The sequence below is a fragment of the Castanea sativa genome, chromosome 4 (assembly GCF_040712315.1).
Source record: "Castanea sativa cultivar Marrone di Chiusa Pesio chromosome 4, ASM4071231v1".
NCBI lineage: Eukaryota > Viridiplantae > Streptophyta > Magnoliopsida > Fagales > Fagaceae > Castanea > Castanea sativa.
In genome coordinates this window covers 41001204-41073292 of record NC_134016.1, presented here as the reverse complement: position 1 = coordinate 41073292, position 72089 = coordinate 41001204, and the positions used below count along the sequence as shown (strand labels likewise).

Sequence of the window (72089 nt, the reverse complement as noted above, 5' to 3'; positions counted from 1 at the left end):
CAAAAGGATTGAGGGAGGAGGGAAAGGAAGCAGAGTAGAGTAAAGTTGGTTGAAAATAGGAGTTGAGACTCTTCACTAAGCAAGGCAAAGTAGGGGGAAAAAAAAAAAAAAAAAACCTTAAGAGAAAAAAAGGAATTGGAGTAAAAATTTGCCATTTAAAAAAAAAAAAATTCGTGTGTATTTTGCTGATTTAATATATATTGGGGTGTTGCTGATTTGCGTATTTGTTAAAGATGGTTTGTTATTTGAATTTGGAGGAGTTTTGGGTCATTTTCGTTTCTGTATTAAGTTTTTTTTTTTGGACTTTCTGAATTAGTTCTGATATTTGAGGAGGTCTATTTAAATTTTAAGAAGATTAAAAATTCTTAGCAATATACAATTTTTTTTTGTTTTTTTAATAAGAGCAATATATAGAAATTTTAATGAAAATATATTTAATAATTAATTAATGTATATCTCTTTGTCACATCATATCTTAATTATTTAAGAATTGTTGTATTGTCATATCTGGTATGGAACTTAGTTTTTTTTTTTTTTCCTTCCCAAATATATTAATTATAAATTTTGGAGGTATGCAAAATAAAAGCCTAGAAATCAAGAATTTAAGAAGAAAAAATTTCAGACGATGCCCATATGAATTTAAAAGAACATGAACCCGCTCAAGTTAAACAAACTACATCAAATTAAAACCTTTCAGCAAAAAAAAAAAATTCAGCCTACACATGCCACTAATTTAAAATATATAACAATTGGTAGACTTTTAGATATTTGCCTCTGTAATTAGTCAACCCAAAAATTCGTAATAATTTTATATACTATCAAACAGTACAATTTAACCCAAAATTTTAAAATAAATAGTGTAATGTTATCTATATATGTTTGGTAGGAAAGATTATATAGAGCTTAAGATTATCAAATAAATGTTTAAGTGATTGCTTAAAAAATTATTAGAAAAGTTAGTTCAGAATCAAACATAAATAATTTTAATATAATGAAAGAAGGTAAGATAATTTTATTGAGTTAAAGTTCATTTATGAAATAAAGTATTTAGTTTGAGTTATAGATTTTTTTTTTCTACTTAAGAATTTTGTTATATTTAGTTTGGCCCCTCTTGGAAAAATTTTTTGGATCCGCCACTGATCGCTACCTGCTACCATCTCCTTCTCCCAAAACCCAGAAATCAGATCATCTCTCTTCTCATATCTCTCAAATGCTATCATCTCCTTCCCCCAAAATCTCAGATCTCGCCATCTCCTTCAAACACTTGGATTTGGTATTGATCTTCAAAATTGGGATTAACATGTTGTATTTGGCTGAAGACCAAGTGGGCTTCATTCTCCATCATTGTTTTTATTGCTCTTTTTATTTGTTTGGGTTGGTTGAAAAATTCTGATTATAAATAAAACCCTAGGAAGAGCATGAGTTTTAAAAAACAATTTTCTCCCCCTAAAAAATATAGGAAAAAACAAAACAAGTTTTGGAAAAAACAATTTTGAGAAATATTTAGGTGGAGAAAAAAAATAAAGAAATACAAACCAAACTAAAAAAAATAAGTAAGGATACACATGAATACAAATATTATCTCTTTCGATATATGCAAACATGACACTATGTGACCCATAAACGCATGCAAACATTTTTAGGCACAATTAATTTAGACTATATAATATAGATCTTAATAATATAAAAATTCAGCATGCAATGTGTTTTCATGTGTCAAGGTGTCTTGTAAACTCAAATCAATCTCAAGAGTAAAGAAACTTTATGAACACAAACATAATCAAAATTCACTTTTTCTCTCTACACACATATTTTATAAAAGAGATTTTATTTTCATTTGCACATTTATTATCCACCCTATCTTTCAAAAAATTCAAATTTTCAACAGAACTCAAAAATCAATAGAATTCAAATTTATTATCCACATCAAGAAAAATGACATTTACTAAAATGTACAGAACTCAAAAATCAATTAATCATGTTGTATATGATTAATCAATTTACTAAAATGTATGGAACTCAAAAGTACAAATATTTAGCAAAGTGTATGCATGTTGTGTATGAAACCAAGCAATGAGCAAGTGTTAAAAACTGTGAAAATTTAATGAAAAAGAACCTATCCATAAAAAAGAACCTATTCATTTTATATAATGAAAATTTAACTATTAACATAAATGTCTAATTTATTTTGACTATTCATAAAAATTAATTATAGAAAGTATCCAATATAAAAAATAGCCCATTCCATTTAGAGTAATGCTAGAGATACAACATATTTTAAAAAAAATTTTACTGAGTGGTTATGGGTAAATAAAAAAATGACATTAATAGTAGACCTAGATGAAAATCAATAAGAAGCTGGTTATATCAGTAGTATGTAAAAATATTGTAAAATAGTTTATAGTTGTAGCATCAAAATGACTTCCCACCGTAACACTTGCCAATTCTGGATAGATTCTTTTCTAACACCAACATTGATATCCTCACCACATTTATCCTGATGTTCCGGTATTTTTGACAAAATAACTTTTGAAATCCGAATGAACTAGGGGCCTTTGAATTCCCCCGCCCCCCCATTTGAGAGGCAATTGTCTGTTTAAGCTATTGATCAGTGTTTAGGTGTTGCAATGTCTATTGTTTGAAGTTGACCCAATATGTTCTACAGAGATTTGATCTGCCGCTCCATAGATTTCACCATATGATCCACCGTTCCTTGTTCTGTTTCTTGTCCTATCAGATTGAGAATAAAAACTGATTTTCTCATTAGAATAGTTTCAGATATTCACACCTCTGTTATACTCCAGGTCCATTTGGGAACAGCTTCTTAGTTGAAACTGAAAATTTTTTGCTGAAAGTATCGTAAAGTAAATAAAGCTAAAAGGTAGTTAAAATTTAAGCCAATGCCAAACACACAATCCACATACTATTAACAGAGCCTGTGAGCTAGCTGAGCGGCAGATCCAAACTAACCATTTAAAACAGAATTTGATCGACCAATTAATCTTTGACACCTGTTCACCTATATCACGTGTCTGGCATACCTATCACTAATTAACAAAACTGATACAAATACAGAAACTACAAGTCGTTTGTACATGAATGAAATACTAAAGCTACTGTCCACCATTCACACACCATAAGAGAAACTTCTAGCGTTCACCATTCAAGACTTTAAAGTTCAACATTCACAGACTGAAGAGAAACTCAATTAGCAAGAAGAAGAAAGACAGAAGAAGCATAAGAGAATGTTGCTCCATTGCTCAGTCTGTGAATGTTGAACTACAAGTCTTGATCCATTGCTCACCTGCCATTTTGAGCCTTAAGATTATGTTATTCACCCTTTGTTTTGTCCACCAACATATGATGAAAATGTTGGAAAAACTAGCTAGATAAATAAGTTTTGATTTCAACGAAGTTAACCCTAAAAATTAGCAATAACATAAAATAAATAGAGAGAGTTAGAAAGATCTCACAAACTTTAGAATCACGCAAATATCGTTGTCCTTAAAGGTTGATTGAATGACTCTCTTAGCCAAACAACCCTTTAGGATTAGACTATAGTAATTTCTTCAAGTTGGATGCACATCCAAGCAAGAAGAACAAAGAATAACCTTATTTGCCTATCCTTAAGACCAAAATCTAATAGCTGAAATTTGTGGGAAAAGAAGATGAAGAACCAAAGCAAAAAATGAATAGAGTGAGCGGTTGGAGTTAGAAAGAGATTGGGAGAGAAGAAGATGAAGAACCAAAGCAAAAAATGAATAGAGTGAGCGGCTGGAGTTAGAAAGAGATTGGGAGAAAAAAAGAGTGCTTTAGGGTAAGCTTCTAATGTTCACAGACCACAATAAATGCCCAAAGGCTAGGCATTAAATTTCGGCTAGAAGACATTAAAAATATAACTTGATCCATCTCTAACCTATGTGAGACACAGCCAAATGCTGAGTGTTTGAAACACAACCCACTCCAACAAAAAATACTTTGGTATTTCTTTCTCCCTTCAAACACCAGTCTGATGTGCTTTTTGAGTCCACATAATTAGTTCCTTTTCTAGGCTCTGAGATTTCCAAATAAAATGATGCAGAATTCTTTATTTTTGCAGACCTTTCTTTTCAATTTTGGATGAATAAGATATTTGTCCAATACAGGAAACACCAAAGTAAAAGAATTACATCAGGAAAGATACCCCTAGGAGGAGCCGCCTCTTCTAATCTTTGCATGCACTGTAGCACTGCGGCAGTGAGATTGTGTGTACCTAAAATTTCCTTTCTTGGCCACTCTTACTGTTCTTCCTTCCCAAAATTTCTCAAAAACGTGTTTAATAGGAATTTGAATTTTCAATTTATCTTATGAAAATCTTAATCGTATGTAACGAAGTGATTATAGTTAAGGGAGGACATTATTCAGTTTTGAAATAGATGGACCTTACAACTACACCATAATTGTAAGGGAGAAAGTGCAATTAAACCTAGTAGTTGTTCCAATGTGAGAATGATTGTTTCCTAGACCACAAAATTACAAGCCAGGTTCTCCCCTCTCTATAATCTCTCTCTCAATACTGATTCCCATGTATGGCTTAATGTATCATATTGTTTGTCTTGTGGGGATTTAACTAGAACCCAATCGAACTCACTTTCAAAATAATCAACTTGCATCTTTTGTTTGGAAAGCAAACAAATATGTAGTACATCTGTGCGAGTGTGCAACAATAACACCACTAAGAAGATGACTTAAAATAACAATGAACATTTTAGACATTTCTAGGAATAAAAAATCATAGTCTTTTTATAATCTTTAACAAATCTCCTGCTAGAATCTCCTCGCTCCAGATAGCAATTGGTTCCTTTCTTACAAACAATAAAGTAGCACCAAAAAAAAAAGAAAAAAAACTGGAAAATGGTTAGGTTATACAAACCAAATGTTTGTCTTTAGGCATTTTAATTAGTTGGATTTCAAGAACCAAAAGAGTTTCTTCATAGACTCGCACATCTATCAATATCTTCAAGAGACTGCAAAAATCAAATGTTATACTAATATTATATGATATGAAGACCATAGTATAATTGTGCAGTGACTACATAATGTTGTAGGAACCCATAACCACTAAATGCCTAGGATCAATGTCCAACCATAATGTTCTTTGGAGATAAGAGTATTAGCAGTTTCTAGAGGTACCCAAAAAATACCTTGAATTTTAAATCCCTATTCAAGATTTTTCTTTTTCCTTTTTTGGTCTTTTCCCACTGGTTGTAAGCAACCAAGGACTATAGGACAAGACAAAAGGAATTAAGAAGGAAGAATCAAAACTGAGGTATTCATTCAGAGAAAGAAATACAATTTACAGAATATGAAGTCAAATTTTGGCACTAATTTTTATTGGAGCAAAACTGAGAAAGAGCTACAATTGGAGTATAAAATTAAGACATACCTCTTTGAGAAACCTTCTTATGGAGTTTGAGAATCAATCAGATTGTCAAAGCTTATAAACAAACAGAAACTTATTGCCAAGAACATCTAGACGTCTCTAGACTCATCGTTTCACTATAATCCAGTTCAAGTATTGGAAGTTCAAAGTGGAAAATAGCTTCAAATGATAAACAAAAGCTCTAATTTAACAATTCTAAAGTAAGGTTTCTTGATTATCTCCTTTTTCTTGTCCAAAAAAAGTGAATTATGTCATCATTATGCATTATAAGCGCATTGACTCGCTAGATTATTTGAAGATTGAAATAAATTGCAAAATGGATGTGAGGTTAAAATTTACACTTGTGCTGCTGTTCAAGTGACATTGCAGCAAGATTGAAAAAAGGGCTATAGATGTATATTCTTTCTTGAGGCAAAGAGACTGATTATTTACAGAGAACTGCCATACCTCTTTTATCTTGTTCACAAGTTCTGGTCATTAGATCAAATGCAGCTCATTTTTGAAGATCATATATGGAAGTAAACGAACAACGAGCCTAAAAAGCTGTGACTTCTGGCAATTATCAAGCAAGTTCACACCTCACATGAATTTCTATCATTAATACTTCATCTTGCAATGAAAACAGAATGTCTAACATGAATCAGCACTGTATACCTCAAATATGGTAATATCTGCAAAGTGGTATGCAAACCTTGTTCTTCTTTGGTGATTTCAAAATCTCTTCTAAAGGTGGTCTGCCTACACAAAAACAGATAAGTTTGCATAAAAAATTTATAAGTTGATAATTTGACTGAGCAGAGCAGAATCTTATTAGTCATTAACATGGTTAGTTTTGAAAGCAAGTCTCATGAGCTTCCTGTGAAGTATGTTGCAGGCTAGAAGTTTGACTTTGAATACACACAAAGAGAAGTTATAAAAGCGCAAAGAGAATTTTTCATGGTATAACTAAATCTAAATGATAGGTTTTTCTGTTAATGCCTAATGGACAATTTAAAGGTTATCAAAAGAACTAATTTCTTATCAGAACATTTTATAGTCACTGATTTGGTTCCAGTTATGAAGCAAAAATTCAGCTATAGCATCACTTTTTGGTCATTGAAGCATAAAAGGCATGACTGATGAGAACTATGCAGGAGGAATAACACAAATATTTTAATGCAATCTGAATTTACCTGTGATTTGAAGACAATATCTAGCCCAAACACCATATATGGCATCAGTTATTGTTGCAATCTGTTAAATGCAGATTGTTATAGTAAGTAAAAATAATGACAAAAGGACAAGGGAGCATTATCCAAAACCCTGTGTGTCTGCAAGACAGTAGTATATCGATTGAACTATGGGTGAAATCAGAAAGAACAAAGAAACTTGCAGGATCATATTTAGTAATGGCATAAACCCATCCAAGACCAACTTGTTCATATGGCCTTCTAAATGCCTGAAAAAGTTGTCATTTCTGTTCATTTTTTAAAATGAATCTCAGATAAAAAATAAAAAAACAGAGTTACGTTATTTCTTTAGATAGTGAATTTTTTTTACTTAATATCCCCAAAGAGACTGCAAAGCAAAAAAAATTTCCCCATGTATAAATCCCACTAATAGAGTACTTCGTTGTGAGGTATGATTACTGTCTTAAGTCCTAACCTTTGTTACTTTTGCATCCCCATATAATAAGCACCATAGTATAGAATCTATAAATTATGAAGCAATTTAAAAGTTCTAACAAGCAGTTAAAAATTGTCAAACAAGCGCAACAAATTTATATTGTTCTAACAAGAAAAATTCAAAAACCGAAATTCTCATGAACATCAACTTGTATTTGCATACAAGAGTACCCGTGGGGAACAACAAATTGCATGAATTTTTATAAATTATAACCTCCTGAAAAGGGAGACTCAAAATTCTCACCAAATAAACAAATACAGGTGAAAACTTTGCACTGGTTATCAAGCCGCAGACTTACCATTGACAACGCCAACGCCATCCACCTCGACTATCGCGTTCTCCTCAAGCTTGATGGTGCATCTGAAGATTCTTCAATTGCTCCTCGTACAGTTCAAGCTTGTTTTTTGCCTAAATTTGCTATTTGGGTTTGGTTTGGATGAACGGTTAAGCTGGTGTTGTGAGCTATTTAAGTGAAAAGTGAACAGTGAAGATTGGTTGTGCTACTTGGATTTGCTTTGGATGAATAATGAAGACTGAAGATGGTCGTTTGCTATTTTGGGTGAAAGTTAGAAAGTGGGGGAGGGGGAGGTGGTGTTGGCAAATTCAAGAGTTGCGCAGATCCTAGATCAGCTGGTGTAGAGTTGACTTTGAAGGTCCCAAACCATCAAATTTTTCGTAACAAAATTTTAAATCCTGTAAATGACCAAATTGTACCTAAACATTCTTTGATGCAAAATCTATTCGTATATTAAGCAAAAAACATAGCTTTCAACAGTTTTTTTTTTTTTTTTGGTGGAGAAAATATTAGAAAATTGTATTGAGATAATCAAATTTAAACTGGTAGTAAAATAAGAGGACAATTGTTCTACTAAAAAGTGACAACGATTGAGTTCGCACGTCACAAATTGACACCGGTCTAATAACCACACCGTGACCAAATCTTTATATATAATTGTTAACGTGTATTAGGGGCATATTGCTTTAGGCGCATCTTGTTTACTTGTATAACACACTTACTTGTACTACATACTTTGCCTCTTATATAAAAGGACTCATGTATATTTTTTTACTTGAGAAATACAATACACTTATTCAATATTTTTAACATGGTATTAGAGCAACTACGGTTGATGTGACAGATGACGTCAGCAAGTGATGTCAGAAGGCAGCAGGGCGGCGCGTGTAGCGCGTGTGGCGAGTAGCTGATGTTGCAGAGAATTTCAGGTGGCGCGTGAGGGCGTGTGATAAGTCCGATGAGGCCAAGAAAATTACGCCTGATGTAACTCTACAAAAATTACACATTTTTTAAACTATAAATTTCTAAAAATTTTAATGATTAACAAATTACTATAGTCAATACCATCTTTAAAATTAATTACTTTTCATATTAACTAACCTAATTAATTTGAACAAAAATTATATTATTTTCTTTCTAACTTTCTTTCTCTCTCCTAATCAATTCCTCCCTAACCTTACATAAAAGCATATTGTCAACATTCTTGTGCAAGAAGGCAGTTGTGCCGGACTTTCAACATTCTGTATTCAACATCAATCACGCTGTAAGGAAACAACTGCAAAACCCACGTTGGGATGCGTGCCAGCCTTGCATAGGCATGAGGGTTGAGGATGACGCCAGTTTTGTCTCCGTCACCATGGTCAGTCACCACTTCATCAACGCATGCAATATTGTGCTGCTGTGCACTTAACCTGTTGACTCATTAACAATTATGAATTTGGAAGAAATTCAATTTCATCAGCCTGATTGGATTCTTTGGTACACACACAGGATCTGTTTGGATAGAACTTATTACTGAAAACTAAAAACAATGTAGAAAAATAATTTTTAAATGTATAAATAGTACCGTGAGACTCATTTTTAATATATATATATATATATATTTTTTTTTTTTTCTGAATAAAGTGTTTGTAGGTCACATGAACAGTGCGTGAATAGTGCATGAACAGTGCACAACAGTGCATAAATAATGCCCAACAGTGCATGAACAATGCATTATCTCCTAAAAGCTGTTGCGTGTGGATCAAAAAAAAAAAAAGGGGAGAAAACGCAAAACATAGATGTAGGATAATCTTATCCAAACGCTACCATAGTGGATATTTTACAAAAGACAAAATTATGAAATTAAAATTGTTTATGGTTATTCGGTGGTGGTGATGGAATGATAGAAAATGTAAAGTTAGGGATGAATTGATTAGGGGAGAGAAAGAAAGTTAAAAAGAAAATAATATAATATTCTCCCAAATTAATTAGGTTAGTTGACATGGAAAGCAATTAATTTTAAAGATAGCATTGATTATAGTGATCTTCTAACCATTAGATTTCTTATAAATCTACAGTTTAAAAAATGTGTAACTTTTGTAGAGTTACACCAGGTGTAACTTGAACCCAACCTTATATATATATATATATATATATATATATATATATATATATATATATATAACATTTTATTCCCTTTCCTTTCCCTAATCTAGATTAGGAATTGTGCAAAATTAAAACAAAATCAAACAATCCGTTTAAGATCAAGCAATTGTTACCATTATTAATAAAGTATTGTGATAGGAACCCCAAATTATGTCATATGCCTTGTAATCTCCTCATATAATCCATTTAGTTAGTTAGTTGAGATTATGATGAGTTAGTTAAGACTTAAGCACATGTAGCTCATTCAGTACATGACTTAATTCATAGAACAAATGTTGAATTAACTAACCAATTATCTTGAGCTAATGCGGCTAGAGCTAGTTTCCTATAAATACATAATTGTAATTCAATATTAGATATCATTGAAGAACAAATCAATTGCTTAGTGCATTAGTGCATCTCTATCTCTTAATCGCTCTCTTTCTTTATGGATGGTGACTACTTCGAATTAAGTCGATTCCCTTATAATTCTTATTCATCCCCATTAGAAACCACTGGGTTCTTAACAAGTCGTATTAGAGTCGTTGATCTTGAGATGACCAAATCCATTTTAATCCATCAAGCTTTCATGAAGTTTTATTTCAAAGGTGGAGATCTTTTTTGGTGGCTTGTTAAGCTCTATGAATTCTTTGTTGTAGATAACACACCATCACATTGCATGGTCTCCATTGCCTCTTGTTATATGGAAGGAGAAGTATGAGAATGGTTCCAAGATTCAGAGGCATTAGGTTTGTGCACAAATTGGGTGCATTTCATATGTGCCCTACAAGATCGGTTTTGAGCACCAATCCTTGATGCATCAATGGAGACTACCACCCAAGAATGTAAGATGCAAGAGCCCGCGAATTTCCTGCCGAAAGACCAAGAACCAATTATTAAGACACCAATGGAGGCTCCCACTCAAGAGTTCACGATTCAAGAATCAACGATCCAAGTGTTAGTGATCCAAGAATCAAAGATGCAAGCACTAACAATTCTAATGGTTCTAGAACCAAATGAAATCTTGAGCATCCAAGAATCTTCTAAGGTCCAAAGAACCAATGAAACCTTGAAGATTGAAGAACCATTAAAGTCTAAAGAATTTGAGCAAAGGTTGAAACTCTACGAAGAAGGAAACTTCATATACATAAGACCGCTTGTCAAAGAAAAGTGCATGAATATGATGATCAAAATATCACTGAAGTATTGGTCCATTGGAAGATTTCCTTTGATGAAGGTGACAACCACAACAACACCTTGTGGGCAAGGTGTTTTGAAGGGGTGGGAAATGATAAGAATCCCAAATATGTCATATGTCTTGTAATCTCCTTATAATTGTAATCCCTTTAGTTAGTTAGTTAGTTGAAATTAGGATGCGTTAGTTAGGATTTGAGCACTTGTAACTCATTTAACACATAGCTTAATTCATAGAGTACATATTGAATTAACTAGCCAATTATCTTAAGCCATGTGGACCAATGAGATTAGAGCTAGTCTCCTATAAATACATAATTGTAATTCAACATTAGATATCATTGAAGAATAAACCAATTGCTTAGTGCATTAGTGTGTGTCTCTCTCTTAATCTCTCTTTTTCTCTATGGAGGGTGATTACCTCGAATTAAGTCAATTCTTTTACAATTCCTATTTGCCTTCATTAGAAACCACCAAGTTCCTAGCACATTGTGTGAAGGACCATAGGGAGAAGTAATTTTGGAGTCCCACATCTCCTAGAGAAGCACATGGAAATGTGTTTATAAGGAGTGATCTATGTGCAGAGACATGAGAAAAAAAAAAAAGGAAAAGGAAAATGGTAAAATCAATTATCATCAAGGTTTTAAAAATTGGACCGAATTGGCTAGTCCGACCAGTTGAATGTGAAACCAGCCACCAATCCAATCCAAAAAATATGCCTAAAACCGGGAACGGAAGCAAATCCGATCCAATTTTTAAAATCATAATTATCATGTGTTAGTCAAGCTAGTACTCAAATATTAGAGTGTCTGACATTTGAGTGAGAGCAAATATAACATTAAAATATTATACACATACAGTTAACATACAATAAACACCAATTAAAATATTAGAGCTGCACCATCGTCAAAAAAACACCAAAGCTAGCAGATATTAGAGTTGCCCCATCGTAAAAGAAAAACTTGAGTCTGAGTCTCTACCATAAGAGAATATTACTCAGTCCGTAGCATCAGCAAAAACTTTACCCGCCTATCAATCATGATCACAATCCAAAGAATGGCTGGGAGCACAGAGTTGGAGTCGCAGACCATTGTCGATCCTGAGGTTGACCGTGAAAAGTTAACCTACTGATTTCATTTTCTTCTTCATCATATATATATATATATATACACACACTGTTTTCACTTATTATCTTAATTAATATCTGTTAATTGTTGGATGCTGAATATGCTTAGAACAGTGGTCTGGTTGCCTCGCTTTTGAATTTTTTTATTAATATATGAAAAGATAATAAATCAACTTTTACTTTTTTGTGCATTAAAAAAAAATTTTGTTAAATTTAATAACACAAAATAATGTTGAGTTTTATTTTGATACTTCCTATAGAAAAGTTATTTAAAGAATATTAAAAAATAAGTGGGTTTCTATTTAGCTCAAACCCACCTATAGCAAATTATCATGAAAAATATACTAGTTTTATTTTTCGTATTAATTCAATTTTAAATTTTAATGTTATATATATATATCTATATATATATATATATATATATATATATATATATATATATATAATTCTTAAAGTACATCGCTAGGCTATGTTTCCTTAATTAGGTAGGAATTAATGTTTCCTTAATTAGTTAGGAATTTAGAGTGTATTTAGATATAACTTATTTTATTAAAAATTGAAAATATTGTAGCAAAATAATTTTTAAATGTGTGAATAGTTTTGTGAGATCTATTTTTAATAAAATTTTATTGAAAAAAAGAAGTTTGTGAGTCCCGTAAATAATGTAAGACCCACTAAACAGTATATAATTACGTGAAATCAGTCTACTCAAAAAGAGAAAAAAACGTGAAACGATGAACGCAACTGTTTTCATCCGTATCAAACGGATACTTAAAAAATATTTTTAATTGGTCTTTTCAATTAAAAAATATTTTAATCACATATATTTTAATTTTTTTTTAATTAGCGATTGAGATCGAAAGTTTTTATTTTTTTTCATCTCTCAATTTCAGCAGTCTAGAGCTGATGGAGCTATTACATCAATTCCTACTACTAGGGGAGCTCTGTCTTTGTACTTGTCAACCGTCATATTTGCTATTTGTAAAAATAATAGCTTCGGACAGAAAACGTTGTGAGCTTCGATGGCAGCGGCAATGGAAGTTTGTTGTTGCCGGTCTGTGTTAAGAAACCTGGATTTCAGAACCCAAAATCCAAACAATGGCATGCGTCCAGCCGCAGAGGTTAAGAATTTCATAAATTAGTGCTTGAACGACGCCTCTTCTTCGCCTTAGCTCTCTCTCTCTTTCTCTCCTATAAAAAAAACTTAACCCGAGGTCCCTAACCACGACTATTCCTATGCCCTCTTATCCGCCAGTTTCAAGGCCTCTCTTTCTTTGTTTAAATATTGATTGTTACTTGGATCTATTTGTATTTAGTAGTGGATTGTTAACGATCATTTAATATCTCTATTCTTTTGCTTTTCAATTTTGATTGTTACTTTGATGGTTGGATCATTTTTTGTTTATTAATTCATTTTTTGCATTTTGTTTTCTACAAGTTTCAGCATGTTTGCTGCTGTGCTTTTAGCAATCCGTTTGAGGGTTTCAATTTGGGCAACTCTTGGTTGCACATTGAACAGGTTTGGCTTTATCTCTCTATTCCTTCGTTTTTCTCTTTTCAAATTTGATTGTAAACCTCAGAAGAGAAATCAAGTTTGACTGGATTTTGAAGCTAATGGATTTTTTGTTTGTGTATGTGCCAGTGATGAAGCAGTTGTTTTCTTTGAATCATTTCATGTGTTTCTTATCTTCCTCAATTCGATCCTGGGTGCCATAATTGGTATACACTTTCAAGACTTGAACATCTCGCCACTTGAAACACATCTTGGTATCATCTTGCTTTTCATAATGGCTACAATTGTCTATATCATTGCCTATTTGGAGATAAAATTACAAACGCAAGATGCTGCCTACCTTTTCGTATTCAGGCTTGTTTGTCTGGTTTCTGGAATTCTTTCTGTTGAGCTACTTGTTACATTAATCGTTTCACCCGTTTGGTTATTAGTGGTTAATTTATGTCAAATCCTTATCATTGGGATACTGCATCATTGGTACTGATGAAGCCGAAAATATCACCAGTGAATTGCAAGCGCTCCTCAAACGAAAGCAATACCTGCAAAAAGGAAACGAAGGACCCAGAAGAGAGCACCGGTGTGGTGTCGGCCGAATACCCTCCGAAGGTCAAGTTAGAATCTTGTTCCTTTAACCCTAGAGTGCTAGAGTTAAGAATATTATGCGTACCTTCATACCTAGGGTTTCTGGGGTATTTATATTGAGTAGAATTACCTTTCTTTAAGGATACAACTTCCTTCTCAAGTTCCTTTCCATATAGGAGTCTTCCCAAACGTGTGTCGCAAGAAGTCCAAGTGTACACGTTTGCGTGGGGATAAAGCAAAGGCTTATCTGAAAGATATCAGACGACATGCCACGTGGCATCCATAATTAATTTATACAAGACGGATATTCTGCAACACCTAACCGTCATAGCTGGGTCATTGCTGGTGTCGATCCGTCCCCAACGTCTCCGTCCATTTACCATTTTTATCCCCTTCAGTTGCCCCCTTCAGTCCTTGGATCCGTCCTTATAACCTGACGGATCCATGGAATGACTGAAGACAATGTATTAAATGGGAACGGGCTTGGTATACCACGACGGATGACACGTGGCCTGTATTTCTGACGAAGAGCACGTGGCCCTCGTGGATTGGCTATTTCCCAAAAATCGAGGCGTCGCTTCGTATTCCGTGCCCTTTGCTCTATAAAAGGCCAGATATTCCTCCCTTCATTTCTTCTTCTTGTCAAAAACTTGTGAGTAGAGCGCAACCGTCACAACTACAGTGCCTTCCTGTCGTTCAGCAAATCCGGTATGTATTCCAAACCTTTCTCCGTCTTTCTTTGAATTTCATTGTTTTAAGTATATGCACTTTCTTTAGAACCGTCGGTGTCTTAGGTTATACCGTCATAAATGTAGGTAATGTCTAGTGCGTCAAGTAACCAGTCGTTTGTCCGCGAGGGGGCGGGCTACGATGAAAAGTTTCCGTCAGGTCCAAGAGATCTTGACACTTCAAGTGAAGGGAGGAACCCGTCAAGTACCTCTTCTTCCCTTGACGGTGGTATAGAGACGGATAGTTCTGAGTCGTCCAGCAGTAGCTTGGACGGTGTGGATCCCCCCGTTCAGTCAGTAATTGGCCCAGATGGGCTTAGGGAGTTCGTCATGCTGCCTCTCTGGACGGTAAATGATTTTAGGTCGTCCATGACTGAATCTCAACTCAACACACTTAGGGCCAAGTACCAAATACCAGATGACATCCGTCTACGTCTTCCCAAAAAATCCGAGAAGTGCTACTACAAGGGAGTAGACGGTGTTGGAATCTACGAGCAAGCTTTAAAGGCGGGGCTCAGATTTCCATTAAGTTCTCTTCACCGTCGACTTCTTCAATACCTTGGTCTGTCCGTCACCCAAATCTCCCCCAATGCCTGGAGAGTGTTCATTGGGGTTGAGGTTTTATATGGGGCAATGTCTGATGGTTCCCGGAGGCTGACGGTGGAAGAATTTTTCCATTGTTACCGTCCAACAGAGATTGTCAAGTCCAAGGGGATGTATAGCTTTGCAGCTAGAAGTCCTTTATTGAGGCTCGTCAGTGACACTCCAGACTCGAACAGAGACTGGAAGAGTCGTTACTTTTTTTTGGAAGGGGACGAATGGATGTGTTGTCCAGGAGATGTAACTAACATGCCCGTCGATACAACTTGGGGCATAATGCCCCCGTCGGGTAGGTGTATTCCTTTTGCTTCCGTCTAGCATTCGACATTTTCTTTTCTTCTTTTTTTTTTTTTTTTTTTTTTTTTTTTTTACTAACATGCCTAACCGTCCTTTATCGCAGCTCGAGACCGTCCTCAGGTTGATTTGGAGCAGTGGAATTTTCTGGAGAAAATTTTTAACAAAACAAAATTGCAAGAGAGGACTTGGGCTCAACTCGTCACACTCGATACACTTCACTGGTATTGTGACGGACCTGAACCTACATCCGCTGCCCGTCAATACGATAACAGGATTCGAAAACGTAAGTTCATCAAAGCTATACCCGTCTTTCATTTTTCTCTTGTTTTTACCTTTCCTTTATCATCCGTCTTTGATTTGCAGAGATGGACGCCGCCAGGAGGAGAGCATTCATTAAGCAATAGGCGGCGAAGAAAAAGCAAGAGGGGGGTCAAACAAAGGGGACGATCCCACCTGTACCGTCAAGACGGCCTCAAGTTGAGAAAACGGACCGTCCTCCCAAGAAGCTAAAGACTTCCACTGAACCCGTCGTGGCCCTGGAGGCAGACAAGATGGGCGTCAAGCATGGAAAGGGCAAAGGCCTCATGAAAGGCCCAGCAGGCTCCGGGGAGAAACCACCCGTCCTCTTCCGGGAGGATTCAAGCTATGCCCTCGAGAAGATGTCGTCTATGCTGACAGCCGACGACTATGCAGACCTAGGCAACCATTCAACGGAGGCAATGGGTGAGACGGGTCTTTTCTCCCTTGCACAGGTAATTTTGAATCCGTCTGGTATTGTTGCTAAGTTCTTTTATATCTGCCATAACACTGTACTTCGCTTCCAGGCCATGGTGATGATGAAAGGGCTCCATGGCCGTTGTCTCAATCATGAGACATCCATGGACCGTCTGAGAAAGAAAAGCCAGACGATGGAGGATGAGTTGCACGAGCTGAAAACCTACAAGATCAACATGGACAGGAAGCTCAAATACTCGGAGCAGGTTAGAGAGGAGGTGGAAAAAGAGAACGGGCATCTTCGTGAGATCCTAAACGACAAGGAAAAGCAGCTGACGGAGGCAACATCCAAGCTTCACAGCGCAAAGGAGATAGCCATTCAAGAATATCGTGATTCTGAACTCCTTTTGACGGAGCTGGGGAGCTCCTTTGCCGACGGGTTCGATGACGCCATCCGTCAGGTGAAGTCATCGTACCCTGACCTGGATGTATCCCATATATCTATTGACGCTCAAGGGCAAACACTTGCACAATCCGTCCGTTCAGAAAGTACAGACGAAGTGTTTGCCGTCACTGCTCCAGCTGATGAATGCGAAGTTCCTCCTCCTAGTCAGCCAAATGACGGCCCATTGGTCGAGAGCTCTCCAAAGAATGAATAGGATACCCCCCTTTTTTTTTTTTTTTTTTTTTTGTGTAAAAGTTTTTACCGTTGTAAAAGAACTTTAAACCGTCATTAGTAATTATTAAACTTGACTTATCAAGTCTTTTTATTGCATGTTGCTTGCTCATTAACCGTCATGTATCCAGTTAACCCGTCCACTTTGTGAATGGACTTCCAAACGTATTTTTGCTATCCGTCCACCATGCAGACATTCATGGGATGATCCGTCCACTCTGTGGACTAGGTTTTTACCCTTTGGGTGGTCCGTCCACTTTGTGGACTTGAAGGTTTTTCACCCTTTGGGTAATCCGTCCACTTTGTGGACTTGAGATTTTTCACCATTTGGGTGATCCGTCCATTTTGTGGACTTGTAGATTTTTTACCCTTTGGGTGATCCGTCCACTTTGTGGATTCGTAAATTTTTCACCCTTTGGGTGTCCGTCCACTTTGTGGATTCGTAAATTTTTCACCCTTTGGGTGTCCGTCCACTTTGGGGACTTGTAGGTTTTTCACCCTTTGGGTGATCCGTCCACTTTGTGGACTTGTAGATTTTTCATTGTAGACTTTCATCAGCATGTATAAAAAATTCCTCTCATAAGTTCAATAAACCAAATTGTTCATGAAAAAGAAAAACTGAGCTCTAAAAAGTAAAAGCCATAACATTCTAAAATTAGACTGAAAAGTAAGGCAGTAGGTATTGTGACTGCTGCACTGTTGGTAGTACTTCTTCAGGTGCTCCGTGTTCCAGGGGTGGCCTAACTTCTTTCCGTCTAATGTCTCCAAGTAGTACGTTCCTTTCCTGCGCCATGAGATGATTCGGTACGGACCTTCCCAGTTGGGACCCAGCTTTCCCAGGGATGCATCTTTCGTAGCGCCAAGCACTTTTCGCAACACTAGATCTCCAACTTTGAAGTCCCGGTGCCGAACCTTAGAGTTGTAATATTTTGCCATCATGTCCTGGTACCGCGCCAGTCTTTCGGCCGCTGTTGCCCTAATTTCATCAACAAGGTCAAGCTCTAGACGTAATGCTTCAGTATTCTTACTCTCGTCATAACTTTCCACGCGGTAGCTCGTCAATCCCACTTCTGCTGGTATGAGGACTTCAGCACCAAACGCCAATCGAAACGGTGTCTCTCCCGTTGGCGTCCTTGCCGTTGTTCTGTACGCCCATAGGACACTTGGTAGTTCGTCCGGCCATACGCCCTTTGCCCCCTCGAGCCGGGTCTTGATGATTTTTAACAAGGACCGGTTCGTGACTTCAACTTGTCCGTTGGCCTGTGGATGAGCGGGCGACGAGTAGTGATTCTTGATTCCCAGCTAAGAACAAAAATCTCGGAACGCATCGTTGTCGAATTGCTTCCCGTTGTCTGACACGAGCACTCTCGGAATCCCGTATCGGCAAACAATATTTCTCCATACAAAGTTGCGAATATTTTTCTCCGTGATAGTAGCAAGAGCTTCTGCTTCCACCCACTTGGTGAAGTAGTCGATACCAACCACTAAGAACTTCAGTTGTCTTGCCGCTATTGGAAATGGACCCATGATGTCTAACCCCCATTGTGCGAATGGCCATGGGGCCGTCATGGGTGTGAGTTCCTCCGTTGGCTGCCTGATAAGGTTGCCGAATCGTTGACACTTATCGCAGGCTCTTACGTACATGTGGGCATCCTTCTGCATTGTCGGCCAGTAATACCCTGCCCGGAGTAGTTTGTGTACCAGAGGTCTTGATCCTGAGTGGTTTCCACAGATCCCTTCATGAACTTCCCTCATTACGTAGTCTACTTCGTCATGGCCCAGGCATCTTAGATAAGGTCGGGAGAATCCTCTTTTGTAGAGGATGCCTTTGATCAGTATGAATCGGGCAGCCCTAACCTTCAATTTCCTTGCTTCTTCCTTCCTGTCTGGAAGCTTGCCGTCCTTGAGGTACGCCACGATTGGAACCGTCCAACCATCTCCAGTGGTTAATTCCTGCACCTGAACATTATCTAGTAACGATGAATATTGGACGAAGGACAATACCTGCTCTGGGACGACCATAGGTTCGGCCGAAGCAGCCTTTGCGAGTCGATCCGCTTCTTGATTCTCTTCTCTCGGTATCTGAGTTATCGTGAATTGGAGGGCACTCGTCCGACCCTTCACTTCTTCGAGATACCTTCTCATTCGTTCATTCCTACAATCATAACTCCCATCAACTTGGCTAGCTACGATTTGGGAATCGGAGTAGACCATTGCCTTCCTGGCCCCAGCTGCTATTGCAAGCTCCAATCCCGCTACCAGGGCCTCATACTCCGCTTCATTATTCGTAGCAGGGAACTCCAGACGGATCATACATTCAATCTTATCTCCTTCCGGGGTATGGAGTACAACTCCGATTCCTCCCGCATGCTTATTGGAGGATCCGTCTATGTGAATTCTCCATGTAGGCGTCTCTTCTGCCCCCTGCTCCTCATGTGTAGTGAATTCCGCAATGAAGTCTGCCAATATTTGTCCTTTCACAGCTGTTCGTGGCTGGTATTGGATATCGTACTCGCTTAGCTCGATAGCCCACAAAGCCATTCGTCCGGCGGTTTCAGGATTGTGCATTGCTCTCCGCAATGGCTGATCCGTCAGGATTGTTATTGTGTGTGCTTGAAAATACGGCTTCAGTTTTCGAGCTGCAGTTACAAGTGCGAAGGCGAGTTTCTCTATCCGTGGGTACCTCTCCTCAGCGCCTCGCAGCGCCCGGCTCACAAAGTACACAGGCTTCTGGACCTTCCCTTCCTCTCTAATGAGAGCCGCACTTACCGCTGCCGATGAGACAGCAAGATACAGGAATAATTCCTCCCCCGGCGTAGACGGGCTAAGTAATGGCGGGGCAGACAGATATGCCTTCAACTCTTCAAATGCCCTTTGGCATTCGTCCGTCCACTCAAAAGATTTCCTTAGCGTTCTAAAGAAAGGGAGACACTTGTCGGTTGCTCTTGATACGAACCTATTTAAGGCTGCTATCTTTCCCGTCAGGCTTTGCACTTCCTTCACCGTCCTTGGAGGGGATAGATCCATAATTGCTTTCACTTTTTCGGGGTTGACCTCAATGCCCCGCTGGACACCATGAACCCTAAGAACTTTCCAAATAGCTTACTCCAAATGCGCATTTACTTGGGTTCAGCTTCATTTTGTACGTTCGAAGAGTGTCGAAAGTCTCCTGGAGGTCCCTCAGATGATCCGACGCCTTTACGCTTTTTACCAACATGTCATCTACGTAGACTTGGACGTTCCGGCCAATCTGGTGCTCGAACATCTTGTTCATTAATCGTTGGTATGTGGCTCCTGCATTCTTGAGCCCGAATGGCATTACCTTGTAGCAAAAAAGTCCTTGACTCGTCACAAATGATGTCTTCTCTTGATCTGTCTTCTCCAACTTAATCTGGTTGTACCCCGAGAAGGCGTCCATGAAGCTCAACAACTCATGTTTTGCGGTAGAGTCAACTAAGGCGTCAATCCGTGGGAGCGGGTAGCTGTCTTTAGGGCACGCTTTATTTAGATCCGTGAAATCAACGCACATTCTCCACTTCCCATTTGACTTTTTGACCATTACCACATTTGCCAGCCAGTCTGGGTAGTACACCTCTCGTATGAAATCCGCTTCTCGTAGCTTCTGCACTTCCTCTGCTGCAGCCCGATCCCTTTCGGGGGCGAATACGCATTTCTTTTGTCGGACTGGAGAAAACGAAGGTGATACGTTTAATTTATGGACTATGACTGTCGGATCTATCCCCGGCATGTCGTCATGGCTCCATGCGAACACATCTTGGTTTTCTTTGAGGAACAATAGGAGCGCATGTCGAATCGTTTGGTCGACCGAGGTTCCTATCCTGGTGGTTCGATCGGGCCTCGAATCATCTAGTTGGACTTCTTCCAATGTCTCCACGGGTTCTGCCACTGTTCTCTGTTCTTCAATGCTCATTGTCTGTACATGGTCATCCATCTCCATCATGGCCACGTAGCATTCCCGTGCAGTTACCTGATTTCCGCGTAGTTCTCCAACCCCATGTTCAGTGGGAAACTTGATCATCAGATGGTAGGTTGAAGTGATGGCTTTCCATGCATTGAGAGTAGGACGTCCAAGTATGGCGTTGTATGCTGAAGAACAATCAACCACTAGAAAGGAGACATTTTTAGTTATCTGTCGTGGGTAGTCTCCTACCGTCACCTCCAATGTGACGGATCCTAAAGGATGGACCCGGGTTCCCCCAAAGCCGACGAGGGGCGCGCGTGCCGGGATCAGGCGCTCCTTTGCAATCCCCATCTGCTGGAACGCAGGATAGTAAAGGATGTCTGCTGAGCTCCCATTGTCTACTAGAACTCGGTGGACGTTGAAATCCCCTACCTGTATGCTAACCACAAGCGCGTCGTCATGGGGGTGGTGAAGGCGCCGGGTCTCGTCTTCAAAAAACTCGATACTGGAGTCGTTTCGCCGTATTCTTTCTAGTGAAGGTCCCGTCGACTGGACACTTTGTACCGTCCGTAAATAAGTCTTTCTGGCCTTCTTGGACGATCCTACTGAAGCGTTGCCCCCCATTATCATCCGTATGTCTGCTACCGGTGGTCTGGGACGCTCGTTTTCCCGTCTAGGATTCTGCTCCTGAGGATGATCAGTTCTTTCCTTCCTCACGAACCTTTGCAACCTTCCTTGCCTTATAAGGGCTTCAATCTGTTGTTTCAAATCATAACAATCCGTCGTATCATGGCCGTGGTCACGGTGAAAGCGGCAATATCTATCTCTTGGCCTCTTGTTCGGATCTCCTTTCAATTTGCCCGGGAATGTCAAGCTTCCTTCATCTTTGATTTGCATAAGCACTTGGTCAATTGGGGCTGTGAGGGGGGTGAAACTTGTGAACCTCCCTGAAGGCGGTTTGGGTCTCCGGTCTTCTCGTCGATCTCTGGTTCTAGCCACTTTTCGTCCGTTATCTGGTTTCATATCTTCCTCTCTTTCCCTTTTCTTTGGTTTGTAGTCTTCTCTGGCCAGCAAGGCATCCTCCGCATTCATATACTTCGTCGCCCTGTAATAGACATCGGACATAGTCTTTGGGTCATTCTTACATAGGGAAAATAAGAACTTACCCTCTTGTAACCCGTTTGTGAATGCTGCCACAAGTGTCTTGTCGTCTGCCTCGTCTATTGAGAGGGACTCCTTATTAAAGCGGGCTATATAAGACCTTAATGTTTCACCCTCTCGTTGTTTAATTCCCAGTATACATGCAATAGACCTCTTGTGTCGATGACTTCCAATGAAGTGTGATACAAACTGTGCACCTAATTCCTTAAAAGTGCCGATGGAATTAGGCGTCAACTTGCTGTACCAATCCCTCGCAGGCCCTTTCAAGGTGGTGAGGAAAGCCCTGCACATGATTTCGTCCGGTACACCCTGAAGGTGCATTAGAGTTCTGAAAGACTCCAGGTGATCCAACGGGTCCTTGGATCCGTCATAGTTTTCCACATGGGGCATTTTAAACTTTGAAGGGACGGGGTATGAATTCACCAACGCTGTGAATGGTGAATCCGTTCTATGGACTAGGTCGTCCAGATTGCTGGATACTCGTCCCTTAAGGGCGTTCATCATTGCATCCATACGTTCCCTCATCTCCTGCATTTCGGTGGCTATGTGAGTCGGCACAGGGTCTAAAGCAAGCGGTTGATTGGTTTCTTGTCGCTCGGGTCTAGTCGGAGCGTTGCTGCCCTCAGGTCTTTCCGCGTTCCTTCCTTCGGGACTAGCTCCCTCCTGATCTTCCTGTGGTGCGCTCTGATGTGCAGTTATTTGCCGCAACTGTTCTTCCAAATCATGGTTCTGCTTAGTGAGGCGCTCAACCGCCGCTGCAAGCGTTTGGACCTGCCTTTCCAAAGCGGTGGCGCGTGGTTCGTCGCCTTGATTGTTGTTCGTTGCCATCGATCGGGTGAGTGCCATGCAACTCTTTGTCTCAGGGATAGAGCGAGGCTGAAATAACCCGAAGTTTTTCTTCCTCCTCCTTAATGTTAATTTTCCCACAGACGGCGCCAACTGATGAAGCCGAAAATATCACCAGTGAATTGCAAGCGCTCCTCAAACGAAAGCAATACCTGCAAAAAGGAAACGAAGGACCCAGAAGAGAGCACCGGTGTGGTGTCGGCCGAATACCCTCCGAAGGTCAAGTTAGAATCTTGTTCCTTTAACCCTAGAGTGCTAGAGTTAAGAATATTATGCGTACCTTCATACCTAGGGTTTCTGGGGTATTTATATTGAGTAGAATTACCTTTCTTTAAGGATACAACTTCCTTCTCAAGTTCCTTTCCATATAGGAGTCTTCCCAAGAAGTCCAAGTGTACACGTTTGCGTGGGGATAAAGCAAAGGCTTATCTGAAAGATATCAGACGACATGCCACGTGGCATCCATAATTAATTTATACAAGACGGATATTCTGCAACACCTAACCGTCATAGCTGGGTCATTGCTGGTGTCGATCCGTCCCCAACGTCTCCGTCCATTTACCATTTTTATCCCCTTCAGGTACCAAGGAATTTATGAGGGTCTCTATGACACAGCTGATATGGTACTCAAGACAGTACATATCTTGTATAACAAGATTTATGGATTACTTTGTTGGATGTATGGGCGGCTCCTACAGATATTGCAATTAGGAGCTTCCGATGCAATTTCTTCAAGGGAAGGAGACATTGGGATGCAGCTGGCAGTAATTGAGGGTTAAGTGGCCTGATTTTGTTAACCACCTACAAAGTAAGCAAAATTTTCACTTACGCAATTTTCCCTGTGGAAGTTTGAATTTATTTTCAGTTGGTTCAAAGTAAGTTAATTATCATAATTTCAACATATGTTTTTATACTTTACTAATGATCTCACATCCAACTACTTAGATAATAAAATTTGCAATGCAATTTTTAAAATTTTCAGCAACTAGATTTAAAGGTTAAAAGGCATAGGGAAAGCTAGATTTCCATTCTTTTTAAACCAGACAGAAGCTAGAATAGAATACTACAAATAGACAACACAGTTGCCCTAGCTTAGAACAAAAAATATGCATATATAGTGATGGTGCTACTTTACTCCGATCTGGGAATGGACCCTTCAAATTGATGTTTACAAACGTTGTGGTTACTAAATAGGATCACAATTCTTGTGATTCCTTTCCTGTGTAGTAGTCATAGCTGGTCTAAGAGTTAAAACTGATTGCAGTATCCTTTTTGTGTTGCATTCCCATGAGTGGCATCCTGGTAATACTTTATTGCTTTATCTGTGTTTGTGCACATGAGTAGTTTCCCTCGATTCGGTTCTTTTGGATCCTGCTCTATCTAGTGTCGAAATGACTTGCCACTACAACACTTACCAATTCTGGATCCTTTCTCTACTAACACCAACATTGCATTGTGACTATATATCCTCGTCACATTTATCGTGGTGCTCCAGTATTTTTGATAAAATAACGTCTAAAATCTATCTAGATTATGCGCCTTTAAAACACCCATTTGAGAGGGCATTTTGTACTTCTGCTATTTATCAGTCTAAGAAACTGCATGTCTATTGCTTGAAGTTGACTCCTAATATATTCTACAGAGAATTGATAATGCTACAAAAAAAGATTCCACTAAAATGATCCAATAAGGCTTGTTCCATGTCTTGTACCAAATTGATGCATTGCTTGTCTTAGTTGTCTACCATTTTGAGCCTTAAGATTCGTGTTATTCGCTCTTCCTATGTTGATACATGCTCATGTTTATGCTATGTTCCAGGGACATGTTGGATTGAGTGTTGCAGCTGCAGATAATGACTAGAAGAATATGGTTGCTAAGAAGAAAATGCCTCAATTAGGATTGTTGCTTTTAGGATTGTTGTTATCAATAAGTAACTACTTGATGATACGACTTTCCCTGTTATCTTGGGATAGGATTAGTCGACTAGTAGGTTGTTGGAGTTATCATTGTAAATTGAAGTTCACAGATTATGTATTTAAGAGGCATCAGATTACAATTCCAGAAATTCCTCTGTTCTTGATACGTTCTTGGAGAGTTGTCGCCTCGAATACGACTAATTCCTACTCTTATTTTACCAGTACATAGCAGTTTGCTTCCAATGATACGAAAGTATCAAGAGATGGAAAGCATGTGTTTTGGAAAGATTCACAAAGTATATGAAATTGATTAGTTTTGAAACCTACGTACTGTGAGCACTTTGAGAAATGGTTTTAATACCCAGAGGCATGTCATGAATAGAAGTATGATATTGTAGCTAGTCCCAATGCACCTTTGGTAGCTCCAAATAGGGAGTTTTCCAGTCGGAGGTTCCAAAGAGGGGGTCCTAATAGAAGTACGGGATTTGTAGAAAATGTAACATTTTTACTAAAATGGCTCACCCCCATGCCCCATCCTACTTATTGTATATTAAAAAAAAAAAGTCCTACTTATTGAGTTCTCTCATTGGCCCCTTTATCTTCTCCTTTCAGATGTTGAAGCAAATTGTGGATTGGACTAAAGCCAGTTCCAATTAAACACTTTATTATTTTGATTTTGGGTAATATAATTTTTTTTATCCGTCAACGTGGATATTTTAGATAATTATTGTAATTAAAGTCGTTGAGAACTCCGGACTCAATGGAAATGAATATTCTCTTGATAGGTAACTCAATGGAAATGGATTATCTTTGTTGGAACATCTTTTGGGTTGGGAGATTTATTATTGTTGTGGTTGCCGGTTGGAAAGATTTTATTTCATTAATGGGATTAGAGCTATGACAGTTCTGACAAATTTTTTTAGATTGATGGTTAAATTTCATTTTATTTTATTATGGTTGGTCTCAAATTGAGTAGATTAATATATATTAAATAGATAATTTGATAAATTATATAGACAGATAAACATGTTTAAGTTGAGCATGTAGTAATCTCACACTCTCTAAGCCCCTTATTGGGCTTGTGGTGCGACAAAAAACTTAGTGTGACCAAAAATTGGCTAAAGTAATGTTGGCCATAATTTAAGAAAAAAAAAATTGGTACATTTCTGTCCACTCCAATACATTTGGGCTCATATGGTCCATTTTGATTTTGGTCTATATCAGACAAAAAAAAAAAGCAACTTTTTACCTCCGTAGACCCTCCAACCAATTGAATTGGTGGCCGTGGAAAATATTCAAAGTTACCAAGGGAAATTTTGCTTCAAGCCCACTACGTTAATTATATGATATCAACATATATTTTTATACTTTACTAAAAATCTCACATTTGATATGATAAAAAAAAAGATCTCACGTTTGACTGCTTAGATAATAAAATTTGCAATGCTAATTTTCAACAACAGGGCTCATTCTCAACGAAAAAAAAAAGTGTAGGGGGCTTTTTGTTATGCTCTAAACATGTATGGGACTTCAGCCTAAATAAGTTGTGGCCTTGTGGGGTGACTTGAGGCTGATTCCCTTGCAGAATGACTTATTCCACTGGGACTGAATTGTGCACAAACAACAAATCCACATTCAAAGGAAAATATGATTACTACAACTTTATAAGTTTATATTTAAAAAAAAAAATGCTAGGACCACAATTTTTATCACAACTTGTTTACGTGGCAAGTTGTAAGTGATAGAGTAAAAGCAGTGGGTCAACAATAGGGACGGAGACAAGCTTTGACTTGGGGGCCAATCCCCCCCCCCCCCCCCCCAATTTTAAAAAAAATTAGTATATATTCGGGTACTAATTTTAGCAATTTTGTTCTATAAAATTATACTTTACCCCCTTTTAATAATATCATTAATTCTTTTAAGAGTAATGCTATTGTCACAAACTTTTCTACAATATTTTTACAAACGGTTAAGGTAGAAAATTCATATTGGTTTGCACTTGGCCCACTGCTAACACCACTCTTTGACTTACCAATAACCACTCATTACGTTAGTAATTTGTAAAAAAAATTTGTAGCTCTAGCATTCCTCCTCGTAAAGACCATAAAAAAGCCAATAGATCTAAAATCTAAAACAAAAAATACAAGCCCAAAAAATTAGCAAAACAACAAAAATTAATAATAGTAAATCTAAAACAAAATAAGCCCAATTAACCAATTTTACCCAACACAAAAAACCTGGCCATTTAAAAATTTTAAACAAAATTATTTTGTCCTTACCCAACATCAAAGTCACACACACCAAAAAAAAAAAAAAAAAATCCCTCAAACGGCTAAGTAATAGTAGAGCCAAAGGTCGAAGCTGCCGCACATAGCCAATAACAAACCCACCCCCCCTAACTCTAAGTCCTTGCTTCATCCCTAGTCCACAACTCCATCAGTCATGACTTGCCACTTGAGCAACTTATGACAAAAGTTGTGGTTTTAATATTATTCTTAAAAAGAAGAAGAAGAAGAAGAAAGAGCTTATGTGAACACTTCATGAATGGGCTAGGCCACAAGTTCATATTACAAAGAGAAACTAATGGCCATGAAAATCTAGACCTCTCTAAACGTGTGATATTAGTGAGACACGTGTTTTATACCTTTGGTGCAAGAAATACTTTCTCCTAAACCTGACTTTTCATGATAGTCTATATCAAGTATTAGAATTTCACAGTGGATAGCGGATTCGAATGATTATAACAAGCGAAGGCTCTAATTTAGAAATTCTAAAGTGGTTTTTCTTCCTCCTTTTTCTTGTACAACAAAAGTGAATTATCACTTCATTGAGCATTAGAAGAGCATCAACTCACTAGATTTTTTTTATGATTAAATTCATTGAAAAATGTAATTGAAGTTTAAAAAATTACATTTGTGTTGTTGTACAAATGATATAGCAGCAAGATTGAAAAAGGGTTACAGATTTATATTCTTTCTTGAGGCAGAGAGACAAATTCTTTAAAGAGAACTGCCACACTCTTTATCTTGTTACAAGTTCTGGCTATGAGCTCAGATCAAGCACATTTTTTGAACATCACATATGGAATCAAATGAAGAACATGCACAATTATGGAGCAGATTCACATCATACAATCATTTGTGTCATTACATACTTCATCTTGCAATGCAAACAAAATCCCCAACATATATCAGCACCATATACCTCAAATATGGTAATCCATGCAAAGTAGTACTACCAACTTTTGTTCTTCTTTCATAATTCCAAAATCTGTTCTAAAGGCAGATGGCCTGGACAAAAACAGATTATAAGTCTCCATCACGTTATCTATAACTAATAATTATACTGAGCAGAGAAGAATTATATTAGTCATCAATGTGGTTAGTTTTCAAAAGCAAGTCTCATGAGCTTCCTGTGAAGTATGTTGTGGGCTAGAAGTTTGATTTTGAAAGAGAAGTTCTAAAAAGCTCAAAGAGAGCACTCAAAAAAAAAAAAAAAAAAAAGCTCAAAGAGAAATATGACATTTCTCTTTGAGCAAATATGACATTTCCTTTTTCTTGTTTATAGCTGTTGCAATTCAACATAAAACCATTTTAACCCAACAGTTTAGTTTACAGGAAGGTGGTCTAAAACTAAAACTTGAAATTTTCAAACATATCTCAAAACACTTTTAATTCATTTTTTACATTTAATATAAATCCTGTCACAATTCAATATCTAGAAAATCATGAGATTGCTAAATATTAAATACTAAATACAATGGCAGAAAAGTTTTTAATTAAAATTTTAAAACTGAAATAAGTCCTATTACATAGGATTGTAAAATGCATCAAAATATAAATTGTCACTATTCTTTTTGAAAATTTCTAATTTAGAATACATCAATCTAAAATAAAACCTGTCACACAAATTAGTACACAAAAAGAGGATAATAAGATTGGAAAATTTGAAATAAAGTCTATTACAATTCTTTCGGAAAGTTTCTAATTCAAAATACATTCATATGAAATAAAACTTGACACAATTCAAAATACAAGAAGATGATTCTCTCCACCACAATTAAAACGTTATATAAAAAAAGAAAATGATAGCATTTAACCCATCATCTCCAAACAAAACTTGTTTGTAATTCACTCCTCTTGGAATTGTTGCTGCATGACATCTAACAATAGATTTTGTGAAAAAAGAGAATACCCAAATTGTAAAAACATATTAGAATAACAAAATTTTAAACAGGCACTGAACAATTCTCATGAGAAATTTTCAAAATCCTTTTACCAGGCTATATTCAATCAAAAATTGAAATTTGGAAAGGTAAAAAAATTGAAAATACTCATGATAACTCCCAAAATAAATATACAAAGAGAATATCATTATTATTCAAATTATAAATAATAGTAGTTTCGAATAAAGCGCAAATAAGAGGAGACCTTATTAAGGATTTTACAAGACGTTGCACCAACCATGATACCAGAAATAATTATGATACAAAATTATGTAAAAAAAACATCAATTTTTAAAGAGTTAAGTTATGTTGCTCCTTCCCCTGTGTGTGTGTGTGTGTTTCTCAAAAAAAAGTTATGTTGCTCCAATTTCTAGGCCCCATGGATTGGATCAAATAAGCTATGTAATTGCTACAACATAATTAATCCGATCAAGGGTTCTATAAATGGATGAAATTTCAATCAACAATGCCGTAGAAAAATGACAATAACATCATATCCTCAAATTGTAGAAAAAATATGGATGAAACATTTTACTTCCCTTTGACTAAAACAAAATCAAAAAAATTTAACAATTTGATCAAGGTCAAGCAATTGCTACTATTATTAATAAATCATTGTGTGATCCTAGAGTCCCACATTGCTTGTGGAAGCTTAAAGAGATATACTTATAAAGAGTGATCTTTATAACAATGTGTAAATGTATTTTCTTAAAAATAAAGATTCAATCTACCATTGTCTTAGTTCGTCTCTTTCAATGAGGAGGTTAGTGTCTTAGCTCTTTGTCTCTTTCAATGAGGTTAGTGTCAGTGCCTGTCAGTGTCTCTTCCTGGGTGTTTCATTTTCTTCTTTAATTCTATCTTTCATTTATTTGGTTGGTAAAATAAAAAAAAAGAGTATATTTTTATTTTTAAGAAATGCTATGTAAACAATATTTTCACAACAAATTTTATGTAATAGGTTGTTACGGGTTGTTATTAATGAAGTAGAAAATTAATTTTAATAATAAATTCAAATTAGAATAAAAAAAATAACTCACTACCTATAATTTGTTGAGAAAATATTGTAAAAATATTATCTTTTACTTTTTGGGCCACGGAAAAATCACACACTCCATGTTTCCACCTCATATATTTTTTCTTTTCTATTGTTCAACCAAACAGCGGAAAGGATTTGCCTTCCTTACTCTTCCCTTCCCCTTTCCAAACACAGTGTATAGCGTTGATGATTTCTCTTTCTCTTCAAAACCGCTTCTCTCTCATCCTCTTCCTTCGTCTTTCTCAGAAACTCCAGCCAAATAATAATAATTACATTGATGGGTATGGCATCCTTATCGGTACAGAACCCTTGTGAGCTTCAATGGAAGTTTGTCGTTGCAGGTCTAGGGTGCCGTAATGGCCTGTTGAGAAACGTGGATTGTAGAGGTTGGACTTTGATTAAAACCCCAAACCCCTCGTTTGGGCATAAATAGATCGCATTGATACTGATTTTCTTTATCTTTGTTATCCAATTTACAAATTTGATTGTTGCTTGGATTCTTTTTTTGTTTGTTTAATAATTGATATTCGTTTTTCATTCTTAATCAGCGTCAATTCAGATGAAGCTGTGAGCTCAACGATCAGATTGAAAGCTTTTATTTCGAAAGCTTTTCATGGCCTGTCGAAGACATGATGAAAGGATCAATTTTTTTTTTTTTTTAAATTATTGATCTTCTTAACCTTTTGTTTTCTACAAGTTTCAGCTTAAAAAAGGCTGTGATCAAAGTGGGGGAACCAATTTATAAAGCTCTTGATTTCCTACTGAACAGGTTTGGGTTCTCCTTCGTTTTTCAATTTTTCAAATTTGATTCCTATTTGCCTTTCGCTTTCTACCAGTTTCAACTTAAATTCGGCTGTTAATTTATTGAAGCTTTCAATTTTGGAAGCTTTTTATCACCTTTTGAACAGATTTGGTTTGGGGCTAGCTTCTGGATATGCATAATTTGGGATTATATAGATGGGTTAGATAAAGCATATTATGTCTATTATATTTAGTAATATGTAATTGTTAAAATTATTGGTTGAAGTTGGAAGGGAAGTTAATTGTTAACTCTCTGTTTCATGGCTGTATATTAATTGATTTTTTTTTTTAGGCTGTCCATTTTCATTTGAGATTTGTTTTATGTGAGTTGAGTTTTTTAATTATTTCTCAACTCTTTGTTCCATGGCTGCATCAGATATCTAATTTCCGGGGTGTTGTGAGGAGTGTGGGTGATTGCCTTTTGGGAATTTATTGACTGATTGTCAGCCATTGTTTTGGTTGCTATTTATTTTTAGTATTGCTCACTGGTGCTGCGTCTTATTCACTTGTTTACTTTCTTTGTCTTAATTGGGTGCTTATTGGAATCCAAGGAAGGTATACAGCCCAATTTCTTATTCCCCTTTGATATGCTCTCCATTACTTTGATTCGTCTTAAGGGGAGTTATTATGCGCAATGGGCCAGGCTGTTGAGGTTTTTCTTTTGATAGTAAGAAGTTTACTTATCTAAATAATGATCTCCCTCCTATTATGGATCAGGAGTTGTTTGTAGAAAAGTATGGAATCCAAAATAAGTTGGAGCCAAGTATTTTTGCCCACTACCAAACTTGTGTGGGAACAAGCCTACGAGCTAAAGTCTGGTGTCAATTCTGAGTATTGTTAATTTCTATCTTTTTCTTCTTCTATACAACCCCGAGTTAAGCCCTTACTCTTGCCTATGAAAACCATAAAACCTCACATAATTTCTCAATTCAGTAGTCATAATTTCCTCTTTCAAGGGGAAGGGGGTATGTGTTGTTTTGCTTGGTTGTTTTTTGAGCTCTTTGAAGATCTAAGAAAAGAGTTGCCTATTATCATTGTTAGGGCATATTCTGATTAGTATAAAATTAGCAGGAAGGAAAGGGGAAAATGCATTTTTCTGTACTGGCATGGTTGTATGTTTTCTTTTAAGTTTTTCAAGCTTCTCTGATATTTAAGGCCAATGATAGATGAGCTTTGTGCATCCAATGAAAACATAGTGTGAATGAGATGGAAAAAAGAGGAAGAAGAAATGGGTTTCATTCCTTTGCAAGTTGGGTTTCTTGTTATGCTTGTTAATTTAAAATAGTCAACGCTTGAGATTTGACCAGATTTTATGCCCCTGATGTTGAACTCCTAGTTAATGTTTTGTTTAAAATGGTTTATTAATAATTTTCCTAAGGGCACTCATTAACATAACCCTTTTACTTTGAATGCCAAGAGTCTTGTAGTTTAGGGGCATTGACTGGACTCCTTTTTGAGGAAAACCAGAGTTCAAATTTGCCTCCATACTTTTTCTACATTTTGTTTATCATGGATATTGTGTAAATTCTAAAAAAAAAATTATGGATGTTGCGAAAAACCATAGATATAAAATAAGTGTTAAAGAAAATATTTTCTCCTAGAATAAATTCTTTTTATTCTCTCACACATTTACTTATTGTTGGTGTCTTGTTTAGCAATGGACTTAACACGAGTAGCATCCTTTACAATTCCTTTCTCACAAATAATAAAGTAGCTAAAAAAAAAAAGAACTTGAAAATGTTTATGTTAGAAAGCAAATGTGTATCTAGGCGTTTTAGTTAGTTGGATTTCTAGAAGCAAGAGTTTCCTCATAAAGTCTCACATCTCTCAAAATCAAAGAGACTGCAAAAATTAAATGTTCTACAAATATTTTATAATATAAAAGACTGTAGTATAATTGTTCGGTAACTACATATTGTAGGACCCCATAATCAATTTAGGCCTAGGACCAATATCTAATTATAATGTTTTTGTCAAAAACCTTGTAACTCAATTTGTTGATATCTCCTAATGTTTCCAATTGAGATATTCAGGATTCAAATCATCTCTCTCTCAACTAAAAAAAGAAAACTATAATGTTCTTTGGAGATATAGAATTAGCAGTTACCTGAGGCATCCAAAAAACCCATGAACTTTCTATCTTTATTCAAGATATTTTTTCCCCCTTTTTTTGGTTCATGTCCCAACTACAACCAAGCAAGGGTATAGGACAAAAGAAAAGGAGTTAAGAAGGAAGGATCTCAATTGAGGTACTCATCTAGAAAAGGAAATTCAATTTACAGTATATGAAGTCAAATTTTTACGCTAATATTTATCGCAAAACTGAGAAAGAACTAAAATTGGAGCATAAAACCAAGACATACCTCTTTGAGAAACTCTCTTATGAAGTTTGAGAACCAATCAAATTGTCAAACCTTATATACAAACAGATACTAATTGCCATGAACATCTAGACCTCTCAAGTATTGGAGGTTCAAAGTGGAAAGTGGCTTCAGATGATAAACAAAAGCTCTAATTTAATAATTCTAAAGTAAGGTTTCTTGATTATCACCTTTTCTTGTCCAACAAAAGTGAATTATCTCATCATTATGCATTATAAGAGCATTGACTCACTAGATTATTTGATGATTAAAATTAATTGGAAATTGTATGTGAAGTTAAAATTTACACTTGCATGGCTGTGAAAGCAACATAGCAGTGACATTGAGAAAATGACTACAGATGTATATTCTTTCTCGAGGCAAAGAGACTGATTATGGGCCTTAAGCCTAAATAAGTCGTGGCCTTGTGGGGTGACATGAGCCTGTTTCCTTTGCGGAATGACTTTTTCCACTGGGACTGATTTGTGCACAAACAACAAATCCAAAATTCAAGGAAAATATGATAACTACAACTTTGTATTAAAATAAAAGGAAAATGCTAAGTGTCCGTTTGGATAACTTATTTTTTGCCAGCTTTTTATTACTATTTATGGGCTCACTACACTTTTTGGTACTAGTCATGAGTCTTATTATACTATTTCAGCGAACTTTTACCTTTATCTACAGTACTTTCAACAAAAAGTTTTTAATTTCAACAAAATAAGTAGATTCCAAACAGACCTTAAGATTATAACTTTTTCCACAACTTGCTTACATGGCAAGTCGTGGATGGTGGAGTAAAAACGGTGGATTCACAACTCTACCATTCACAACTTGCCATGTGAGCAAGTTGTGGCAAAAGTTATGCTCATAACATTATTCTTAAAAAAGAAGAAGAAAGAGTTTATACGAACACTTCACGAATGGGCTAGGCCACAAGGTCATATTACAAAGAGAAAGTAATTGCAATGAACATCTAGATCTCTCTAAATGCGTGATGTCAGTGAGACATAGGTCTCATTCGTTTGGCACATGAGATACTTTCTTAAGGCAAAGAGACATTATTTAAAGAGAATTGCCATACCTCCTTATCTTGTTACAAGTTCTTACTATGAGCTCAGATCAAGCTCAGTTTTTGAACATCACACATGGAATCAAATGAAGAACAAGCGCAATTATGGAGAAAATTCACATCTTACAATCATTTGTGTCATTACATACTTCATCCTACAATGCAAACAAAATCCCTAACATATATCAGCACCAAATACCTCAAATATGGTAATCCATGCAAAGTAGTACTACCAACTTTTGTTCTTTTTTCGTAATTCCAAAATCTATTCTAAAGACGGTTGGCCTAGACAAAAACAGATTATAAGTTTCCATCACATTATCTATAACTACTAATTATATTGAGTGGAGAAGAATTATATTAGTCATCAATATGGTTAGTTTTCGAAAGCAAGTCTCATGAGCTTCTTGTGAAGTATATTGTGGGCTAGAAGTTTGATTTTGAAAATGTGCATAAAAAGAAGTTCCAAAAAGCTCAAAGAGAACTAAATTCAAATGATAAGGTTTTCTGTTAATGGAAAATTTATAAATAATTGCTTGTCACAACAATTGAAAGAGTCATTGATTTGGGGGTCATTGAAGCAAAGAAGGCACAACAACTTTGAAGTAGTTAGAACACAAAATTGTTTATGCAATATGAATTTACCTATGTTTTGAAGATGATATTAGCCCAAAGATCATCTATGGTATCAGCTATCATTGTATGCTGTTAAATGCATATCGTTATATTTAGTACAAATAATGATTAAAAAAGTATGAGGGAGCATTATCCAAAAGGACTAAAATCTTATTATGTGTCTATAGGATGGTAGCATTTCAATTGAACTACAAGTAAAAATAAGAACAAAGAAACTTATAGGTTCACAATTGGTAGCAAAATAAACCCATCCAAGACCAACTTGTTCATATGGTCTTCCAAATGCCTGCAAAACAAAAGTTGGCATATGTGTAGAATATTTTTTTTTTCTTCGTTAAAATGAATGTCAGATATAAAGAAAATTGTGACAGCTTAGAGTAACGTCTTATCAAGGCTCTTTACCCAGCTTCTTCACACATATTATCTAGATAATTCCAAATGTGTCCCACACCATTAACATTTACAATTGTCAAAATTGTTCTATCATTGCAAAAAAGACGGATAGGGAAATTGGCTTAGTATGAATCGACACGTGTGCAGATAATTAGATATGACTAACAGGAAGTGTTACTGTGACTTATATACCTCATTTCCTTCTTATCGTAGACCTCCTACCAACCCCTCTAAAAGTAGGAAATTATGCTTATTGAGAATCTCAACACCGTTTAGAACATACAATTTTGTTGTCTAGGCCTTGATTCTCCTCCAGAGAGTAATTATCGGAACTTATATCAACAAACTTGATCATACCATATTGCCCTGAGGGTCCTAACCTGACATTATAATAAACTAAAAGTCTCAAACACATCAAATATTCAAAACCACCAAATTTACAAATCAACACAATTTACAAACAAACCAACCAACATGATACATATAAGCTAAAAAGAAATGCACAAACAGGTCCATGATCGATGGTAGACCTCAAAGGCTCAGGATCCCCTCACACCACTAGTACTTTTTTCCTCTCGTAATTTAAAAAAAAAAAAAAAAAAATTGTTGAGGGCAAAAATAGCATCCATTTTAACTCAACAATTTAGTTTACTAGAAGGAGATCTAAAACTTGAAATTTTCAAACATGTCTCAAAACACTTTTAATTCATTTTTTACATATGTAATATAAAACATGTCACAATTCAATATCTAGAAAATCGTGAGATTGGTAAATACTAAATACAATGGCAAAAAAATTATTAATTCAATTTTTTAAACTGAAATAAATCCTATCACATAGGATGGGAAATACATCAAAATATAAATTGTCACAATTCTTTTTGAAAATTTCTAATTCAAAATACATCAATCTTAAATAAAAACATGTCATAATTTAGTGTACAAAAAGAAGATCATAAGATTGGAACATTTGAAATAAAGTCTCTCATAAATCTTTATAAAAGTTTCTAATTTAAAATACATTCATAAGAAATAAAACCTGACACAATTCAAAATACAAGAAGATGATTCTCTCCACCACAATTAAAACATTATATAACCCAAAAAATGTTAGCATTTAATCCATCCTCTCCAAACAGAACTTGTTTGTTGTTGACTCCTCTTGGAATTGTTGCTGCGTCACATCTAGCAATAGATCCCATTAAAAAAGGAATATCCAGATTGTAAAAACATATTAGAATAACAAAATTTCAACAAGCACCTGACAATTTCCATGACAAAATTTCAAAAGCCTTTTATCAAGCTACATTCAATCAAAAATAGAAATAAATAAATAAATAAAGAAAATACCCATGATAACTCCAAAAATAAACATATACCTGACTATACAATGCATGATGTTTCGAAATGTGGTTTTGTAATAGGCGGCTAGATAACCACGTTAAAGTAGTTTCACACCTTACATTTCTCAACCATGCAGAAAGAATAACTTCAATCTCACCATTTGTTGTTATCCTGAAATTACTCTTATCCATCACCAATATAGGAGAGAAATGTTGAGAAGTTAGGATAGAAACAAAACCAAATGAAATCTAAACAAATTTTTTTGATAGGTAAAAATAATTTTATTGAAATGAGACTACCTTGTGAAAATAGTTATGAAGTAGCCTAAATAATTACAAATGAAAAACTATCTATATATGCAGCGCCAAAGCTAGGAATTTTTGTTTGGGAGGGCTAAGTTGTGGCACTAATATATTTATCAAGAAAACCCCCACATATATACATATATATATATATATATATATATATATATATAGACACACATTTTTTTTATTACACACACACACACATACATATATATATATATATAGTATATACACACTTTTTTATTTGATAAGTCATATATATACACACACCAAACCAAAAAAAAAAAAAAGCTTAGTATTTTCAATCAAAATTATGTTTGATGACGATCTTTCATAAAATAAATTCATTTTTCCATTTTCATAGTAAAATTCTTAGAAAATTTCATATTAAATACAAATTATCAAATTTTATATAAAGTAAGTAAAAAATCTTTCAATTAAACTAACGAAATTTTCAAAAACATGAGTGATCGAAAACTAGGAGGAATAAATTAGTCTCTAAACATATTTGAATCTATCTTGCTTTAACCTATTATGTGGCAACTAAAGATATATTTCATGTATAGTTTTAGTGACAAAATTTTTTTTAATGAGTCAATAACTTGTTAATCACCGCATAATGGGTTAAAAAGGATAGATTCAAACATGTTTGATGCCAAACTTTATCAAATATTTAACAGGTATAAGAGTACATTTTACAATAAAAAATAGAATTTCGAAAAATAAAGTTATATATTTATAACTATTAAAATAATTCTTTTTTTTAAGAGCATTATTGGACTAATTCAAATATTTGGGGGGACCAACTCTTATTTTTATAGACTAAATTTTGAAAACATTAAAATAATTTGGGGGGGGCATATCCCTCACCCTTCAACACAGCTTAACCCCTGTATATATGGATCGAATCTATGAAAGAATGAATAGAGTTATGAACTCTAAAAATTAAAACTTCAAACAATAGATTATTTTAATTTTTTATGATATTTGAAATGGTTCATTAATGGTACACAAACAAAGGGAATATCATTTTTATTCAAATTAAAAACAGTAGTAGTTTCAAATAGAATGCAAATAAAAATACGCCTTAAGGATTTTATAAGAAGTTGCAGCAACCAAGATAGCATAAATAAGTACAATACAAAAATGTGTAAGAAGCAAACTGAATAAAATACTAAAAATTAAGATTAAATATACGAGGTCTCAATTTGTTAATGTCAATAAAGCCCATAAAACCCTGCCAATCTTGATTCTGTTAATATAAAACTCAATCTGCTCTCAACAAAAAATTCCCGTGATGTAACGTGTGATGTCATGTGCTAGAGTTAAGAGGTTTTAGACATCGATGTTACTTAATACCACGTACCAAAATATATGTAACGTGTGATGTCATGTGCAACCATTTCAGCAAAATATATATATATATATATGTACAGTGCAACCATAATACCACGTACCAAAAATAAATACTGCAAAGTGAAAACTACAAAGGGTGGAAGCAAAATGGCTGATGCTGATGATCTACACAATCATGACAGGAGCAGGTAGTGTTTTTATTTTCTTCTTCAATGTTTTCTTATCAGCTTATTACTGGTTACCCACCGCTTGATATTCTGGTAATAGTTGGCTTATTAGCCAACACCACCACCTTCCGGTGAACAGGTCATAGTTGGCTTGTGCGTAAGCCAACTTCCACTATGCATGGATGATACGTTCGTAATCTGCTTCAAAACTCCATTCCCTCAAAAGAGAAGTGATTGTGGAAGTCTGCTTCAAAATGATTGTCCACCACATTTTTACAATAATAAATCATAGGTGATTAATTGTTATTAGTTTAAATTTGAATTTAGCATTAAAATTACTTTTTTAATTCAACTATAACAACCTATCACTTAAATTTTGTAATAAAAATTTTATAAAAATATTGTAAACATATCATTTTTCCCTTCAATAAATGCTTTGGGACAAGAATTTTCTGCACACAAGACTGGGCAGTTGCTGCATAAAGGACAGGTGTAAGAAAAAAAAAAAAACACGTGCAAGGTCAGGACAGGTGTAAGAAAAACCCCTTCAACGCCTCTCTATATCTCATCCTACTCCTTCGTTTTTCAAATAATAAAAATAATAATATTGATGGGTATGGCATCCGCATCGGTCGTCGGCGGACAGAAACGTTGTGAGCTTCAATGGAAGTTTTTCATTGCAGGTCTAGGTTGCCGTAATGACCTGTCAAGAAACCTGGATTTCAGAGGTTGGACTTGGATCCAAACCAAAACCCCCCGTAACCCGTTTGGGCATAAATAGCTCGCATTTATACTGATTTTCTTTATTTTTGTTTTCCAATTTACAAATTTGATTGTCACTTGCATCTTTTTTGTTGTTGTTTAATAATTGATATTCTTTTTTCATTCTTAATCAGAGTCAACTCAGATGAAGCTGTGAGCTCAACTAACAGATACTTCGAAAGCTTTTTATGGCCTATTGAACAGGTTTGGATTCTTGGTTTTTTTATCCCTATTCCTTTCTTTTTCATTTTTTTTTAAAAGATGATTGGATCCTTTTTTGTTTAATAATTGATTTTTAATAGAAATAGTAAAAAATGACATATCAATAAAGGAGACAGAGTATGATTAGAATGACAAAAAATAGTATATGTGGCCAACTCTGATTAGTTTGTTGAGGATCCCTAGCAGATTTTAAAGTTTTGAGACTAAGGCTGGGTTTGGATAGCACATCTACGTCTGTGTCTGTAAGCTTTCCGCCTTTTTTTTTTTTTTTTTTTTTTTTAAAGACCAGCGCCTAGTGCACTGTTCAGGGGACATGAACAGTGCACCAAGGCATATGAACAGTAAAAAAAGAGTGAACAATAATTTTTTACACATTTAAAAATTATTTTGCTACAGTGTTTTCAGTTTTCAGTAATAAGTTTTATCCAAACGGACCCTAAAACTTGGTTGTTGTTTATATTTTAACATCAAGATTAATGCATGTATGAGGAACAAGAAGTCTTATATCAGACCTATTGCTTATTGAATGATTTTAGTTATTACAAACTCACCACTGCCCAGGCATACACACATATGATAGACTGAATTTTTAGAATTCTTGATAAGACAAATTGTCAGAGATTATTTCTTATAGTAAGGGTGAATGAAATAATCTTGATAGTGGCTTATTCATCTCTTGATAAGACAAATTTTCAAAGATTATTTCTTATAGTAAGGGTATATTGACAGTGGCTTGTTCATATCTTTGCGTTGAATTGCACTCATTGTGGTAGGTTTGGGAGAGAAACTTAATAAAGCTAAAGGGATTTCCTTTTTTTCATTGAAGTAAAGTTGATTTTGTGGGTTTTTTTATTGATGTAAAAGCTCAAGGATCTCTTATTTGTGTATGTGCCAGTGATGAAGCACTCGTTTTCTTTGAAGCATTCCATGGGCTTCTTCTCTTCCTCACCTCATTTCCGACTGCCTTAATTGGTTTACACTTTCCAGTTATGGACGTCTCACCACTTGATACACATTTTGCTATCATCTTGTTTTTAAACATGGCTACAATCGTCCATGTCATTGCATATATAGGGATAAAACTACTACCTCAAGACACTGAGAACCTATCCAGATTGAGGTTCATTTGTCTAGTTTCAAGAATTATTGCTATAGAGCTACTTGTTGCAATAATCATTTCGCTCTTTTGGCTATTCATGGTTAATTTATGTCCAATCTTGAAATAGGGGCACCATGTCATTCATACCAACAAGTTTATCATTATCTGTGCTACACAACTAATTTAGTACTTAATGCAGTATGTAGCTTGTTTAAAAAGATTTGTCAATTAGTTGGTTAGATATATGACCGGATCCAAAAGAAATTCCAGTAAAGTAGCTTCTCAAGCATTGTCTTCAAGAGAACAGGAAGACAATGGTGTGCAAATGGAAGAAATTGTTTTAGTGACCTGTTATTGTTAATTAGACATATTGTAAGCACAATTTTCACTTTGCAATTTTCTGTTTGTGGAAGTTTGAATTTATTTACATTTCATTCAAAGTGAGGTTAATTATACTATATTTAGCATATGTCTTTGTACTTTACGGAAGATCTCACATTCAACTGCTTAGATAATAAAATTTGCAATTCAATTTTGCAAATTTTCAACAATTCGACTTTAAGGTTGAAAGGCTTTATGGAAAGTGAGATTTCCATTTTATTTTATTTGTGACAATGCCAAAATTCATTAGAGAGGGAAGCAAAACTAGCTAGAAGCTAGAAAATTAGGACACCACATCCGACCTAACCATGCAGCCACATGAAAATACTACAAATTGACAAATCGGTTATGGAAGTTTAGACCAAAAAACATGCATATACATTCATGGTGCCACTTTAGCCAGACTGATTGTGTCTCTCAAGATCTAGGAATGGCTTCTAACTGATGTCTGCACACCTTGTGGTTCCTTGATAGGATAATGATTTCTTGTGATTCCTTTTTTTTTTCTTTTTTCTTTTTTTTTTTAAAAAAAGGATGTTTGTGATTCCTCTCCTTAGTAGTAGAGTAAGCTAGTGTAAGAGTCAAACTATCTTGCAGTATCTTTATTTTTTGCTAACATCAGCAATGCATTGTGATTGCATATCCTTACCACATTTATCGCAATTCTCCAATATTTCTGACAAAAGAATGCTTGAAATCCATTTGGACCAAAGGCCTTTAAAACAGTCATTTGAGAGGGCATATGGTACTTTTGCTATTGATTAGTATCTAGGCACTACATGTCTATTGCTTGAAGTGGACTCAAAATATGTTCCATAGAGAATTGATATAAGATTCCACTAAAATGATCCACTATTCCTTGTTCTTTCTTGTACTGAGTCTATCCATTGATCATCTGCCGTTTGAGCCTTAAGATTTAAATATTCAGTCTTTCCTTTATTCACCAACATATTAAAATACTTAGTATTTCTCTCTCATTAACCACCAGTCTGATCAACCGTTTTGAGTGCATATAATTTGCTCCCTTTCTAATAGCTCAGAGATTTCTAGATGGAATGCTGCAGAATTCTTCTTTTTGCAGATCTTTCTTTTTGGATGAATAAGATATTTATCCAATATAGGAAACTCCAAAGTAAAAGAATTACATCAATACATTGACTCCCTAAGTTAAAGATACAACCTCTTCTAATCTTTGCATGCTCTATATCACTGCAACAGTGTGATTGTGTCCCAAAAAACTCCTTTGTTGGCCACCGTTACTGTTATTCCTTCCTTCCCAAAATTTCCTGAGAAACATGTATAATAGGAATTTGAATTTTCTATTAAATTTGAAGAAAATCCTAATGGATTTGGACAAAGTGCTCATTACTAATTAAGTAAGGACATTATTATTCTGTTTTGAAATAGCAAACCTTACTAAAGGGAAGTGCAAATTAACCCTAATAATTTGTCATATTTGAACTACCACACCTCTTCATCTTGTTACAAGTTCTGGCTTTGAGCTCAGATTCAACTCATTTTTTAAAATCATACATGGAAGCAAAAGAAGAGCAAGCATGGAAATCTCTAACTTCTATCAATTATCAAACAAGTTGACATCTTACAAGAATTCTGTCATTACATACTTCATCCTGGAATGAAATCAGAATGCCTAACATGTGTCAGCACTAGATACCTTAGTAGAGTAGAATCATATTAGTCATCAATGTGGTTAATTAGTTTTCAAAGCAAGTCTCATGAGCTTCCTGTGAAGTATGTTGTGGGGTAGAAGTTTGATTCTGAATAAATATGCATAAAGAGATGTTCAAAAAGCCCAGATTTAATTTTTCATGTTGCAACTAAATCCAAATGATAGGGTTTTCTGTTAATGGACAAAATAATGATTATCAAAAGAAATAATTCTTTATTACAACAATTAGAAGTCAGTGAATTGGGTGTGTGGATCACAACTCAATACTAATATGTAGCATGCGTTTGGATAGCGTCTAAGAGTCGTGTTTTGCGTCTGGCGTTTGTATATCCATGAGACCCACTGCTACAGTAGCTTCCAATTCAACACAAGATTGAACTGAAACGCGTAGCGTTTTTTTCATTCAACGCACCGTTCTTTGTGTTCTTCACCGATTAAACCCAGAACGTGATGAACCCAATAAACCCATTCTTAAACCCTGAACATGATGAACCCAGCAAACCCATCAAAACAGAAGATCAAAACAGTGAAACCAAAACCAAATGAATCAAACCCAGAACATGATGAACCCATAAAACCCATTTTTCGTGTTCTTCACTGATCAAACCCAGAACACGATGAACCCAGCAAGCCCATCAAAACAGAAGATCAAAACAGTGAAACCAAAACCATATGAATCAAACCCATGTGAAAAAAAAAAAAAAAAAAATCAAACCCGTCAAACCGGTTAAACCCAGCAAACGCAACCAATTAAATGGATCTACCAGCAAACACAAATTAAACCCATCACCAATCTCAACCTCACCCAGCACCACCGACTTTCCATATCAAACCCATCAAACCCACCGCTGATCAACTCATCCACCACCACCGAGGGACCTTTGTCGGCATCGGACTGGGTTGTTTTCCTCGTGGATTTACATTCTCAGCTCTTCGTCGGCGTCAAACTGATGTAGGTCTTCCTCTCCTCTTTCTCTGGCGGGCGTGGAACTCTCTTCTCGAAGAAACAGGTGTTAGCTAGGGTGGGTGAGGAGTTAATAGAAGAAGAAGAAAAAAAAAAAAAGAAAGTAAAAACACGTTTTCAGCTGAGCAATAGTACTCGGACCCAAAAATAATTAGCACGCGTTTTTCACTTATTTGCTACAGTGTTTTTAGTTTTCAGCAAAATAAACGGTATCCAAACGGACCCGTAATATCTAGGGGAGAAAATTTCAGCTATGGCATGACTTTTTGATCACTGAAGCAAAGAAGGTAGGACGGCTTAAGAGTGAGAACTTTAAAGGAGTTATAATACAAAAATGTTTATACAATATGAATTTACCAATGATTTAAAAACGACATTTAGCCCAACCACCATATATGGCATCTGTTATTGTTGCAATTTTTTAAGTGCATATTGTAATATTTAAAACAATTAATGACAAAGGACAAGGGAACATTATGTACAACCCTATGTGTACAAGAATGGTAATTAGGAATAAAGCAACTTTTACAGGTTCATATTTGCCAATGGCATAAGCCCACCAAGAACAACTTTTCACGTAGTCTTCTAAATGCGTGAAATATTCTTTTTTCTTGATTGAAATGAATGTCAAATGAAGAAAGCAGTGGGTAAAGTAATGTCTTTATCCGGAGAGTTTATTTAACCATCTTCTTCAAAAACAGATTGTGGGTCAAAATAGTTAAAAATCACTGTTTACCGTAATATATATCAATCTACTACTGTTATGGAAATATGTAGGGATCTACTACTTTTTGGAAACACAAGTTTTTGAAACTCGAGTTCTTTGAAAAAATTTCCTTCAAAATTGTTGAAAATTTTTTGATAGAACTCGAGTTTATAGAAATCAAGTACCATAAAAAAAATTTCAAATTTTTTCCGTAGAATTCGAGTACCCAAAAAGTGGTAGATCTTTACATATTTCCGAAACAGTAGTAAATTGATATATATTTTGATAAACAATGCAATTGTGACATTTTAGCCACAGATTGTGTATCTAAAGAATTCCAAATGTGTCTCACATCATTAACAATTACTAATTGACAAACTGCTTAATCATTGCAAAGGTGGCAGTCTGGCAGATAATGAGATATAGTGAAAACCAATGCCTATGTGATAGTGACCCCTTGGATTCCAGTACAGTGCACACACATTTGTCAAAGCTCATTTATGAGCCTATTCCAAAAGTCTTCAAAGCTAACTTTTTCATTTATTGAAAAATGACCAAAGACCTTAGAAAAATGACAATAGCATTATATCCTCAAACTTTTAAATAAATAAATAAATAAATAAATAAATAAATATATATATATATATATATATATATATATATATATATATATATATATATATATATATATATTGTGTATCTAAAGAATCCAAATGTGTCTCACATCATTGACAATTACTAATTGACAAACTGGTTAATCATTGCAAAGGTGGTAGCCTGGCAGATAATGAGATTTAGTGAAAACCAGTGCCTATGTGACAGTGACCCCTTGGATTCCAGTACATTGCACACACATTTGTCAAAGCTCATTTATGAGCTTATTCCAAAAGTCTTCGAAGCTAACTTTTTCATTTATTGAAAAATGACCAAAGACCTTAGAAAAATGACAATAGCATTATATCCTCAAACTTTTAAAGAAATATATATATATATATATATATATATATATATATATATATATATATATATAACATTTTATTCCCTTTCCTTTCTCTAATCTAGATTTGGAATTGTGCAAAATTAAAACAAAATCAAACAATCCGTTTAAGATCAAGCAATTGTTACCATTATTAATAAAGTATCGTGATAGGAACCCCAAATTATGTCATATGCCTTGTAATCTCCTCATAGTTGTTGTAACCCCTTTAGTTAGTTAGTTAGTTGAGATTATGATGAGTTAATTAAGACTTGAGCACATGTAGCTCATTTAGTACATGACTTAATTCATAGAACAAATGTTGAATTAATTAACAATTATCTTGAGCCAAGTGAGCCAATGCGGCTAGAGCTAGTTTTCTATAAATACATAATTGTAATTCAACATTATATATCATTGAAGAACAAACCAATTGCTTAGTGCATTAGTGCATTTCCATCTCTTAATCTCTCTTTCTCTATGGATGGTGACTACTTCGAATTAAGTCGATTCCCTTACAATTCTTATTCATCCCCATTAGAAACCACTGGGTTCCTAACAAGTAGTATCAGAGTTGTTGATCTTGAGATGACCAAATCCATTGCAATTCATCAAGCTTTCATGAAGTTTTATTTCAAAGGTGGAGATCTTTTTTGGTGGCTTGTTAAGCTCTATGAATTCTTTGTTTTAGATAACACACCATCACATCACATGGTCTCCATTGCCTCTTGTTACATGGAAGAAGCATGAGAATGGTTCCAAGATTCGGAGGCATTAGGTTTGTGCACAAATTGGGTGCATTTCATATGCGCCCTACAAGATTGGTTTCGAGCACCAATCCTTGATGCATCAATGGAGACTACCACCCAAGAATGTAAGATGCAAGAGCCCGCGACTTTCATGCTGAAAGACCAAGAACCAATTATTAAGACACCAATGGAGGCTCCCACACAAGAGTCCACGATTCAAGAATCAACAATCCAGGTGTTAGTGATCCAAGAATCAAAGATGCAACCACTAACAATTCTAATGGTTCTAGAACCAAATGAAGACTTGAGCATCCAAGAATATTCTAAGGTCCAAAGAATCAATGAAACCTTGAAGATTGAAGAACCATTAAAGGCTAAAGAATTTGAGCAAAGGTTGAAGATCTACGAAGAAGGAACCTTCATATACATAGGACCGCTTGCCAAATAAAAGTGCATGAATATGGTGATCAAAATATCGATAAAGTATTGGTCCATTGGAAGATTTCTTTTGATGAAGGTGACAACCACAACCACACCTTGTGGGCAAGGTGTTTTGAAGGGGTGGGAAATGATAAGAATCTCAAATATGTCATATGTCTTGTAATCTCCTTATAGTTGTTGCAATCCCTTTAGTTAGTTAGTTAGTTGAAAATATGATGAGTTAGTTAGAATTTGAGCACATGTAACTTATTTAACACATAGCTTAATTCATAGAGTACATGTTGAATTTACTAGCCAATTATCTTAAACCATGTGGGCCAATGAGATTAGAGCTAGTCTCCTATAAATACATGATTGTAATTCAACATTAGATATCATTGAAGAATAAACCAAGTGCTTAGTGCATTAGTGTGTATCTCTCTCTTAATCTTTCTTTTTCTCTATGAAGGGTGACTACCTCAAATTAAATCAATTCTCTTACAATTTCTATTTGCCTTCATTAGAAACCACCAGGTTCCTAGCACATTGTGTGAAGGACCATAGGGAGAAGCAATTTTGGAGTCCCACATCACCTAGGGAAGCACATGGAAATGTGCTTATAAGGAGTGATCTATGTGTAGAGATATGGGGAAAAAAAAGGAAAAGGAAAATGGAAAAATCAATTATCATCAAGGTTTTAAAAACTGGACCAAATTGGCCAGTCTGGCCGGTTGAACGTGAAACCAGCCACCAATCCGATCCTAAAAAAATGCCTAAAACCAGGAACCGGAGGCAAATCTGATCCAATTTTTAAAACCATGATTATCATGTCTTAGTCAGCCTAGTACCATGATTATGGTCTATAATGTTTTAATGTTGTATTTTCTCTCACTCAAATTTCAGCAAGTTATATAGCTCTCACTCAATTTTCAGCTCGTCAAATATTTTAATGTTATATATTTGCTCTCACTCAAATGTCAGACGCTCTAATATTTGAGTACTAGGTTGACTAAGACATGATAATCATGGTACTAGGCTGACTAAGACATGATAATCATGGTACTAAGACATGATTATCATGTCTTAGTCAGCCTAGTACCATGATTATCATGTCTTAGTCAACCTAGTACTCAAATATTGGAGTGTCTGACATTTGAGTGAGAGCAAATATAACATTAAAATATTAGACGAGTTGAAATTTGAGTGAGAGCTATATAACTTGCTGAAATTTGAGTGAGAACAATTACAACATTAAAACATTATAGACCATACAGTTAACACCAAATCACCAATTAAAATATTAGAGCTGCAACATCGTCAAAATAACACCAAACCTAGCAAATATTAGAGCTGCCCCATCGTAAAAGAAAAACTTGAGTCTGAGTCTCTACCATAAGAAAATATTACTCAGCCTGTAGCATCAACAAAAAACTTTACCCGCCTATCAATCATGATCACAATCCAAAGAATGGCTGGGAGCACAGAGTTGGAGTCGCAGACCATTGTCGATCCTGAGGTTGATCGTGAAAGGTTAGTCTACTGATTTCATTTTCTTCTTCATCATATATATATATATATACACTGTTTTCACTATATATATATATATATATATATATATATATATATATATATATTTTATTATCTTAATTATTATCTGTTAATTGTTGGATACTGAATATGCTTAGAATAGTGGTCTGGTTGCCTCGCTTTTTGAATTTTTTTTATTAATAAATGAAAAGATAATAAATCAACTTTTACTTTTTTGTGAATTAAAATAAATTTTTTGTTAAATTTAATAACACAAAATAATGTTGAGTTTTATTTTGATACTTCCTATTTAAAAGTTATTTAAAGAATATTAAAAAATAAGTGGGTTTCAATTTAGCTCAAACCCACCTATAGCAAACAGGGGTGGCTCCAGGATTTTTGTCCAGGGGGATCAATAAGAAACTTGAGTAGAAGATAAATCATGAGTAAGAGATGAATCTTGCGGCCTACGGAGTTTACTTATTACAAATTTCTTCTTAGTTCTAGCAAAAGAATTAAAAAAAAACTATAAGATCATTTGACATATTTTTTTCTAATGTAATAAACATATTAATTATTGTTGTTAATTGATTTTTTTGCAATTTTTTAATTTATAATTTTACAATTCCTTAAATATTTTATATTTTTATTTTCCTTTAGTGTGAATGTATTGACCCACCCACATAGCCTACAACTACTCACAAATTCAGTCAAATGGTAAAAGTGCAAAAGACAAACTCAATTATGACTACACATAAATTCATAGAAACTACAGTAACAGTGAATACACAATCAGACACGTATATGGCTCAAAGCTCAATTAAAAAAATACAAAACACTATAACCCATATACACCATATGGCAAGACATAAACATGTGAGTAAGAGGTGGAGCTTCGAAAAAGATACATGAACAGAGATAAAGACAAAGCAAAAACACACTCACTGAGAGAGAGAGAGAGAGAGAGAGAGAGAGAGAGAGAGAGAGAGAGAGAGAGAGAGAGAGAGAGAGAGGTGGTCATTAAGAACATAGAGTCGTGTTTTGCGTCTGGCGTTTGTATATCCATGAGACCCACTGCTACAGTAGCTTCCAATTCAACACAAGACTGAATTAAAACGCGTAGCGTTTTTTTCATTCAACGCACCGTTCTTTGTGTTCTTCACCGATTAAACCCAGAACGTGATGAACCCAGCAAACCCATTCTTAAACCCTGAACATGATGAACCCAACAAACCTATCAAAACAAAAGATCAAAACAGTGAAACCAAAACCATATGAATCAAACCCAGAACATGATGAACCCATCAAACCCATTTTTCGTGTTCTTCACTGATCAAACCCAGAACATGATGAACCCAGCAAGCCCATCAAAACAGAAGATCAAAACAGTGAAACCAAAACCATATGAATCAAACCCATGTGAAAAAAAAATAAAAAATCAAACCCGTCAAACCGGTCAAACCCAGCAAACGCAACCAATTAAATGAATCTACCAGCAAACACAAATCAAACCCATCACCAATCTCAACCTCACCCAGCACCACCGACTTTCCATATCAAACCCATCAAACCCACCGCTGATCAACCCATCCACCACCACCGAGGGACCTTTGTCGGCATCGGACTGGGTTGTTTTCCTCGTGGATTTACATTCTCAGCTCTTCGTCGGCGTCGAACTGATGTAGGTCTTCCTCTCTTCCTTTCTCTGGTGGGTGTGGAACTCTCTTCTCGAAGACACAAGTGTTAGCTAGGGTGGGTGAGGAGTTAATAGAAGAAGAAGAAAAAAAAGAAAAAAAAAAAAGAAAGTAAAAACACGTTTTCAGCTGAGCTATAGTACTTGGACCCAAAAATAATTAGCATGCGTTTTTCACTTATTTGCTACAATGTTTTTTGTTTTCAGCAAAATAAACGGTATCCAAATGGACCCGTAATATTTAGGGGAGAAAATTTCAGCTATGGCGTGACTTTTTGATCACTGAAGCAAAGAAGGTAGGACTGCTTAAGAGTGAGAACTTTAAAGGAGTTATAATACAAAAATGTTTATACAATATGAATTTACCAATGATTTAAAGACGACATTTAGCCCAACCACCATATATGGCATCAGTTATTGTTGCAATTTTTTAAGTGCATATTGTAATATTTAAAACAATTAATGACAAAGGACAAGGGAACATTATGTACAACCCTATGTGTACAAGAATGGTAATTAGGAATAAAGCAACTTTTACAGGTTCATATTTGCCAATGGCATAAGCCCACCAAGAACAACTTTTCACGTAGTCTTCTAAATGCGTGAAATATTCTTTTTTCTTGATTGAAATGAATGTCAAATGAAGAAAGCAGTGGGTAAAGTAATGTCTTTATCCGAAGAGTTTATTTAACCATCTTTTTCAAAAACAGATTGTGGGTCAAAATAGTCAAAAATCACTATTTACCGTAATATATATCAATCTACTACTGTTATGAAAATATGTAGGGATCTACTACTTTTTGGAAATACAAGTTTTTGAAACTCGAGTTCTTTGAAAAAATTGCCTTCAAAATTGCTGAAAATTTTTTGATAGAGCTCGAGTTTATAGAAATCAAGTACCATAAAAAAATTTCAAATTTTTTCCATAGAATTCGAGTACCCAAAAAGTGGTAGATCTTTACATATTTCCGAAACAGTAGTAAATTGATATATATTTTGATAAACAATGCAATTGTGACATTTTAGCCACAGATTGTGTATCTAAAGAATTCCAAATGTGTCTCACATCATTGACAATTACTAGTTGACAAACTGCTTAATCATTGCAAAGGTGGCAGTCTGGCAGATAATGAGATTTAGTGAAAACCAATGCCTATGTGACAGTGACCCCTTGGATTCCAGTACAGTGCACACACATTTGTCAAAGCTCATTTATGAGCCTATTCCAAAAGTCTTCAAAGCTAACTTTTTCATTTATTGAAAAATGACCAAAGACCTTAGAAAAATGACAATAGCATTATATCCTCAAACTTTTAAAGATATATATATATATATATATATATATATATATATATATTGTGTATCTAAAGAATTCCAAATGTGTCTCACATCATTGACAATTCCAAATGTGGGCAAGGTGTTTTGAAGGGGTGGGAAATGATAAGAATCTCAAATATGTCATATGTCTTGTAATCTCCTTATAGTTTTTGCAATCCCTTTAGTTAGTTAGTTAGTTGAAAATATGATGAGTTAGTTAGAATTTGAGCACATGTAACTTATTTAACACATAGCTTAATTCATAGAGTACATGTTGAATTTACTAGCCAATTATCTTAAACCATGTGGGCCAATGAGATTAGAGCTAGTCTCCTATAAATACATGATTGTAATTCAACATTAGATATCATTGAAGAATAAACCAAGTGCTTAGTGCATTAGTGTGTATCTCTCTCTTAATCTTTCTTTTTCTCTATGAAGGGTGACTACCTCAAATTAAATCAATTCTTTTACAATTTCTATTCGCCTTCATTAGAAACCACCAGGTTCCTAGCACATTGTGTGAAGGACCATAGGGAGAAGCAATTTTGGAGTCCCACATCACCTAGGGAAGCACATGGAAATGTGCTTATAAGGAGTGATCTATGTGTAGAGATATGGGGAAAAAAAAGGAAAAGGAAAATGGCAAAATCAATTATCATCAAGGTTTTAAAAACTGGACCAAATTGGCCAGTCCGACCGGTTGAACGTGGATCCTGCCGCCAATCCGATCCCAAAAAAATGCCTAAAACCAGGAATCGGAGGCAAATCTGATCCAATTTTTAAAACCATGATTATCATGTCTTAGTCAGCCTAGTACCATGATTATGGTCTATAATGTTTTAATGTTGTATTTGCTCTCACTCAAATTTCAGCAAGTTATATAGCTCTCACTCAATTTTCAGCTCGTCTAATATTTTAATGCTATATTTGCTCTCACTCAAATGTCAGACGCTCTAATATTTGAGTACTAGGTTGACTAAGACATGATAATCATGGTACTAGGCTGACTAAGACATGATACACATGGTACTCCATGTGTATCATGTCTTAGTCAGCCTAGTACCATGATTATCATGTCTTAGTCAACCTAGTACTCAAATATTAGAGCGTCTGACATTTGAGTGAGAGCAAATATAGCATTAAAATATTAGACGAGCTGAAAATTGAGTGAGAGCTATATAACTTGCTGAAATTTGAGTGAGAGCAAATACAACATTAAAACATTATAGACCATACAGTAAACACCAAATCACCAATTAAAATATTAGAGCTGCAACATTGTCAAAATAAAACCAAACCTAGCAAATATTAGAGCTGCCCCATCGTAAAAGAAAAACTTGAGTCTGAGTCTCTACCATAAGAAAATATTACTCAGCCTGTAGCATCAGCAAAAAACTTTACCCGCCTATCAATCATGATCACAATCCAAAGAATGGCTGGGAGCACAGAGTTGGAGTCGTAGACCATTGTTGATCCTGAGGTTGATCGTGAAAGGTTAGTCTACTGATTTCATATTCTTCTTCATCATATATATATATATATATATATATATATATATATATATATATATATATACACTATTTTCACTATTTATATATATATTTTTATTATCTTAATTATTATCTGTTAATTGTTGGATGCTGAATATGCTTAGAACAATGGTCTGGTTGCCTTGCTTTTTGAATTTTTTTTATTAATAAATGAAAAGATAATAAATCAACTTTTACTTTTTTGTGAATTAAAATAAATTTTTTGTTAAATTTAATAACACAAAATAATGTTGAGTTTTATTTTGATACTTCCTATTTAAAAGTTATTTAAAGAATATTAAAAAATAAGTGGGTTTCAATTTAGCTCAAACCCACCTATAGCAAACAGGGGCGGCTCTAGGATATTTGTCCAGGGGGATCAATAAGAAACTTGAGTAGAAGATAAATCATAAGTAAGAGATGAATCTTGCGGCCTACGGAATTTACTTATTACAAATTTCTTCTTAGTTCTAGCAAAAGAATAAAGAGTAAACTATAAGATCATTTGACATATTTTTTTCTAATGTAATAAACATATTAATTATTGTTGTTAATTGATTTTTTTGCAATTTTTTAATTTATAATTTTACAATTCTTTAAATATTTTATATTTTTATTTTCCTTTAGTGTGAATGTATTGACCCACCCACATAGCCTACAACTACTCACAAATTCAGTCAAATGGTAAAAGTGCAAAAGACAAACTCAATTATGACTACACATAAATTCATAGAAACTACAGTAACAGTGAATACACAATCAGACACGTATATGGCTCAAAGCTCAATTAAAAAAAATACAAAACACTATAACCCATATACACCATATGGCAAGACATAAACATGTGAGTAAGAGGTGGAGCTTCAAAGAAGATACATGAACAAAGATAAAGACAAAGCAAAAACACACTCTAAGAGAGAGAGAGAGAGAGAGAGAGAGAGAGAGAGAGGTGGTCATTAAGAACATAGATTGTCAAAACCAGATCTAGGCGGCATATCAAGTGGCAATTAAGTAGCAGCTCCATCAGGTCATGGGGCTAAGCAGTGGCAGATTTTGTGTGAAGCATCAGGAGCCTTTTTCCTTTGGGTTTGGAGAGTGAAGAAGGATAGTGGGAGTTTTTGAGGCTACGCAGTAGCAGCTACTAGGTTTTATTTGGCCTTATTTTTATGATTTTTCAAAATTTTATTTATGGGCTTTGTATTTCTAAAATTAAAGACCAATTTTTTTTTTTTTCAGAGTTTAAGCTGGGCTTTAAATAAAAAGAGTTAGGTTTGAAGGTGAGGGTGTGTAAATTTGTATTATCAAGGGTTCAAATTTTTTTTTAATAAAAATATTATTATTATTATAAAACCCCTTGACTACAACGTAGAGCCACCCTTGATAGCAAATTATCATGAAAAATTTAATAGTTTTATTTTTCGTATTAATTTAATTTTAAACTTTAATGTTATATATATATATATATATATATATATATATATTTATTTATTTCTAATTCTTAAATTACGTTACTAGGCTATGTTTCCTTAATTAGGTAGGAATTTAGGCCCTAATTGGTACGCGAGTTTAAATATATGTTTTCAGTTTTTAAATAATATTATACGTATTTTTACACACTTTTTCATTTACATGTATTTTCAAAAACACTGAAAACTGTTATTTAAACACACGTAACAAAATGTTTCCTTAATTTGGTAGGAATTTAACCAGTCTTTTCAATTAAAAAATATTTTTATCACATTTATTTTAATTTTTTTTAATTAGCGATTTCTTTTTCTTTTTTCATCTCTCAATTTTAGCAATCTAGAGCTGATGGAGCTATTACATCAATTCCTACTACTAGGAGAGCTCTGTTATTGTACTTGTCAACCGTTATATTTGCTATTTTGTAAAAATAATAGCTTCGGACAGAAAGCGTGTGAGCTTCGATGGCAAAATGGAAGTTTGTCGTTGCCGGTCTGTGTTAAGAAACGTGGATTTTAGAACCCAAAATCCAAACAACAGCATGCGTCGAGCCGCAGAGGTTAGGAATTTCAGAAATTAGTGCTCGAACGACGCCTCTTCTTTGCCTTCTCTCTCTCTCTCTCCTATAAAAAAAACTTAACTCGAGGTCCCTAACCACGACTATTCCTATGCCCTCTTATCCACCAGTTTCAAGGCCTCTCTTTCTTTGATTAAATATTGATTGTTACTTGGATCTATTTGTATTTAGTAGTGGATTATTAACGATCATTTAATATCTCTATTCTTAATTTTGCTTTTCAATTTTGATTGTTACTTTGATGGTTGGATCATTTTTTGATTTTTTGCCTTTTGTTTTCTACAAGTTTTAGCATTTTTGCTGCTGTGCTTTTAGCGATCCGTTTGAGGGTTTCAATTTGGGCAACTCTTGGTCACACATTGAACAGGTTTGACTTTATCTCTCTATTCCTTCATTTTTCTCTTTTCAAATTTGATTGTAAACCTCAGAAGAGAAACCAAAGAAGTTTTACTGGATTTTGAAGCTAATGGATTTTTTGTTTGTGTATGTGCCAGTGATGAAGCAATCGTTTTCTTTGAAGCATTTCACACGTTTCTTATCTTCCTCAATTCGATTCTGGGTGCCATAATTGGTATTCATTTTCAAGCCTTGAACATCTCGCCACTTGAAACACATCTTGGTATCATTGTACTTTTCATGATGGCTACAATTGTCTATATTATTGCCTATTTGGTGATAAAATTACAAACGCAAGATGCTACCTACCTTTTCATATTCAGGCTCGTTTGTATGGTTTCTGGAATTCTTTCTGTTGAGCTACTTGTCACATTAATCGTTTCACCCGTTTGGTTATTAGTGGTTAATTTATGTCCAATCTTGATCATTGGGGTACTGCGTCATTGGTACCAAGGAATTTATGAGGGTCTCTATGACACAGCTGATATGGTACTCAAGGCAGTACATATCTTGCATAACAAGATTTATGGATTACTTTATTGGATGTATGGGTGGCTCCTACAGATATCCCAATCGGGAGCTTCTAATGCAATTTCATCAAGGGAAGGAGACATTGAGATGCAGCTGGCATTAATTGCGGGTTAAGTGGCCTGATATTGTCAACTATCTACAAAGTAAGCAAAATTTCCACTTACGCAATTTTCCCTGTGGAAGTTTGAATTATTTTCACTTTGTTCAAGGTAAGGTTAATTTTATTAATTTCAACATATGTTTTTATACTTTACTAATGATCTCACATCCAACTGCTTAGATAATAAAATTTGCAATGCAATTTTAAAATTTTCAGCAACTAGATTAACGGTTAAAAGGTATAAGGAAAGCTAGATTTCCATTCTTTTTGAACCAGATAGAAGCCAGAACATTAGGACACCGCATCTGACCCAACCATGGCCGCCATAATAGAATACTACAAATAGGCAACACAGTTGCCCTAGCTTAGAACAAAAAACATGCATATATAGTCATGGTGCTACTTAAGTCCAATTGATTATGTCTGTCATGATCTGGGAATGGACCCTTATAATTGATGTTTACAAACTTTGTGGTTACTAAATAGGATCACGATGCTTGTGATGATTCCTTTCATGTGTAGTAGTCATAGCTGGTCTAAGAGCTAAAACTGATTGCAGTATCCTTTTTGTGTTGCATTCCCAAGAGTGGCTATTGCTTTATCTGTGTTTGCACATGAACAGTAGCCCTCGATTAGGTTCTTTTGGATCCTGCTCTATGTAGCGTCAAAATGACTTGCCACTACAGCACTTACCAATTCTGGATCCTTTCTCTGCTAACACCAGCATTGCATTGTGACTGTATATCCTCATCACATTTATCGTCGTGCTCCAGTATTTCTGATAAAATAACGTCTGAAATCTATCTAAATTATTGGCCTTCAAAACACCCATTTGAGAGGGCATTGTGTACATCTGCTATTTATCACTGTTTAAGAAACTGCATGTCTATTGCTTGAAGTTGACTCATAATATGTTCTACAGAGAATTGATATGCTACAAAAAAAGATTCCACTAAAATGATCCAATAAGGCTTGTTCCATGTCTTGTACCAAATTGATGCATTGCTTGTCTTAGTTATCTACCATTTTGAGCCTTAATATTCTGTTATTCGCTCTTCTTATGTTGACACATGCTTATGTTTATGCCATGTTCCAGGGACAGGTTGGATTAAGTGTTGCAGCTGCAGATAATGACTAGAAGAAGATGGTTGCTGAGAACAAAATGCCTCAATTAGGATTTCTGTTATTTGAATTATATTAGGATTGTTGTAATCAATAAGTAACCACTTGATGATACGACTTCCCTGTTATCTTGGGATAGGATTAGTTGATTAATAGGTTGTTGGAGTTATTCTTGTAATTTGAATTTCACAGTACACCGTAGTTTACTTCCAATGATACGAAAGTATCAAGAGATGGAAAGCATGTGTTTTGGAAAGATTTCCAAAATATATGAAATTGATTAGTTTTGAAACCTACGTACTGTGAGCACTTTGAGAAATGGTTTTAATACCCAGAGGCATGTCGTGAATAGAAGTATGATATTGTAGCTAGTCCCAATGCACCATTGGTAGTGCCAAATAGGGAGTTTGCCGGTCGGAGGTTGCAAAGAGGACGTCCTAATAGAAGTACTGGATTTGTATAAAATGTAACACATTGGTAGCCCCAAGTAGGGAGTTCGCCAGTCGGAGGTTACAAAGAGGACGTCCTAATAGAAGTATTGGATTTGTATAAAATGTAACATCTACTAACTGTATAAAAAGAGTGGATGCCTCTACAGTGAATTTTTGGCTTAGTCAATCACTGCCCAAAACTCACCGCCTCTATCTACACGCTACAGTATTTGTGCTACAGTTCTTTCGTTTATTCAATCCCACTATTAAAAGAGCCAACGAGAACTTCTGCTATAGTGCACGCATTTATTCAATCCCATTGTTACGCATTATTATACAGTTATACTTGCCTCTTTTTTTTTTTCTTTTTTCTTTTTACTTGCTTATATGATAATAATAAAATATTGAGACAATAAATTGCCACAATATTTTCACAATTGTTGAGGTGTAAATTTCTTATATATTAAAATAAAATAATAAAATATCATACTGAAAGCAACCACAAATAAAAATAAAGGTATTGTAAAAAAAAAAAAGTATTACATTTATAACATTTTCACAATATTTTCATAACAGATCTTACATGATAAATTGTTTTTCTAATATAAACTTACCAATCTACAGGGCTTTTGTTTATTCAATCCCACTGTTATAAAATTATACTTGCCTCCCCCTCCTTTTTTTTTTTTTTTTACTTGTTTATATGATAATAATACAATATTAACACAACAAATTGTCACAATATTTTCACAATTGTTGAGGCGTAAATTTCTTATATGTCAAAATAAAATAATAAAATATCATACTGGAACCAATCACAACTAAAAATAAAGGTATTGTATAAAAAAAGTATTATATCAGCAACATTTTCATAACAAATCTTATGTGGTAAATTTCTATATATAAAAAGTGTGAATGAGTAAAGGAAGAGAGTGTTTGGTTTATTCAAGTGGCATTGTTCTGCTGACCTTTCTTTTCTTTTTTCTTTTTTGTTGTTAATATAACCTGTTCAACTCTATTGAAACAACAAATTATCACAATATTTTCATAATTGTTAGAGGTGTTAAATCCTTTAGGTCAAAATAAAATAATAAAAATATCATACTTGGACCAATCACAACTAAAAATAAAGGTATTGTGTAGAAAAAGAAGTGTTACATCTACAATATTTTTCACAACAAATTATAGTTGTAAATTGTTATTGGCTTTACTTTAAATTTCTATATATAAAAAGTGTCAATGCCAAAGAAATAGTGAATTTGGGTTATTCAACTCTTTCCGCTTTCACTTGCTTTTTTTTTTTTTGGAGGGTAAAATAGCCTTTGGAACTCGCTTTTTATTTTTTATTCTTTTATATACATATGAGCTACTCTAAAAAAATAAAATAAGTGTCAATGCCAAAGAAACAGTGAATTTGGTTTATTCAACTCTTTCCGCTTTCACTTGATTTTTTTTTTTTTTTGGGCAGTAAAATGGCCTATGGAACTCGCTTTTTATTTTTTATTCTTTTATATACATATGAGCTACTCTAAAAAAATAAAATAAGTGTCAATGCCAAAGAAACAGTGAATTTGGTTTATTCAACTCTTTCCGCTTTCACTTGATTTTTTTTTTTTTTTTGGGCAGTAAAATAGCCTATGGAGCTAGCTTTTTATTTTTTATTCTTTTATATACATATGAGCTACTCTAAAAAAAATAAAATATTAAAACAACAAATTGCTACAATATTTTCACAATTGTTGAGGTGTTAATTCCTTATAGGTCAAAATAAAATAATAAAATATCATACTGGAACCAACCATAGCTAAAAATAAAGGTATCGTAAAAAAAAAGTATGATATCCATAATATTTTTCACAACACTTTCATAACAAAGCATATGATTTAAATTGTTATTTGTTCTAATTTAAACTTACCAATGAAATTACTTTTTTACTCACCAATAACAACCCGTAACAACATACTACTTATAATTTGTTGTAAAAATTTTGTAAACATAATATTAAGACAATTTATTGTCATCATAATATTTTTGCAACTACTAAAATATCAATTCTTTACTAATCAAAATAAAATATAACAAAATTATGGTATTACGAAAATGTTGTACCATTATGTTGTGTATCTAGAAAATTTTTTTTGGTTTAGTCAACTTTGTTTAGCCAAAATTCATTATTTCACGTACAATTTTCTTAAGTTGACTTTTTGTGTGTGTGTATATATATATTTAGGACAAACTTTAGCTACAAAATTGGTTGTAACTTTAAGCTACAACTTTATTCCAAAAAAAATTTATTGGAGGTGAATTTTGACAACTTCATCATTGGATTACATCTTATTCTTATATCCTCCATGCTTGCAAAATTTTAAGAAAATTAAAGATCAATAACTATGTCATCAATAAATTGTTTAAGTTGCAAGTTTTTGTAGTTTAAATTTATGCATAAAATATAAGCTTGTAGATCATATAGTATAAAACATCCGGTTGACAAAAAATTTGATATACGTATTAAGAACGTAAAGAATATGAATTCAATGGTTAGATTTTCAAAATATATAGTAATATTTATTTTATTGAGTAAGGTTGTAACCTAAGGTTACAACTCGCCTCCAATAAAAAGATATTTAGTGAGGTTGTAACCTAAACCTACAACTAATTTTATAGCTAAGCTTTATCCTTTTTTTATTGTATTTTTATCTTTATGTATAATTTTAAGTAAAAAGACATAGTTTTACACCAAAAAAAATTTAGGATAAAAACACCTTTCATCATTTATGTTTGTGATAGTTCACAGTTCCTTCTAAAACTTTAAAATAAAGCAATTGTCCCCTTAGTGTTTTGGAAAAGAGCAAATATGTTATATTGTTATTCTCTGAGTTAAACCCTAATGAAAGTTTGTGATTCTTAGAATATTACATTGTGTAATGTCTAAAATACTCCCAATAAATTTTAATATTCCAAAAATTTTCTTCACATAGTTTGAGTTTTAGATGGTAGTAATGATTAGAAAGTTGAAATGATTATATAAGGTATTTTATTTATTACCTAAAGAACATTGATTTTCTAGGTTTAAATCTTTTAAACTTATAATTTATCTAATGGAAAATTCAAGACACATGCCTTTTGTTATTATTATTATTTTTTTCTTGCCTAAAATGAGTGTTCATTAAAAACCAAGCTAGCTAAACATTGTACCTAGACTCATGAAGAATGATAAAGAAGAAAGTATGAATGAAAAAATTTTCATTGTGTAAGGTTGAAGGTATTTGATGAAAGAGTTCAATTGTAGCATATGACATCTTTTATTATGAAAATTTAAATATTGTGACAATGTCATAGCAAAACTCAGTTGCTTATTGTTGAAAGATGATAATATTCATTATCATTCTTAAAAGTTTTTAGTGAGTGGATATTATCATTAACAAATAAGTACTAAGAAACTATTAAAATAAAATAAATATTCATATGTTAAATAGTTATACTAACTTTGGGTGTAACATACATTTTTTTATGTATATAGTTTCATACTTCTTTAAATATAAATTTTATCTTAATTTTTTCACTCAAGAGGTAGCACGTGCCTTGCCACCCTAACTAGTTTTACTAAAATGGCTCATCCCCATGCCCTATCCTACTTATTGTATATTAAAAAAAAAAAGTCCTACTTATTTAGTTATTTTTTATAGGTTCTACTTATTGAGTTCTCTCACCGGCTCATTTATCTTCTCCTTTCAGATGATGAAGCAAATTGTGGATTGAACTAAAGTCAGTTGCAATTAAACACTTTATTATTTTGATTTTGGGTATTATAATTTTTTTAGATTGATGGTTAAATTTCATTTTATTTTATTATGGCTGGTCTCAAATTAAGTAGATTAATATATATTGGTTAGATAATTTGATAAATTATATAGACAGATAGACACGTCTAAGTTGAGCATATAGTGGCCTCACACTCTCTAGGCCCCTTATTGGGTTTGTGGTATGAAAAAAAAACTTAGATTATGTTTGGTAACAGTTTTTGTTTTCGATTTAAATATATATATATATATATATATATATATATATTTTTTTTTTTTTTGGGAATATAAAGAAAAATCAATTTTCTTGTATTTTTGAAATAAAAAACATGTTTGGTTAGTTGAAATTAAAATAATAGTTTTTTGAAGAAAAAAAATACTACAATTTATTGTTATTAGGATTTGAACTCTAATGCTAACTCATTAAATGAAACAGATTCAAAAAATCAAATGTGTTTTTTTTTTAAACTTTTAGAAACTAGAAGTTGAAAATAGCCTTTTACATGTTTTCAGTTTCCTTCACAAATTGAATTTTGAGAACAGTTTTTGTTTTCTATCCATTTTGAGTTGCCAAACAAGTTTTTTAGTTTCAAAAATAGAAAATTGTTTTTGAAAACAAAAAATAAGGAAAAAAAAAACAGTTACCAAACATACCCTTAGTGTGTATCTTCGGGAGATTATGTGAATAGGTGAAAATTTTAGATAAATTGAAAATTCAATATATAAATTACGGTATACAGAAAAATATAGAAATAGAAATGGGTACCGATAATTATAGATAAATGTCTTAAAGAAAAAGTGGTTGAGGTTGGGAGGATAGGGATGGAATGTTGTTAATGACACTTGTTTTAGGAGAAGAGACAATTGACATGGTCTCGAACACTCCTCAAACTAAAGTTATGAGAATCAATTACATAAATTTTGAGAGGACATGAATAATGAATGAATTGATTTAGGGGTACCAAACAGGGAAATGATTTTTATTGAATGAGGCCTGAATGGTTATAAATATAGTGGGAGTTTTGAAAGAGTTAATGGGGGCCAAGGATATGGAGTAAGAAATGAATTAAGAGATGCTATTATAGACTTTACAACAACATAGGATTTTACATTAATGAACACTTGGTTTAAGAAGAGGGATTCCCATATTTAATTTAATTGATAGTAGATAAATTTTAGGGTAATTATTGGATACTTCCAGAGTATCATAAATGTATACTCCCCTCTTTCACATAATTGTGAGTCTTACTAATTAAATTCATCGTAAGACTCGTAATTCATGTGAAAGGGGGAAGTATGCATTTATTGTACTTCTGAAGTATTCAATAATTTTCCTAAATTTCATCCTTATTTGAAAAGTTAATAGTAGATGTTTTAAAGGTTGTAAGATGATGTTAGGAGAGAACGTAACCACTCAATATAGGTTGGTGGTACTAGATATGTGCATTAGATAGTTAAATAAAAATAAAAATAAAATAAAATTAAAGGATAAAAAAGAGAGATATTAGAGAGTGATGGGGTTTGAAGGGGGAGAAACAAGTTATGTTCAAAGAAAAATTGATTAACCATCTCACACCCTTGGTGCAGTTGTTACTCCACAAGTATAAGTACTCGTAGGGTATGGGGGATATAAGTACAAAGAGCATCACACACATATATACTTAAATTAAGTTAGAATAGAATTTCTATCTTATTTATATATATAAGAAGATAAATTGATTAAAGAAGACAAGTGATGCCTAGGCGAAGATGATGATTAGATGTGGAATGAATTGACTAGTTGTATTAAAAGAGTAGTTAATATATTTATTTGGAGAATTTAAAGGATGTGGCAAAGCGCTTTTTACCAATAGTGGGGTGACATTATTCATTTATGAAGTTACAGTACAACTCAACCATAATTAAGTGTAAAAAATCCTAATAATTGGTCAAATGTGAGGATGGTTGTTTCCTTGAACACAAAGATCTCTTCGATTTGAATAATTGAGTCCCGGCACCCATAAAAAAAAAGGTGGAGTCTATGCAAGGTTACAAGCAAAGTTCTCCAGTCTCTTTAAGATCCAATGGTGAATCACAAATGCTTTAGATAGCAATGGAATTAACTTGTGCAGCATCCTTTACAATTCCTTTCTCACAAATAATAAAGTAGCTAAAAAAAAAAAAGAACTTGAAAATGTTTATCTTAGAAAACAAATGTGTATCTAGGCATTTTAGTTAGTTGGGTTTCTAGAAGCAAGAGTTTCCTCGTAAAGTCTCACATCTATCAAAATCAAAGAGACTGCAAAAATTAAATATTCTATTAATATTTTGTAATATAAAAGACTGTAGTATAATCGTTCAATATATAACTACATATTATAGGACCCCATAATCAGTTTAGGCCTAGGACCAATATCCAACTTTAATGTTCTTGCTAAGAGCATTGTAATTCAACTGGTTAACACCTCTTCATGTTTCCAATGAAGATATCCAGGTTTCAAATTCCCCTCTCCTTCAACTACCAAAAAAGAAAAAAAAAATCTATAATGTTCTTTGGAGATACAAAATTAGCAGTTACATGAGGTACTCAAAAACCATGACATACCTCTTTGAGAAACTCTCTTATGAAGTTTGAGAACCAATCAGATTGTCAAACCTTATATACCAACATATACTAATTGCCATGAACATCTAAACCTCTCTAGACTCATCTTTTTACAATAAACCTGATTAAGTATTGGAAGTTCAAAGAAAAAAGTGGCTTCAAATGATAAACAAAAGCTCTAATTTAATTATTCTAAAGTAAGGTTTCTTGATTATCACATTTTCTTGTCCAACAAAAGTGAATTATCTCATCATTATGCATTATAAGAGCATTGACTCACTAGATTATTTGATGATTAAAATTAATTGAAAATTTTATGTGAAGTTAAAATTAACACTTGTGTTGCTGTATGAGCAACGTAGTAGCAAACCAAGAATACATTTTGGTTATTGGCTATAACTAATGTTGGCCATAGCTTAAGAAAAAAAAAATGGTCCATTTCTAACTACTCCAATACATTTCGGCTCATTTGATCCATTTTGATTTCGGTCAATATCGGACAAAAAAAGCAACTTTTTACCTCCATAGACCCTCCAACCAATTGAATTGGTGGACGTGGAACATATTCAATTTTTTTTTGGTAAACAAAATTTAAAAAAAAAAAATATATATATATATATATATATATATATATATATAAATATTCAAAACTACCAAGGAAAATTTGCTTCAAGCCCACTACGTTAATTATACGATATCAACATATATTTTTGTACTTTACTAAAGATCTCACATTTGACTACTTAGATAATAAAATTTGCAATGCAAATTTTCACCGACTGAAAAGTGTAGGGGCTCACTCTCAACCCAAAAAAAAAGTGTAGGGGGCCTTTTGTTATGCTCTAAACATGTATGGGCCTAGCCTAAATAAGGTTTGGCCTTGTGGGGTGACTTGAGCCTGTTTCCTTTGCAGAGTGACTTATTCCACTGGGACTGATTTGTGCACAAACAACAAATCCAAAATTCAAGGAAAATATGATAACTACAACTTTGTATTAAAAAAAGATGCTAGGACCATAACTTTTGCATAACTTGCCCACGTGACAAGTTGTAAGTGGTAGAGTAAAATCGGTTGGTCCACAACTCCATCTCTCATGACTTGCCATGTGAGCAACTTGTAGCAAAAGTTGTGGTCCTAATATTATTCTTAAAAAAGAAGAAGAAGAAAGAACTTATGTGAACACTTCACAAATGAGCTAGGCCACAAGGTCATATTACAAAGAGAAACTAATTTTCATGAACATCTAGACCTCTCTAAACGCGTGATGTCAGTGAGATAGGTTTCATACGTTTGGCGCAGGAGATACTTTCTCCTAAACTCAACTTTTCATGACAATCCATATCAAGTATTAGAACTTCACAGTGGATAGCGGACTCAAATGCTTATAACAAGCAAAGGCTCTAATTTAGAAATTCTATAGTGGGATTTCTTCCTCCTTTTTCTTGTACAACAAAAAGTGAATTACCAATTCATTGACATTAGAAGAGCATCAACTCACTAGATTTTTTTATGATTAAAATTAATTGAAAAATGTAATTGAAGTTAAAAAATTACATTTGTGTTGCTATACAAATGATATAGCAACAAGATTGAAAAAAGGTTACAGAATTATATTCTTTCTTGAGGTAAAGAGACAAATTATTTAAAGAGAACTGCCACAACTCTTTATCTTGTTAAAAGTTCTGGCTATGAGCTCAGATCAAGCTCATTTTTTGAACATCACATATGGAATCAAATGAAGAACAAGCGCAATTATGGAGCAAATTCACATCATACAATCATTTGTGTCATTGCATACTTCATCCTACAATGAAAAAAAAAAAATCCCCAACATATATCAGCACCATATACCTAAAATATGGTAATTCATGCAAAGTAGTACTACCAACTTTTGTTCTTCTTTAGTAATTCCAAAATCTGTTCTAAAGACGGATGGCCTGATAAAAAAAAATTTATAAGTTTCCATCACATTATTTATAACTAATAATTATATTGAGCAGAGAAGAATTATATTTGTCATCAATGTGGTTAGTTTTCAAATGAGCTTCCTGTGATGTATGTTGTGGGCTAGAAGTTTGATTTTGAAAATGTGCATTAAGAGAAGTTCTAAAAAGCTCAAAGAGAACTAAATCCAAATGATAAGGTTTTCTGTTAATGGAAAATTTGTAAATAATTGCTTGTCACAACAATTGAAAGAGTCACTGATTTGGGGGTCATTGAAGCAAAGAAGACACAACAACTTGGAAGGAGTTATAACACAAAGTTGTTTATGCTATATGAATTTACTTGTAATTTGAAGACGAAATTTAGCCCAAAGATCATCTATGGTATCAGCTATTGTTGCATGCTGTTAAATGCATATTGTTATATTTAGTACAAATAATGACAAAAAAAGTACAAGGGAGCATTATCAAAAAGGACCAAAACCCTATGTGTCTACAGGATGGTAGCATTTTGATTGAACTACAAGTAAAAATAAGAACAAAGAAACTTATAGGTTCACAATAGGTAGCAAAATACACCCATCCAAGACCAACTTGTTCATATAGTCTTCTAAATGCCTACAAAAGTTATATTAATCATTCACACTTCTTATTATAGGTAGGGGAATTGGCTTACTGAGAATTGTGTGCGCATATGCTTCAACTATGTTATATTAATTATTCACACTTTTTATTATTTATTTTATGTGAAATCTCACTCACACACATGTATTAACATAGTATGCTCATCTATGGGAACCGGCTTGCATGTTTATGTTCATGAAAACCTTGTATTGCATCGTGAACTAGCAGCATTTGCAATACACCACCGTGAGCTCTCACTTGTTGGGAGAGAGAATATCTTGAAGAGACTCTAATTGAATATTTAATGTAACATATAGAAACACTTTTTTAAATATACATATACATATATATATATATAAATATATATATATATATATATATATATATATAGAGAGAGAGAGAGAGAGAGAGAGAGAGGTAAGAATAATTTTATTGAAAAGAGAATAATACTACACGTAAAAAAACAAACATAAAGAAGCCTAAAGAATTATAATGGGAAAATATATCTACATATGTAAGGACTCTATAAATATTGTATCATGGCTTAGATAACATATAGAAACACCACTTAACCCAAAAACCTAAACTTATGAGTTTAGGTTTAACTATATTATATTAGCCACTCATTATTTTTATTATTATTCAGTGTGGGATTTCACTCACGCGAGAGTATGCCCAACAAACACAATGACAAATACAAGATAGAGAAGTTATACTTCATGGAAATTTTGAAAGACATATAAAACACATAATGATAATTAGAGCAAGAATAGTTAATACTTAATATATAATTAAAGGAAAATGGGGCTTACTTCATCACCGATGACTACAGTTCCATCAAAGTGGATTGCATGAATCCTTCCTCCCATAACCTAAACAACAAACAAAACTTCTCACTATATGGTAATAAATCTGACAAAGATATGCTCTAAAATCTATATTATATGCATACCATTAAGTTAATATATTGCTCTATTATGTACAAAGTTATTATTTACTTTCCTATAGCCAAAACATAGAGCTACATGATTTTGTGCTGGATTTCTAAGGAAAAAAAATCCATAAAAGCCACCCAAAAAATAAATAAATAAAGCTATCTTATTAATTGAACATGACTAACAGGTAGTGTTACTATGACTTATATATATATATATATATATATATATATATATATATATATATATATATATATATATATGTATATGTATATACACACACTTTATTTTCTTCTTATCCTAGAGCTCCTACCATCCCCTCTTAAACCAGGAAATTATGTACACCAACCAACATGATACATATAAGCTAAAAAGAAATGCATAGATAGGTCCATGAAGGTAGACCTCAAAGGCTTAGGATCCCCTCCCACCACTAGTATTTTTTCCTCTTGTAATAAAAAAAAATTATATTTTGTTGAGAGCAAATATTACATTTCCTTTTTCTTGTTTATAGCTGTTGCAATTCAACATAAAACCATTTTAACTCAACAATTTAGTTTACAAACATGTCTCAAAATACTTTTAATTCATTTTTTACATTTAATATAAATCCTGTCACAATTCAATATCTAGAAAATCATGAAATTGGTAAATATTAAATACTAAATACAATGGCAGAAATGTTTTTAATTCAATTTTTAAAACTGAAATAAATCCTATCACATAGGATTGAAAATACATCAAAATATAAATTGTCACAATTCTTTTTGAAAGTTTCTAATTCAAAATACATCAATCTAAAATAAAACCTGTCAAACAAATTAGTATACAAAAAGAGGATAATAAGATTGGAAAATTTGAAATAAAGTCTATTACAATTCTTTTTGAAAGTTTCTAATTCAAAATACATTCATATGAAATAAAACTTGACACAATTCAAAATACAAGATGATGATTCTCTCCACCACAATTAAAACATTATATAAAAGAAGAAAATGTTAGCATTTAATCCATCATCTCCAAACAAAACTTGTTTGTAATTCACTCCTCTTGGAATTGTTGCTGCGTGACATTTAAGAATAGATTTTGTGAAAAAAGAGAATACCCAAATTGTAAAAACATATTAGAATAACAAAATTTCAAACAGGCGCTAAACAATTCCCATGAGAAATTTTCAAAATCCTTTTACTAGGCTATATTCAATCAAAAATAGAAAATTGGAAAGAAAAAAAATTGAAAATACTCATGATAACTCCCAAAATAAACATACAAAGGGAATATCATTGTTATTCAAATTATAAACAATAGTAGTTTCAAATAGAGTGCAAATAAGAGGACACCTTATTAAGGATTTTACAAGAAGTTGCAGCAACCATGATACCAGAAATAATTATGATACAAAATTATGTTAAAAAACATCAATTTTTAAAGAGTTAAGTTATATTGCTCCAATTTGTAGCCCCCATGGATTGGATCAAATAAGGTGTATAATTGCTACAACATAATTAATCCGATCAATTGTTCTATAAATGGATGAAATTTCAATCAACAAGGCCATAGAAAAATGACAATAACATCGTATCTTCAAACTGTAGAAAAAATATAGATGAAACATTTTACTTCGCTTTCATTTCCCTAATCTAGATTAAAACAAAATCAAAAAAATTCAACAATTTGATCAAGATCAAGCAATTGCTACTATTATTAATTAATAAATCATTGTGTGATCCTAGAGTCCCACATTGCTTGTGGAAGCTTAAAGAGATATACTTATAAGGAGTGATTTATATAACAATGTGTAAATATATTTTCTTAAAAATAAAGATTCAATCTACCATGTCTCAAGACCCTAGTGTATAAGAACAGCGTTGGACTTTGGTGTTGCACCGCACGACTTCGGTTCTTGAATAAGAACAAAAATTAGTGTCTCATTTTCTTCTTTAAGTCTATCTTTCATTTATTTGGTTGGTAAAAAAAAGTATATTTTTTATTTTTGTGAAATGCTATGTAAACAATATTTTCATAACAAATCTTATGTAGTAGGTTGTTGCGGTTGTTATTAGTGAAGTAGAAGAGTAATTTTAATCGTAAGTTCAAATTAGAACTAATAATAGCTAATCACCTATAATTTGTTGCGAAAATATGGTAAAAATATTATCTTTTACTTTTTGGGCCACGAAAAAATCGTACACTCCACATTTCCACCTCATATATTTTTGGATTTTTTTTTTAAATAACTATAAAAACCAAACAATTTTGTTAGTTAGCAACGTTTTCAAACTATTTAGGAAACTAACAATTCGAGTCTTTTAGACTCGATTTCGCTGTAGCAAATCGAGTCCCAGAGACTCGATTTCCATAAGGTGCATGGCTGAGGTGGATTGAAAAAATCCACGTGGGACTCGAATCTCTTCCTCCAAAAAAAACAAGAACACCCAAAGCAAAAAACCCAGAACAGCAGAAATCACCAATGCAGAAACCCAGAACAGCCAAAAACCAGAAAATGCAGCAACTAGAAACCAGAAAATGCAGTAACAGAAAATATTCCATCGGAGAACCAACCTAGAAAAAAAACATAAAATGAATCAAGAGACAAACCAAACCAGAAAACACAAAAAATGGACCTTTGGTGCCGAGATCAACAAACCCAAGCCGCTCTGGTGCCGACATCGTCAAACCCATGGCGCTTCGGTGGTGAGATCGTGAATTTTGGGTTTGGGTTTTTTCTCCGATTTCGAGATCGTGATTTTTGGGTTTGGGATTTTAAGAAAAGGGTTTGGATGTTTGAGGAAGGAGAAGAAGAAGAAGGAAGAATTGTCTGGAGAAGAACTGTCTTGGGACGACAGATGGAGAAAAAAAAAAAAGAATGAAGGAGGAAGATGGAGTATAGGAACTAGAGACTCGAGTTCCACGTAGATCTTTTATTCCACCTCAAGTTGCTAGCACACAGAAATCGAGTCTCTTAAACTCGATTTGCTACAGTGAATCGAGTCTGAAATACTCGAATTGTTAGTTTCCTAAATTGTTAGGAAAGGTTGCTAACTAAAGATATTATTTGTCTTTTATAGTTATTTAAAAAAAAAAACCTATATTTTTTCTTTTGTATTGTTCAACCAAACAGAGAAAGGACTTCCCTATATGTGTGTTTCTAAAATAAAAAATAAATAAATAAATAAAAAAAAAACAGAGAAAGGACTTGCCTTCCTTACTCTTCCCTTCCCCTTTCCAAACACAGTGTATTGCGTTGATGATTTCTCTCTCTCTTCAAAACCCCTTCAACGCTTCTCTCTCATCCTCTTCCTTCGTCTTTCTCAGAAACTCCAGCCAAATAATAATAATAATAATAATATTGATGTGTATGGCATCCTCATCGGTACAGAACCGTTGTGAGCTTCAATGGAAGTTTTGTTAAGATTTAAATGTTTTATTTTATAATATTTATTGGAAGTATCTTTAGATATTTAGTAGTTTGACCGAGTCTTTTGGATATTTGGTTAATTGATTTTAGCCAAATTTCATGGCTGAGAAAGTGTCTCACGTTGCTATCCTAAAGAAGTAGTTTGTTTCTATTTGTTTCCTAATTAATAGGAGTTGGTTTATAATGCATATCTTCATATGCTTTCAGTTCTGATGTAAAGCCTATATATAGACCTCCTTTCTTTATCAATAAAACAAGAGAGTTTTACCATTACACGTCTCTTTTATTTGTGTTTGTTTTTTTTCTTAACTCTGTATCAATGGTATCAGAGCCAGTGAGAAAAGCAAGAGAGAAAGAGTCCCTATACAGGATTGATGGCTTCAGATTCAAATTTTGTGCAGGCGGCAATCCCACGTTTTGATGGTCACTATGACCATTGGAGTATGCTAATGGAGAATTTTCTACGGTCCAAAGAGTATTGGCCGATTGTTGAATCTGGAATTCAAGCACCAGCACCAAATACAGTCTTGACAGATGCCCAGAAAACAGAGTTGGAAGGGAGAAAGCTCAAAGATTTGAAGGCAAAAAATTACCTTTTCCAGGCAATTGATCGTCCCATCTTGGAAACAATTCTTAGCAAAGAAACTTCCAAAGATATTTGGGATTCCATGCAGAAGAAATATGAAGGCTTTGCTAGAGTGAAGCGTGCACAGCTTCAAGCTTTGAGAAGAGATTTTGAGACTCTACAAATGAAGGATGGAGAATCTGTCACCAGCTACTGTGCCAGGACTATGGAGATTAGCAACAAAATGCGCTTTCATGGTGAGAAGATGGAAGATGTCACCATTGTTGAAAAGATATTGCGTTCTTTGACACCAAAGTTTGATTATGTCGTGTGTTCCATTGAAGAATCGAAAGACATAGATGCATTTTCTCTTGATGAACTGCAGAGCTCCTTGTTGGTCCATGAACAGAAGATGAACTGAAGTTCAACTTCAGAGGAGCAAGTTTAAAGGCTTCTACTTCTATTCATTTCTCAAACTCTAGAGGAAGGGGTAGAGGTAGAGGTAGAGGAAGGGGAGATCGAGGCAATAGAGATGGCAGCAGGCATTTCAAAGCCGATGATGGTCAATTTCAGGGCAAAGGCAGAGGACGAGATCAACATTTTGACAAATCCAAGGTAGAGTGCTTTAGATATCATAAATTTGGACACTACCGTTCTGAATGTTATACTAGGCTGCCTACAGACAAAGAAAAGGAACCGCAATCAAATTTTGTTGAAAAGAAGGAAGTGGAAACTTTGTTAATGGCTATTCAAGCTAATCAGGAACCTGAATCTGATGTTTGGTATGTGGATACGGGCTGCAGTAATCACATGTGTGGAAGTAAGTCTTCTATTTCTTATTTAAATGAATGCTATCATTCTACAGTAAGTTTTGGTGATGGTTCCACTGTGGAGGTGATGGGAAAGGGTGATATAGAGATAAGAACCAAGAATGGTTTTGTAGAAACAATCTCTAATGTTTTTTACGTTCCTGACTTGAAAAGCAATTTGTTAAGTGCTGGCCAATTGCAAGAAAAGGATTATGTAATCACTATTCAAAAGGGTGTTTGTGAGATTTATGATCCTACTAGAGGAGCCATTG

At 34.2% G+C, this 72089-nt stretch overlaps 1 protein-coding gene and 4 long non-coding RNA genes across 7 annotated transcripts; 4 read left to right on the top strand and 1 right to left on the bottom strand.

The window, feature by feature from the left end:
* Positions 1–2356: 2356 nt before the first annotated feature.
* On the bottom strand, positions 2357–6026 carry LOC142631036 (uncharacterized). The gene is made up of 2 exons (XR_012843492.1): positions 5870–6026; positions 2357–2730 (listed from the first exon to the last, which is right to left on the bottom strand). It is a non-coding gene; the product is annotated as an uncharacterized LOC142631036 (long non-coding RNA).
* Positions 6027–30199: 24173 nt separating this feature from the next.
* LOC142631851 (uncharacterized) lies at positions 30200–31691 on the top strand. The gene is made up of 2 exons (XR_012843667.1): positions 30200–30431; positions 30594–31691. It is a non-coding gene; the product is annotated as an uncharacterized LOC142631851 (long non-coding RNA).
* A 7433-nt stretch (positions 31692–39124) lies between these two features.
* LOC142630650 (uncharacterized) lies at positions 39125–40936 on the top strand. The gene is made up of 3 exons (XR_012843381.1): positions 39125–39207; positions 39376–39445; positions 40359–40936. It is a non-coding gene; the product is annotated as an uncharacterized LOC142630650 (long non-coding RNA).
* A 13433-nt stretch (positions 40937–54369) lies between these two features.
* On the top strand, positions 54370–57003 carry LOC142630972 (uncharacterized). Of its 3 annotated transcripts, none has more exons than XR_012843477.1 (4): positions 54370–54540; positions 54845–54925; positions 55053–55628; positions 56682–57003. It is a non-coding gene; the product is annotated as an uncharacterized LOC142630972 (long non-coding RNA). The 3 variants fall into 3 exon arrangements; XR_012843475.1 differs by having other exon boundaries at positions 54373–54540; positions 54851–54925; XR_012843476.1 differs by having other exon boundaries at positions 54379–54540; positions 54851–54925; positions 55053–55694.
* A 13814-nt stretch (positions 57004–70817) lies between these two features.
* On the top strand, positions 70818–71429 carry LOC142632910 (uncharacterized). The gene has a single exon (XM_075807224.1). The coding sequence runs from the start codon at positions 70818–70820 to the stop codon at positions 71427–71429; it is 612 nt and encodes a 203-aa protein (XP_075663339.1).
* The last annotated feature ends 660 nt before the right edge of the window (positions 71430–72089 follow it).

Excerpts from the sequence above, each read along its gene's own strand:
- LOC142632910 (XM_075807224.1), top strand. The coding sequence starts at position 70,818 with ATGGCTTCAGATTCAAATTTTGTGCAGGCGGCAATCCCACGTTTTGAT.